Genomic DNA, 67,500 nt, shown 5'->3' on the forward strand with positions numbered 1-67,500 from the left:
GAGATGACAGAATGTGGTGCTGTGTACGTGAGTATAGCATCGAGTGGATAAAACATAGCTACCGTTGGCTATTTGCGTTTTTCTGATGCAGTGTTAAACAGGACAGGTAAATATATTGATCAGGATCTCTCTCTCTCTCTCTCTCTCTCTCTCTCTCTCTCTCTCTCTCTCTCTCTCTCTCTCTCTCTCTCTCTCTCTCTCTCTCTCTCTCTCTCTCTCTCTCTCTCTCTCTCTCTCTCTCTCTCTCTCTCTCTCTCCTCTCTCTCTCTCTCTCTCTCTCTCTCTCTCTCTCTCTCTCTCTCTCTCTCTCTCTCTCTCTCTCTCTCTCTCTCTCTCTCTCTCTCTCTCTCTCTCTCTCTCTCTCTCTCTCTCTCTCTCTCTCTCTCTCTCTCTCTCTCTCTCTCTCTCTCTCTCTCTCTCTCTCTCTCTCTCTCTCTCTCTCTCTCTCTCATTTGCTGCACAAAAGAACGAGTCCTTCAACAAGAGATCATCACAGTAATAGTTCAAATTCAATCTCCACTGTTTACTACAAGTGTTTGCAGAGAGAGACAACCCGGCTTAATGCCCGAGGACAATTAATGTTGCGTGGGCGGCTTATTTATCACTAAGCATTTCTGGCTTTTTTAATAACTAGTAAGTTCTGCTTCACCTACCGGTAATGACACGACAGTAACGAGCACGCGCACAACGTTCCACATGTCAAATGAAAGCAAAGCACAGAGCATCAAAATGGCAGGAACTGCAGTAAAATGACGAATGTCGTCTTGGCTCACCGCGCTAGGGCAAAGTGCCAAGCTGTCGACAATGAAGAAGTCTGCGCGTTTCCTGTGATAAGCGTAAGACAAATAGGTTCACATTTCTCTTTCCGAAGAGCAAAGCCGCTTGGATGGGCATCCGATATCTTCTGTGCCATTGGCTCACAGCTCAATGGCTAAGTGCCAAATTAGTCGGAAAAAAAGACATTCACGGCTTTCCTGTAACAAATGGTCGCTTTAAGACCATTTTTATATTTAGTCAAGTTTTGACTAAATATTTTAACATCGAGGGAGAATCGAAACGAGGGTCGTGGTGTATGTGTGTGTGTGTGTGTGTTTGTCTGTCTGTGTGTGTGTGTGTCTGTCTGTGTGAGCGTGTGTGTGTGTGTAGAGCGATTCAGACTAAACTACTGGACCGATCTTTATGAAATTTGACATGAGAGTTCCTGGGTATGAAATCCCCGCACGTTTTTTTTCATTTTTTTGATAAATGTCTTTGATGACGTCATATCCGGCTTTTCTTGAAAGTTGAGGCGGCACTGTCACGCCCTCATTTTTCAACCAAATTGGTTGAAATTTTGGTCAAGTAATCTTCGACGAAGCCCGGACTTCGGTATTGCATTTCAGTGTGGTGGCTTAAAAATTAATTAATGACTTTGGTCATTAAAAATCTGAACATTGTAAACAAAAATATATATATGTATAAAACGATCCAAATTTACGTTTATCTTATTCTCCATCATTTGCTGATTCCAAAAACATATAAATATGTTATATTTGGATTAAAAACACGCTCTGAAAATTAAATATATAAAAATTATTCTCAAATTTGTTTTTTCGAAATCAATTTAAAAACACTTTCATCTTATTCCTTGTCGGTTCCTGATTCCAAAAACATATAGATATGATATGTTTGGATTAAAAACACGCTCAGAAAGTTAAAACGAAGAGAGGTACAGAAAAGCGTGCTATCCTTCTCAGCGCAACGAATACCCCGCTCTTCTTGTCAATTCCACGGGCACTGCCTTTGCCACGGGCGGTGGAGTGACGATGCTACGAGTATACGGTCTTGCTGCGTTGCGTTGCGTTCAGTTTCATTCTGTGAGTTCGACAGCTACTTGACTAAATATCGTATTTTCGCCTTACGCGACTTGTTCCACTTGGTTAGGCGTCCGACATATTCTGTCCCATTTACCTCTGTTCGTCCCAGCATGTATCAAGGGCATGTGGACGGGGTTCTTCTCCTTTTCAAGGCTAATTGCCCAACTGTCGAAAATAACAGAAGTTTAAATGTTCTCTGTTACACATGCATGTCCTTTGATTGCTTTTTTTTTTTTACTAGAAAATCTTCTACCAAAGAGCCGTGCCGCTTGGGTGCGCTTTCGATATCTTCTGTACCATTTATCTCCGTCCTTCTAAGCCCGTTACAAACACCGGTACGGAATTTGAAGCAGAAATTGAAGACTATTTTCGAAACCGCCAAAAACAAGCCCACACACTTTTGTTACACCGTATTGCTAAGCATGCATCAACATTCGCCACTAAAACCATTTGTGATATTTTTTTTACTTGCCACAACAGTTATTACTGACAGTTTCCCCGCTGTTATTTTTCACAGCGATTTGGAGCGACGCATGGGAATTGTCCGCGAAATCGCGGATTTCCGCGAAAAGGAAATTAAGTTTCAGCGAAAATAAAAAATTGTCCCCGGCAAAATAAAGGTAAATTAAATTATATGCATACTATTGTCTCTCTGTCCATTATTTGCTTACACGAGAACTATCAAAATATTGGTCTAAAATTCGTTTTCCTTCGGGGGGGGGGGGGGGCTTCTTCCCCCTGGTACCCCCAACGGGGGCTTTGTCCCTATACCCCGCCGGGGCCTGGGCAGCCCCTGGACCTCGGCCTATTTTCAGTTTTTTCTATTTTGGAATTCCCATGCCTGAGCGTACATGTCAATGTCTAGATGTACTTGCCACAGAGGGCTGACTGTAATTAACCGTTCCACCTGAACCCTTGACAACAGCTGACATCAAATTACATTCATGACAGCTTTAAAACGCAACCAATCAAAACTATTTTGCATGATGGAGTACGTGTTGCATGCACTGGGATTCTTGGGTTTTCATTTAGAGAGTCGGAAGTGTTGCTCGCTTTTCCACGTAAAGGTATCACAGCATAACGGGAAGAGAGGATTGTAAAAAAAAGTCTCTAAATAATCGTTCCTTCCTTCTCTCTCCTCCCCCCCCCCCCCCCCCACACCTTAATTTAGCAGTGTTTTTACATTACTCGTTTATTTATTTATTTTGTAAAGAAGATTCTTTTATAAAATTTATAAAAATTAAAAAAACACTGTCTCACACTGCTGTCAAGGAAAACCACCTTCTACCTAAGCGCCAGTTAGAGTGACGATTCAAACGTTCCATCATAAAATCACATGCTGTTTAATATCAGACAATACCACGGCTAAAAACCAATTCATCACAAACCGACATCATGGCAAATTCTAGGAAAAAAGCTGACAGCACCGTGCGAGATAGGAAAAGCTGACAAGATATCGGTTTCATTCTCAAAGATATAGACTACATCTTTGTGGTTACACCAGCGGAATTGTTGACAATGCTATTATTCTCAAAAACAACAAAACAAACTAAAACAAAGTTCCGTTTTACGTAGGCAACAGTCGATTCTGCCGACTCGTGGTTTGTATTCACGTAGAGCTAGAGGGATACTCGTAGCTCATGGGAAGGTGTGGATAAAACTATAGCAGTTTGCAAGGTCATAAGGATTTACACTGTGCCATTCAATGTTTGCTAAGCCGATTACCGAGCAATGACTGAGTCTTCCAAGCACGTGCATTATGCCGCGCGCGCGCACACACACACACACACACAAACATGCACACACACACGCACAAGCAGGGGCTATTTTCGGTTGTGTGTTATCCCTTATTTGCTGGACCATTCAAGGTCTGCTAAGCCGATTACCGAGCAATGACTGCCAGTCTTACAAGCACGTGCATATACTTGCGCGGGCGCACACACACACTTGCGCAGGCGCACACACACACACTTGCGCAGGCGCACACACACACACACACACACACACACACAGGCATGGGCAATTTTGGGTGGGGTGTTATCCTAAATCTGCCGCCCGTGTCAGATAGAGCTGATGAAATCTAGGACTCTATCGCTTTGTCTTGATAGGCTGTCAGGCAGATGAAATCATCAAAGCCACAACTGACAAATGGCATCATAGAGAAGGATGGGGCGATGGAGCGAGTGGCGAAAAAACACGCCTGCACTTGCGTGGTTCGTAGCAGAGTAAGAGAGAGAAAGGAAAAGAGAGAGAGCGCGAGAGACACACACACACACACACATACACCCACTAACACTAGTGACACACACACACATACACACACACCCACTAACACTAGTCATACACACACAATCACACACAAAAACACACACACCCGCGCACTCACGCGAACATACAGACATACATCCAAACACAAACACTCACACAAATACTTACGACACAGACACACACACAGACACACACGAGTCAAGAAAAGAGAGAAAGAGAGAGAGAATTTCTACAAAACCCAATAGGCTTAGTGGTCTTTAAAAGGATTCCGATTTCAGATATAAACATCAGAGACGTTTTGATTTACACAGCTTCGCCTAGAAATGAGGCTAAGCTTGCAACAGAAATGAAATGTTTCTGTAAACCAAAATAGAAACGCCTCGCGTCAACTCATTTACCGCTGAGTAAAAACCTGTAAGGAGGATATAAACATATGAGTTTTTAGCTGTGTCGAACTAACCAAAACACACACACACACACACACACACACACACACACACACACACACACTTTCCGTTTTGAACAGTAAACGAAGGGGGGGGGGGGGGGGGGGGGGAGGGACAAGAAGAACAACAACAAGAAAGAGTGGAAGGCCCATTAGGACAGCAGGACAATAACGTCACCGCAGTAATAACTTCTGGTAAAAAAAAAATCTGACTCGTTTCCTTCTGATCGATAAAGAACATTATGTTAGACGACCGACACTTTTTTGCGCCAACCAATGGGCCTTCCCCCCTGGAAGAGTGTTGCCCACGATAACCAGATGCATGCTAACGTATCATTTTCACTGCGTCTGAGGGGTACATGGTCATGCAACCAACATTTATAAAAGCGTTAATCTGTCAGCGCCCGGAGGAGACGAGATTGTGTGCTGGGAAAATGGTAGAGAGAGAGAGAGAGAGAGAGAGAGAGAGAGAGAGAGAGAGAGAGAGAGAGAGAGAGAGAGAGACAGAGACAGAGACAGAGAGACAGACAGACAGACAGACAGACAGAGAGAGAGAGAGAGGGAGAGAGAAAGAGACACAGAGAGAGAAAGACAGAGAAACAGACAGACAGAGGGAGGGAGGGAGGGAGGGAGAGAGAAAGAGAACGGGAAGAGAAAGTGTGCTCTTGCGCGTGCGTGTGTGCAAGAATGCTGCTACAGGGTATATATTTTTCTATGCAGTTGCCGAAATAGCCACACAAAAGTTTCCTAAATTCCGTTTAAGACAGTCCTTGGCGACATCTTTCCCCGCCGTGAAAAAAATGTCGACAGGTATGCCGAAATTACAAACGTTTTGTGCGATTCGATTTTTTTTTTTTTTTTTTTTTTTGACTGCCGACGCCAAACGACATCCCTAGACCGAATGTAAGCTTTATTTGACACACGACAAACTCTGTCAGACAGTCAACATCCACAAATCGTCTGTGCTAGCATTAGTTTGGAGAGAGAAACAAATCCCGGCTAGCGTGTGATATAATCTGTTGAACATTGGGTGCTTGTAACCAACTCTCAAATCCGCCAATACATTGGGGACTCGTAACTTTGCTCCGATACAATCTTCGGCGCCAGCTGTACCGATTACCAGACACTGTCAGTCAGGGGACACTTACCTCAAAACTTGTTTTTCTTTCTATTTGGGTGGTGGGGGATAGGGGGAGGGGGGGTAGGGGGAGAGATGCTTTCCAAAATTGTACACTATCTGTGGAGCTAGTTTGATGAACAGTTCACCTCGGTGAGTGCTCTTTCTCACAAAAGTCTATACTAAACCCCAACATGTTTGCGCCAAAATTCGAAATTTGTCGCAATAATTTTTTGGCCAAGTGTATATTGGTTGGGATTTTTTTAAATTCATATACACACACAAGCTGCATTTCATTTTGTCCAATTTCAGGGACACCATCTTAACGCTCATCTTCTCCGGGGACAGCCACCGCACCCCCAAATAAAGTACCTATGCCCTTCATAGCGATTTCACACTCAAGTCGGGGTAACATGCCCCTAATGGTTTTACCGTGAGGGCGTATAACAACACTTATCATCACCGATTTCACTGAAGAATACACGAAGCCTATGGCCATAAATCAGAAGAAAACAGATGCTTCCTTTCAACTACTGCATCGATTTTCATCACTTTCAACTATCGCATCCATTTTCCTCATTCGCAAGTATTACACTTATTCTTGTCGCTTTTGACTATAACACATATTTTCATAAGTGGCCCATTTCTCATTGCCACAAGTCCATGATTTTGGGCTGTTGCACTGATTTTTGTCACTCTCGACTATTTTACTGATTACTCTTCGGCACCACAACACTTACAATATCGCGCACGTTCATATAACAAGCTGACACCTAGCCTGCACTATCTTTTATACAAGTCAGATCGCAACTACTTTTTTCTTCTCGCACATCTCATTATCTTCCTGGGCTTTTTTTGGCGAGGCGTTGGGAGGCCGCAGATAGTGAAGGTCATTTGGGAATCCATTTCTTCACTGCATTTCAGGATCGTCCTGGCTGGTAGTCAGATTGTGTTAACGGTTTGCAAGGAGAGCAGACAGAAATGGTCTGGTCTGGTGCTCACACTGAAGACGTCTTTGGATTCGTCACAGAAATGGGTAGAGTGGGTGAGTGGGCGAGAGAGAGAGAGAGAGAGAGAGAGAGAGAGAGAGAGAGAGAGAGAGAGAGAGAGAGAGAGAGAGAGAGAGAGAGGAGAAGGAGCTCACACACGAATGAATGAATGAATGAATAGTTGTGGGAGGAGGTTCATTTGTGTGGGTAATAAATACTCTAAACAGCGCGTGCTAATCGCACTGTTAGGCTCGACCTCATTTTGGACTGACCTCAACATCAAAGAGAGAGAGGCAGAGAGAGAGAGAGAGGAAGAGAGAGAGAGAGAGAGGAAGAGAGAGAGAGAGAGAGAGAGAGAGGGGGGGGGGTCCTCTGACATAACCTCCTTCTTCTTCTGCTTCTCGTTCGCTCCTACTATACATCCGGTCCTGTGGAACGCACGAATTCCGCCGTCTTCTTTAGGGCCACCAGGTTGCCAAACAGCTTCTCCTCAGTGCAAGGGGGTCTCATCCGGCCTTGCCGGGTTTTTTTTTCTCCTGCAGCGGGCATTTTTGTAGAAAGTTTGCTGTTGTCAGGGGTACAGTGTTGCAAGTACACCTCTCTGACTGTCCTATCATCAGTTTGTTGAGCAGATGTGCCTGCATTCTGTTGTGTCCCGTTCGTAACCTGAAGAGGATGACTTGCTCCTCTCTGTTCAGGCTGTAGTAGCTGTCGGCCTTGTTGTGTCTGGGGTGCTCTTTCTGCCATCTCTTAAGTGAGATGGTCTTGATGTTATACATAAATGGTCTTTTCATCTTGGTAGGAGACCAGTTTGTTTGGCTGCTCTAAGAGACCTCATTCCTTTGCAAGTCTGTCCGCTGTTTTGTTTCCGCGGACTCTGCAGCGGTGATTCAGTAGCCACGCTTACAAAACTTTTGCTTATGCACTTTTTCAAGCAGGAAGCGCCGCGGATTTGGGGGTAAAAGTGGACTTGCCTGAGGACAACATTTCATTTTCTTTGGGAAAAAGCGCATGTTTTATTATGGTGGCACAAATGTATTCCACGGACGACGTAGAAGACCGATCTCCTCTCAATGGGGGAGGTTGGGGCGAGTGGGGTCGGGGGATGGATGGAGAGACGGGAAGGGAAGGGACTCTAATGCGCGTTATCAGCAAAAGGAATTTAGAGACCAAAAAGCGCAGGAATTTAATTCCTTCCAACATACCTCGCGAGGAGAACACATTACGATCCATATCATCCCCCAACAGATAACCCTGTATCAAAACTAAACTCAAAAGCGGGGCCGCGAACATAGCCCGCCTTTTTAAGACACGCTGTTAACTCGTTTCAGGGTAAACATTCAACCGGCACTGCCGCAGACCCCGAACTGCAAAACGGTTTAAATCTGGCACCGGTATCGCACAGAATCAGCTTCTTTTACGCAATAATTTGCCGATGCCATGGCAATGTTTGGCGCCCTCTTGTGGCCGTCGTTGAAGACGGGGCCAGGTGCTTGTCAGGGGACGTAACTCTTGCGATTAATTTCCTCTAACTCAGGCAGAGCGTTGCCCTGGCCCGTGGCGTAACTGGCGGGTTAATGGCAATCTGCAGCCAACACCCTTCAAGGAAAACCCTTGTAAACTCTCGATTTATGTCCGCTTACAAGGATTCAGAAAACAAAAACGCATACTTTCTCTCTCTCGCCTCTCCAAGACAAAAGTCTGTGAAGACGCCGCCAAAGAAAACCGGAGACCCATAAATCACAGCATAACTTGTGCAACAAACATTTATTTGACTTCGGAAATATGCAGGTTTTTGTTCCCTCCCTGCACCGATTTACTCTGTCTCTGTCTCTCTGTCTCTGTCTCTCTGTCTCTGTCTCTGTCTCTGTGTCTCTCTCTCTCTCTCTCTCTCTCTCTCTCTCTCTCTCTCTCTCTCTCTCTCTCTCTCTCTCTCACAAAAAAAGAGAGAAAAACAAACAGACTGCAGTTAAAAAGGAAAGACATGAGACAAAACGAAAAATAAATAACAGAAGTCTGCAAACTATCACCAGCACCGCAATGTGACAACTACTACAACACAATTCCATCAGAAGCTAAAAAAACCTGTAAAGACATCTCAGACACACACACACACACACACACACACACACACACACACACACACACACACACACACACACACCAGTTACTTACGATTTGCTCGTCACTCAAACCATCAGGAACATAGTTTTCTTACCTGAAACATAAAGAGAAAAGCACAGTTTAAGATGAGGATCAATGCAGATACGGTCTTTTTTGTCTTTATTCAAATAGCTCATGCATTTTATATGGGAAAAAAGTGCAACAAACTCGAACTATTCTATCGCACAGGTCTGAAAAAGTAAATAATGAATGTCTTTTACAAAGAGTTTTCAGGGGTGAAGAACACACAAAAGGTACAGAAACGGCTGTGTAGTCATCCACCGAACTGTAATATACAACCTCTTTCCGATGATAGAATGACGTACAAGAGAGAGAAAGAGAGAGAGAGAGAGAGAGAGAGAGAGAGAGAGAGAGAGAGAGAGAGAGAGAGAGAGAGACAGAGACAGACAGACAGACAGAGACAGACAGAGACAGACAGACATTCAAGACTTCCACCTCAGACCGACGAGGTCTTCCTTTTCAGAGAGCGCTGTGCCAAACTACCAGACGTAGGTTACGCAGAGTTTTATCTCGGACTGATGAAATAAATCTGCAATCCACGCTAGACCATGCCTACCCATCAAAAACCGTGCCGAATGTATGTTTCTGAGTAGGACAAGGCGAGCCGCACGTGTGGTGGTGGAACACGACAGATAGACGGACCAACAGATAGACAAGATTGACAGAGAACGACAGACAAGAGATTACTTCTTTTTACATTTAGTTATGTTTTGAGGGGGGAATCGAGACGAGGGTCGTGGTGTGTGTGTGTGTGTGCGTGTGTGTGTGTGTGTCTGTGTGTCTGTGTAGAGCGATTCAGAGTAAACTACTGGACCGATCTTTATGAAATTTTACATGAGAGTTCCTGGGTATGATATCCCCGGACGTTTTTTTTTTCTCCATTTTTTCCATAAATGTCTTTGATGACGTCATATCCGGCCTTTTGTAAAAGTTGAGGCGGCACTGTCACACCCTCATTTTTCAATCAAATTGATTGAAATTTTTGTAAAGCAATCTTCGACGAAGGCCGGACTTCGGTATTGCATTTCTGGTTGGTGGCTTAAAAATTAATTTATGACTTTGGTCATTAAAAATCTGAAAATTGTAATCATTTTTGTTTATATAAAACGATCCAAATTTACGTTCATCTTATTCTACATCATTTCCTGATTCCAAAAACATATAAATATGTTATATTTAGATTAAAAACAATGTATGAAAATTAAAAATATAAAAATTATGATCAAAATTAAATTTCCGAAATCGATTTAAAAACAATTTCATCTTATTCCTTGTCGGTTCCTGATTCAAAAAACATATAGATATGATATGTTTGGATTAAAACTACGCTCAGAAAGTTAAAACGAAGAGAGGCACAGAAAAGCGTGCTATGTAGCACAGCGAAACCACTACCGCGCCAAACAGGCTCGTCAGTTTCACTCCGTTTTGCACAAGCGGCGGACAACGGTCATTGTGAAAAAATGCAGTAAGTTCAGTTTCATTCTGTGAGTTCCACAGCTTGACTAAATGTAGTAATTTCGCCTCACGCGACTTGTTTTTAATCTTATGTCGTACGTGCGGAGGTAAAAATACGACAGTCGAAAGTACTTTTCTTCCTTTCTTTTCTTTATTTGGTGTTTAACGTCGTTTTCAACCACGAAGGTTATATCGCGACGGGGGAAGGGGGGAGATGGGATAGAGCCACTTGTCAATTGTTTCTTGTTCACAAAAGCACTAATCTTACATACTGCTTGACTAAAATCTGTTCAAACATTGACTATATTCTATACAAGAAACACTTAACACGGGTAAAAGGAGAAACAGAATCCGTTAGTCGCCTCTTACAACATGCTGGGGAAATTCTTTCTCGTCCCAACCAATATGGGACTCCCCCTAACCCGCGGGGGGGTAGTCGGAAGTACTAGGACAGAGTGACAGAGACATGACAGACAAGAGTGACAGAGACATGACAGACAAGAGATGCCTTTTTTTCTGTGTAAAGATAGGCGTGTCACGTGTGCAGCAGTGATTGCGACAGTCGAACAGTCAGACACGACTGACAGAGAGAGGACAGACAGAGTACGCTGTTGTCTGTGTAGAGCAAGGCATTTAGCACATAGGGGCGATAACAAAAAAGGAAAACGGACGCACTAGAAAATCATAAAGACGAAAAGACAAGACAGACAAGACCGGCCGACAGAGAGATGACAGACAAGGGACGCTTTTGTGTGTGTGTAGATCAAGGCATTTAACACATATGTACACAGGACGATGAAAAGAGTAAGACAGACGCACCCGGAGAGACAAGACGGACAGACAAGACAACCAGAGACAGGACAGACAAGAGGATCCGTCCCCCTTTGAAGGACAAGGCGTGTCGCACGTGTTGCGGTGAAAAGCGCGATGACGGCGTCGTGTCAACAGGAGGCATTGTTGGCCAGTGTTCCCACTCCAGCACTGCCTTCAATGCCTTCCTCGGCCGCTCCTTCCGCTGTCCCCCTGCCACAGCCACCGGCACCCTGGCTACCACTCCCAGACTCTCACGTCTTGCTGGGGCCACCAACGTCGGGCGGTTCGGCCGCGAATTATTCCCGTCGACACGTTTCTTTCTTCCTGGCACAATGTCTTCCGTTTTGACTATACCGCTATTCGCGTTTTACTCGTCTGTCCTACCTTGGGCGGGCTGGTTCGGTCGCGAATTACTTCTGCCGACGCGCTCCTTTCGTCGTGGCACAAAGTCTCCGTTTACTGTCCACGACGCTTCGTTCACGTCTGGTTCCAAGTCAAACACAAAGTTTTCATACATCGGCCAAGTTGGGCTGATTTGCTTTCTATTACTTTTCTCCCGCTCCCTCTCTCTCGCCTTCACCTTTTAACATTTACGTTTCGTCTGTCACTTCTAGAAAACTGTGTTAATGTGCGGCCTTGGGACTGGAAGATCCTGTGCTTTCAAAGACCACTTTACCGATGCTGTTCCCATCTCACTTAAGGCGTAAGGGTCACCCAGAATTTGGGAAAAAAAATCGTTTTTCAGATATACTAAATTATGATGTTGCCAAAAGCTAGAACAATATCTCTATTTTCATGTGCAGTTTACATTTTGTCTCTAGCATACATAGTTTTCTTGCAATAAGTGGTCAAAGTAGGTTGGTGGGAATTAAAAATCCCTTTAATCAAGGCCTCTGTTGAATGAAATTATCGGTTCTGATGATGAATTTGATTCCAAAAACTGCTCAGAACAGTCTGACACAGATGATGAATCAGACAGTAGCTCAAGTGAAGATAGTTTTGATTCTAATCTCTTGATGACCCCCCCCCCCCCCCCCCCCATAAAGGACATAGACTGATAGATGTTGAACTTTTTGCTGTTTTATGTGGTGAAAGTTCGCGCGAAATCACAGGCAGCTACACTGTCTGCATGATCAAATTGTTTAAATATTCACCTATTCCATTGAAACTTTGCACATCAAATGTTCACTTGACCGGCTATATTGTGTTCTAAAATAAAGCTGATAATCAAAAAAATATAATTTGTTTGATTGTGTGATATATCATAATAATATATAGAATTATAGTATTATTTTCTAATGCTACTAAAAGCAAAATTTCCAACAAAACAGAAAGCTTTTAGAACATAATGTAGGTAATGATGCTTTAAATATGTGTGCCAATTTATTTTTCAATTGGACACATACTTTTTTTCCAAGAGTGCATTGAAAAATGCTAAAATTAGCATTTTTGCAGGTTTATTTTGCCCATTTTGTTACGAACTAAATAATTCTCTCAGTTGTTCTATTTAATTTAGACATTCAAACTTGATGTTTTCTGAAAATATAATGATTTTTGAAGAAAACTACCAAACATCAAGCCAATTCATTGATTGCAAGTGACCCTTACGCCTTAAAGAAGTAAAGGTTAGTTCGCTTGGGTTGGACCCTCATCTGGTACCTTCCTCCCTTCTTTTCACAACGGTAATGTGCAATATATCCAGTGATTAATGGGCTATTTTTAATACATTTATCGTACGGACCCCCTCGCACGTACTCTTCATACGGTCAAATAGGCTGACTTTATTTCTCGATGATCATGGCATTACAGCTTACCTCCACAATCCGATTTGTATATAATCTTGGAAAAAAGAGAAAGAGAGAGAGAGAGAGAGAGAGAGAGAGAGAGAGACAGAGAGACAGAGAGACAGAGAGACAGAGAGACAGAGAGACAGAGACAGACAGACAGACAGACAGACAGACAGAGAGTTATATACTGTGTCGTTTCCACAGCTTTCCACATATTTCCTATCAGCTACAAAGATCTAAGGGGGTCGTATAAAGAACTCTACATACAGCATCATGACCACGCGCCATACATCAACAGGGATGTTGCTACAAATTCATACCTATAGGACAAATGTCCTGAGTTCTTCAGCATCAATAGGACATTTGACCGCTTTCAGAAAGTTTAATAGGACATTATGAATTTGCGCCAAACAGCTTATAACATTCCATGGAATTGTTCCAAAGTCATGCGCCCACACACTCACGCACACACACACACACCCACGCGCGCGCGCTGTAGAACACACACATAATATAGTAAATACATCAACACAGTGTGCGTATAATGTTGTATTTGTTTAGTTCAAAGAAACCACAAAAAAGAAACCAACATGAACAACTTCAGAGCCGCTGGAGTTGTCTCCCGTATTCCTGTAGCATGCACTGATCTATTCTAAAAATAATCCACTATTTTTAGATCAGTGCGCTGCACCGAGACGGTTATAAATACCCAAACGGCGCATACCGCAAACGGTTCGGGAATTCCCGACAAAAGAAAAGATCCGCACGCGGCACTGGCAACTTCAGTGTCAGCTGAACACGAGAGCGTTCGGTCTTTTAGAAGATTTGTATCTTGAAATGAAAATTAACGAATATCGCGCTGTCCGAAGGAATGGAGTACATATCGGACAATGACCACGCTCGGGCTAAAACGATAGGACATCTGACCGACATGCGGCAATGTGAATCGGACATTTGGTGATTTTCATCAATAAATGTCCGATGTCCGACGCCTGACGACATCCCTGCATCAATTCCAGACAGGACCATGAGATGGTATCTCTCATCATCATGCTATTTTCAATTTATAGTATAAAATATACAGACTTATTCACTATATTATGGACAAGAAGGAAGAATAACAGTGCACAGACAGAATCCACACCAACACGCACGCCTCTCACAGATCGCTATTACAGTATTATTCTGTTGTAATCAAATTGATTCCGATTCTCTTCTTCTTCAAGTATCATTCTTGTTAGCCACCGAGAGAAAGGCGATAAAGAAATGGGGCTGCGACATAAAGCATCCACGAATCTGGTCGTTTTTGTTGATTTGACTCAGTACCCATTTTCATGCCAACAACCCTTATTACACCCCCGGTATAGGGGTGTGTATAGGATTCGGTCGGTGTGTTTGTTTGTTTGTTTGTGTGTTTGTGTTCGCATATAGATCTCAAGAATGAACGGACCGATCGTCACCAAACTTGGTGAACAGGTTCTATACATTCCTGAGACGGTCCTTACAAAAATTGGGACCAGTCAAACACACGGTTAGGGAGTTATTGGTGGATTAAGATTCTACAAGGACTTATAGAGGGACATATTAATGGTCAAAGGGAAATAACCTTCTCAGTTGGTGGCAGTGAGAATGGTAAGGACGGGGGTGTTTTTCCTACCTACCTCGGAGGAATTTCTTGTTTTATATGCATTTTTCAAATATATATTTAGCGAGCTACTGCTTATTTGCCACAGGATTATGGTTTGTAATGTACTATGCATATTCTTTTTTGTATGCGCTAACCACCTTCATCATCTTTTATATGTACCTACCGTTCTTTCCTCCCACCTCCACCCTCCCCCCTCTTCCTCCTGCTAGCTTTTTCTTATTCTTTCTGATTTGCTTTAACTATGCTTTTCATCTGGATAGTTCCACAATTTTTTAGACTATTCCTTACAGTCAGTATCTCACAATAAAGGGATGTCACAGGGTGTGTTCCCAACAACGCATAAAACATTTGTATCCTAAATAATTACTGAATATGGCATTCTTTGGCAAGGCTTCAGTCGATACAAGAGCGAGCAAGCCTCTCAAAACGAACAGGTACTCGTATTACACACACACACACACACACACACACACACACACAATATCACCACAACCACAAGCGGGACGACCAAATCGAGACAACCGCACAAACACATTGACGAAGAAAAGAAGGAACAAAGGGAAGAAGACACAGACAGACCACCTCGAGACACAGAAGGGAAGGGAAGAGATTGACGGAGCTACAAGTGTCATCTCCGATGCGAAATGATGCGATAAACGGGAGGGGAGTCGGAGGAACGAACAAGCGAGCATCGATCCCCCTATGCCGCGTGTCTGCCAAAATATTTGGCAGCCGCTAGCAGCTACCACTACTACTACTGTTCAATCGCTGCCTCTCTTCTCGCTGTGTCTGTGAATTGAGCTCGTGCGGTAAGGCGCACACCCAACTCTCGCCAGCTGCGAAGCGGTGCCATTCTAAGCAGGACAGGAGTACTGAAGAAGACTATACGGTGTCTTCTATACTGTGTGTGTAGAGCCAAGAGACTACGGTGTCGTCTATGTCGTGTGCTGGGTTCATGTGGGACCAATATAGCAGTTTTGTCTCACCGAGATTTACTGTACTGTGCTTTTGTTGTGTGGAGTGGTCGTGAGCGCTCAGGTGAGACGAGTTTTGTCGTGGGATTTAAGTCACTTTCGGTGTTTTTTTGTTCACGCGGGGATGTACCGTAAATAAGTGGGCTTTTATGGGGTTTTTTTTTGTTGGAATGTTCGTTCCTTCCTTGGCCTTGAAGCTTTGTCATTGTGTCTCGAGTAAAAGGACCCCCCCCTCCCCGCACGCGCGCGCGCACACACACACACACACACACACACACACACACACACACACACACACACACACACACACACACACACACACACACACACACGCATTATTAATTTGACGGTTAACGATGTAAAACAGCAGAGTCTTCGTCGACGGAAACCTACCTTGCAAAAATATGTATTTACCTGATCATTCTATAACGACGAGTTACAATGTAGGAAAACGGTGACACGTCAACAGTGAGAGAAACTAAAACTTTTGTTGGACAAACTATGCAAAGTCGAAAGTTTATTTTCTGCTTCTTACGTCTTTCTTTCTTTATTTGGTGTTTAACGTCGTTTTCAACCGTTCAAGGTTATATCGCGACGGGGAAAGGGGGGGGGGGGGATGGGATAGAGCCACATGTTAATTGTTTCTTGTTCACAAAAGCACTAATCAAAAAATTTCTCCAGGGGCTTGCAACGTAGTACAATATGTAGAGGTTACACGCCGAGTCTCAGTGATTATTAAAAATAATGGTCGAAGGTAGCGGATCATGAAAAATGCGAGCTTTAGCGAGCTTTTTCATGACCGCGAACTGAGACCATTATTTTTTATAATCACTGAGACGAGGTGTGTAAACCTCTTTATTCCTCCTTTCTTCAGTTATTCTAAGAAAAGAGGAGTTTTTTTGCGAAAGTTTGATCGAATCCTATTCACTCAACCAGTCAACCTGCGCAGGCGATCGATTAATGCGCGGTTGTATAGTTCCGTGCAAATCATTCCATTCTGTTAACACTTCTTGTCAGTTTTCCTATTTTGGACTAAAATCAAGTACACAGATATGCTGTTATTCTGCTGTGGCGGCAAAGGCAGATATTGTGTGTTCTGTATATGTTTTGGTAACGCTTAGAATAATGTTCTTTCGTCAAATGGGACTAGCAGACGAACTTTTGCACCCGTGTTCCAACGTTAAAAACTGTATGAAGTTCAGTTTTCTGGGGAAAATAGTGTATGAAACCGCTTTATGTTGTTTAAATTGATGAGATGTGTGCATTTGGTTGCGTGTGATCTGTTTATTAAATGAAATATTGTTGAAAACTGACCGTCGGATTGCAGTCTGTTGTCGAAGAAACTGAGTGAAAAGAAGGGGAACTACTCTTGTCGCTAGACAAAGTATGAGTTACTTGCCTTGCGGGAAATTGCTTGTGATGAACGTTTGAGCACGGCAAATCTAGATTCAGAAAACAACCGAACTCATGGATTTTATATGAAGATTCATGTGTTCAGGCCTGTAGTTGTTAATTTGAATGCGGTATGTTTGTATTGTTTGCTCCAGAGATGTATACTTCGTACGTTAGAGCGTTCGGAACTTTTCAGTCGCAAAAAGTAGTACCGAAACACTAACTTCTCAACCCATTGCACTATCGAGGATTCAGGCTGTTGCTGGGTCGTTATTTGTTTGGTTGCTGGGTCATTATCGAAAAATAACTACCCCTACAAGTTTACAGAGGTAAAGAAGCAGAGGGGGGAATAAATGACTTTACCGGGAGAATGCAAGTTTCCCGTACAAAGGACTTAACATTTCTTACATACTGCTTGACTAAAATCTGTACAAACATTGACTATATTCTATACAAGAAACACTTAAGGGTAAAAGGAGAAACAGAATCCGTTAGTCGCCTCTTACGACATGCTGGGGAGCATCGGGTAAATTCTTCCCCCTAACCCGCGGGGGCTTGCTTCTTACGTCGTAAGTCAAAATAAGGGAAAGTTATTTTTATAGCAAAACAAGTTTTCAATCTACAAAATTGTTGTGGTTTTTTTGGATGAAAATAAAAGAAACTCTTGTCGAACTGACTGGAATTATATTTTTGTAGTCTATTTATACAAGTTGTGTTCTTGAAGGAAAAAACGATACATTTGCGCCCAACCGTCTGGCACCAAAGACAAACATACATTGTTTACCCATTAGTTTAGGGAAACAAGACTAAGTGTACACGTTCGTCTTGATTGATTGTATGCTGACGAGAAATCAGCGCTGTGTGTACGAATGCCATTGGGGAAAACAAGCCGGTTTAACACAGAACAGATGCATGTTTCCTGCCGCGGCGCATGCGTCCGTGCGTGCGTGCGTGCGAGTGTGTGTGTGAAAGTTAATTCTGAGTCGTGTTCAAGACTACATTCTTTTGGCTTCGTTAGAGACTGCTGAAATTTTGCTCTCTGCGACAACCTCTCGGAATCATGTCGACTCACAAATAAAAGCCAAAGCCAACAAAACAAATATCTAACCATAACAAAAACAACCACAACCAACTCGCCATGAAACAACCCCACACGAGTCAGTACGCACACGCATGTAAATGACCGTGTGGATATAAACCCCTCTTAACACACACACACACACACACACACACACACAGTTCACACATTCATTAGTAGTTTTCATTGTTGTTGTTGTTTAGTTATTCGTTACCATTACCCCTCTACTTTCATAGCAACGACTAATTTCATATCAACGCCTAAATTTTTAAAATCTTTTTTTGTCCTTTTGATTTACAGAAGACGGTTAGCCTGCGAGGCCGGGCAATTCAAACTCTGATTCAAAATGTAGGGGGAAATATTATTACCTCGCTGTTTAGCCCACTAAGAGAAGGTGGGCTTTGAACCTGTATTCTACCTGTTCTGCTGTATGCCTGGGACGTCTAATTATCACTTTCTCTTCTAGATCTTCTGATTATCGGCCGCCTTTCTTTGCACAAAGCTATTAGCTAGTTAATATGCTTATTTTCTGTAGAGGTGTGTTATATGGAGGGACTAGTAAGCTGTCCCTACGTAGAGCTGCGAGTCCCAACTTCCCGCTCACTTCAAACAGAAAGGGATTTGGAGGAAGTGAGACGCAGAGAGGGGAGCTGGTTATACGTTATAACACACACACACACACACACACACACAAACACGCACACACACACCCACACACCCACACACACACACACACACACACACACACACACACACACACACACACACACACACACACACACACACACAAGCGTGCACCATGACACGAAAGCAGTTTAGTTTAGCACAAAATACGAAGTTAAAAAAAATGTTAGGCACTCAAAGAAAAGGGGGAGGAGGGGGGCGTGACACGGAGATAAAAGAAACTTAGTAAAAATCCATCTGTCTTTTTTCCTTCAAAACCTGACATCGATTTTTTTTCAAAAGGGAAAAACGGGAGAGAAAAACTCGTTAATGGGGAGTTTGAAGCATATATACTGGGGGAGAAAACTGTTTTCAGACTCGGGCCGCCGTTCTGTGTGAAGAACCTCTTTCCAACCATTGTTGCAGCACCAATGTGTCGGGGTTCTTTCCAAGACTATGGCAAACTTGAAAGGACGGACTTCAAGCTACAACGCTCAGACTTTTAATAGGGTGGAAACGGTCCGTCCATTGCAAAGTCCCCCTCCCCCCCCCCCCCCCCCCAACTAAAACAGCAATAAGTACAGTGTCTCAAAACGTGAAGGAGTTGTTTGGATGGTTGGTAGGTTGGCAGGTTGATTGGTTGGGTTCTTTTAGTTGTTGTTGTTGTAGTTGGTTTCTTGGTTTCTTATTCTTCCTCTTAATGCCACAACGTTTACGTCAGACTGAGAACCTACACATGCTGTTGTTGTTGTTTGTTTGTTTCTTTCTTTCTTCTTATGCCGCACCGTTCACCTCCAACCGAGGACCCAGAAGCTACCCTCTAGCACAGACTGTACTCCAGCCTTTCTGTGTCGTTTCAGATACAAGACTGCAACAAGGACAGCCAGCAAGCGGAGAGCAGCGGCAGCCGCCACAAGTGAAGGACAGCAGAGGCCGAAGCATCACTGATCGGACCACGGCAGGCGAGAAATCCCCACTTCCGCTATCTCCTACAGGGCACGACAAGGAGGGAAAAGAAGGCACAGAGAAGGCTGTACTCCTTCACTTATTCCATCAACACTGACAGCAAGTGAGGACCGGCAAAGATTTCTTCTTCGATCGAGAAAGTCGTCCTCCAACTGAAGAGTCTTTGGTCCAGAAGCGGGAAGTCCGCGGGATGGACAGACGGAAAGGGGACGTTTCAAACCAGCCAAACACTCCCAACACCTACTGACGAGCGGAAAGCCCACAAGGATAGGTAGATTAACAAGGCATAAATATCTAAGCGGAGAAGCGAGGCGGAGAAGCGAGGCGGGAAACCTGCAATCCTCACCACTTTCAGGATTGCCACTGAACAAGTACGATTTCTGACAGTGGAAAACTGTTGAGGAAAATCAAAAGAAGAGAAACAACTAACACAAAGCAAGAAGAGGGAAGGAAGAACATCATGATATGGACTCTCATCTAAACGCCATAACTACCAGAAATGGACTCTCATCTAAACGCCATAACTACCAGAAAGAACTTGCAAAGAAATTGCGTCAATCGTCCGCTCCCCTGGGGAAATCATGTCTAATTATGCGGCGAATCTAGGCTGAAAATAGAGGGAAACAAACAGCTTCCCACAAAGCCTCCCATGCCGCATAAGACAATCTGCATCGTTTTTCCCAAAATACCTGGCACCACAGCCAACCAATCCTCTTGCCATCAAGGCAGCTGATAAGACATCAAGCCAGGTGATAAGAAAAGCGATAAACATCTTATCTGTCTCGCCACAATGACAGCAGAAAACAGGAAGGAGTGGTGTTGCTGCTGTGTCTTCTCCCGTGCTGCATATAATACTTGCAGACAGCATTCTTTGCTGTTTTTTTTTGTTTTTTTAAGCGGCAGGTTTTCTGTGTGTAGCAATCAAGCTCCATCTTCTGCTTCTTCTTCGCGAAATTTTGTTAGTGGAGAAAAATTAACCGACTGAGTGTTGACAAGTCGGTGCTGCTTTGTGTGAAATGTTTCCGCTCGTGGCGAGAGAGAAACAACTAATAACAACACTTCGCTGTTGACGAGCATCGACGAATGAAGGTTTATAACACGTGCAGCACTTATACACATGGACATCGTGTGTTGTTTGTCACAACGGGTCATGTCAACAAGTGAACAGCTCCATGTGATGCTTTCATTCTTCGGATTCATGCCACTAACACACAAACAAATGGATATACATGTACCCTGATACCACACAGTCAAATACAATTCAATGGATATACATGTACCCTGATACCACACAGTCAAATACAATTCAATGGATATACATCAACCCTGATGCCCTACATTCAAACGCACTCATCACCACAGGAATGCTGTGAAGACATCGCAAAAAACACGTTCCAACTCTGTTCTTTGTTTTACAAAAACACATCAAAGGATCTGTAACGACTGCTGCTGTGTGAGATCGTGTTGACTTCATATCACACGCAGCGGGATCTTCACGCCTGTGTGAGTATACCATTGATGAGCATTACTGGGCAGGTTGTAACAAGTAATCAGAATGGCTACGACCACAACCATTCTCCTTCCCACTGGGAGGCTTGCTAGTAAATCACTAGGTCAATGACAGACCAGGATCACATAATACAATTTACAGCGATCGTAATGTTAGGTGCGCTCCCTTGTAACGCTGTATCCAATCGGTGTCAAACAGCAAGTGCTCGTCAATGTAGTTTACATCCCCATAGTGCTGGACAGACCTCGGGGACGCTAGAATCTAACACCAATATTCGTATGGAATTTACAATGTGTTTGCCGTATTAAGCACTAAATAGCAGTGCTTTTGATTTGGATTTTTAAAGTAATGTCGCTATATTAACTACTAAATAACAGTCCTTTGGATTTAGATTTTAAAGTGGTTTTGCTGTGTTAACCACTAAATAAGTCCTTTGGATTTAGATTTGGATTTTAAAGCAATTTTGCTATATTAACCAATAAATAAGTCTTTGGATTCAGAATTTTAAAGTTATTTTGCTGCATTAACCAATAAATAAGTCTTTTGGATTCGGATTTGTACAGTTATTTTGCTGTTTTAACCACTGAATACCAGTCTTTGTGATTCCTTCGTTTACATCCAATTCGGTTCAAGCCTGCGGAGTGAGTTAACGAGCGCAAACGGTGAAAAATGGAGAAAAAGTAAACATCGCTTCAGCATATTATGTAGAAGTTACGTGCATCATTTTGTTCAGAAGCCAAAAACAGAAGATTATATGGCGATTTCGTATGAACATCACACACTTCGTCTGGAAGATTATACAGTAAATAATTTAAGTGTGAATATCACAAATGTCTTCTTCTTCAGGTAAAATGTTGACGTTCAAGGACGAGTATGTCAGATGGATTCTGAGGATATCCCGTTACTGGAGAGCAGGTGCAGTATCAAGTGGTGCGAGGGATCAGTGGTATTTTAAGTACGTTCTCACGGATACGAGCCAGTTTGCGACCACTTTCAGCAGTATGTTAAAATACATCACATATTTGAAGTTACAAGTTCAGGGACAACGTATAGAGCAGTCCGACCACAAAATAAAAAGAAACAAGGTAATCATAAAACAAACAAACAAGAAGAGCAAACGCTCGATCGAGTCACTTTCGCAGTTCTGAATATTATATGAGGCATCAGATGGACAGGAAGAAATTGCTATTCACAACACAATGCATACCTGAAGCATACCTGTGACCTTGAAAAAGGTCAAAGGTCACCAAAGCAGACGTCAAAGTGTAGAGGTCACTGGGAGTCACGTTCACATAAAATTTGAGCCCGGTCACTTTTATAGTTTCCGAGAAAAGCCCAACGTTAAGTTGTGTGTTGCCGAACAGAAAAGGCTAGTTATCTCCCTTGTTTTTCTGATAACGTTCGTAAAAGGCTACAGATGTAAATACTTTGATGTAAAGAATAATCCTACAAAGTTTCAATCACATCCGATGAACTTTGTCAAAGATATAAAATGTCTAATTTTTCCTTTGACGCTGACCTGTGACCTTGAAAAAGGTCAAAGGTCAACGAAACCATCGTTAAAGTGTAGAGGTCATTGGAGGTCACGACTAAACAAAATATGAGCCCGATCGCTTTGATAGTTTCCGAGAAAAGTCCAACGTTAAGGTGGTGTCTACGGACGGCCGGCCGGACGGCCGGCCGGACGGCCGGCCGGACAGCCGGACAGACTAACACTGACCGATTACATAGAGTCACATTTTCTCAAGTGACTCAAAAACAAGGAGGTAAGGAAAAGTGTGTGTGTGTGTGTGTGTGTGTGTGTGTGTGTGTGTGTGTGTGTGTGTGTGTGTGTGTGTGTGTGTGTGTGTGTGTGTGTGTGTGTGTGTGTGTGTGTGTGTGTGTGTGTGTGTGTGTGTGTATGTGAGGAAGTTGCAACAATATTCAGCCACACTCGAGCATTTAACTGCATGCAAAAATCCTATTCAAATCGATATACCAGTGGGCGAACCTCCAACCGACGACGATGCCCCCTGCATTTCTCACCTAAAAGCATTGTTGCGTGTCTCTTTTTTGATGTTCTTATTTAAGAAACATTGTTGATGTTTACTCTATATTGCGCTTCACAGCTGCTGGGTTTGTTGTGTGGTGGAGGCGACAGCGTGCTCGTGTGTGTGTGTGTGCGTGGTGTGTGTGTGTGAGTGTGCGCGCGGCAATTAATGTGCATGCATGCCGATGTCTCAGCGCCCAAAGTCATTAATCAAATTTGGCAAGTGGGAGGCTCAAAAACAACAGTTAGTTGGCAGTTAAACTCTTAACCCTAGACGAATTTTATCGAACTTGGAAATGAGCGCTTGTCAAAATTACAAATCTGCCATCGTACCCATCCCGTGCGGATGAGTAACGATTCCCAATATCACGGCGCCTGTTCTATCTTATTATAGGGGAAGGGCTCCTAATATGGACCACTTTTTGTTTCATGCTGATAACTAGCTTGTTTTCTTGCGAAGAAGTTTCATTTTGTGTTTGGTATATAGTCCTTCTCTCTTATGTTAACCGTCAGGACTAATTAGAGTGAAATAGCTTTGATAGACATTCAGCAAAAATTAAATACAGGAAAAAATCACAAATGGTCCATATTAGGATCCTGGGCGCCTAATATGGACCAGTCAAGCGGCCTCCACGAATCACTGTAAAAAGCCCCATATACTTCAAAATAACATGATACAACTTAGTGTACAAGTCAGACTAATTAAAATATGCTTTAGATTTATCTGTTTCGGGTCGATGAGAGCATTATTTGAAGCACACCAGGAAACTAAAGAAGCTTATCAAAAACAGAGTGAAAATAAGTGAAATTATCAACTTCCACGAAAAGAAGACTTTTTGTTATATTTTTTTTAAATCTCGAGGGCTAGTTATAGGTTATTTCCAGCAAGATTCTTAATGAATTAATGAAAATAGCCTTTAGCTTTTATTTTCTTCGATTTGTTGAAGGTGGTCCATATTAGAGGACTCGCACATACTTTGAGATTTTGCTATTATTTTTTAATTGCAGGAGAAACTCGGGGTCAACACTGCTAAAATGTAACAAATACCGTCTTAGCTGTCATATATAGCAATTTTTGTGTGATAAAAGCTTTGGCTGTGGACAGAAACGAGTCCGTTTTAGGCGGCAAATTTAGAGTGAACGCTGCAAAAAGTGAAAAAAGAGAAAAAACCTAACGGTTTTGAGGTTTGTGTTTCTGCAACTGTTTTGACATGTGCAAGTTATCCAGAGAGGGTGAATACAGCGAATGAAATTGTTTTGAGCGCTCTAGCGCCGTTAGTTTGTCAGAACAGGAGGTGGTCCATATTAGGAGCCGGTCCATATTAGGAGCCTTTCCCCTACCACCTCAGTTGTGAACAAAAAAATAATAATTTCTTGCGGATGTTATTTCTTCCCCCACAGGTTCCAGGTTGGACTCCATCCGGTTACCACCTTGAACGGATATATCCCACAGCGAGCGACATTTCCCGTATAGCGCTCCTCAGGAAATGAACAACTTCCGCCGACGGGTGTGTCATACGTAGTACGTCACGTGCTCGGTGTACATCGCACTGCGTCACACAAACTGGCTCAGGCGGAATCAGATCTGACGGACCCCACCTTGTCATGGTACACAGTTGTGCACAAAATAAAAATGCGAACCCGTGAACGTATACGACCAGGTCAGAAAATTGTCCCGTATGCGGATGATACCAAATGAGAAACTGATCACGTGGGAGTGTTACGAATCATGGGGACGTCAGAACCCGACCATGTCAGAATATGGCCATGTCAGGAATTGGCCACATGAGGATACTACTCTGAGGATTGGTATAGTCAGTGTCCATGATCTATCACGCCCAACTCTTGCAACGGCTTAGTCAAACGTTCATCGGGTTTTTTTCAATCGTAAAGTTGATCACAGATGGTCGTTAGATTGTGTTGCACCACTGAGTTCACAGTCTTCCATTTTAATCAAGAATTCGATGATCCGTCAGAAAGTCTCAAGACCATTTTAGTTAAAGACCAACGAAAGGCTGTCTCATCAGTTGACTTACGCTCTTGAATAATTCTAATTATACACGAATCAAAACCAATCAAATCAGTAAATGATAAACTCAATGAAACAAAAGATAAACGCCAACTATCGTCGACGGAAAGTCATTGTCAACGGCATAATGCACTAGAAAACCCTTTTCCTCAAAGTCGAAAACTGATTTTACAAATGGTTTTACAGTCGTTCAGTATATTGTTGTACAAAACAGCGCCCAGGTTAAAAAACAAAAATCAAGTAAAAAGCAAGTATCTGCTATACTGAAGTCATTTTCAAAGCGGCTCAAAGCGGCTGGAGAGGCCAGTGACTTTACTCTGTGTCCGGTTCGTGTGAGAGCAATTAAGTCAACGTGGGTGACCACGCGCGGGTCTTGACACAGGATGTGAGTATGGTCGTGTGAGACACCCTGCGACGTGATACAGAGGTATAAAGCAGCGGTCGGTGCCAGATGACCATGCAGCCTGACCACAGCACCACTCTTACTCCTGCTACGTTCTGTGATCTGCACAACGGATCTGTTCTTCCTAATCTTCGGCTCGTGCAACACAGTGGCGTGAAAGTGGTGCGCGTAACGTTCTCTCCGGCTTTTCTTCGAGCATCAAGGATTTCTCCTGCTTCTGTTGGAGTATCGGGAGTATCGTCATCGTGTGTGTCCAGCCTTCGTGGTGTCAACCCCTCTCTGGACCCCGCGTCACAAGGGCTAACGACGTAGGGCCGACACGATGGAGACCAACCACTCCCGCAACACTCACTCCGTGCCTCTCTACCTCCTGCCCACCTCCCAGCCCCGTCCGGGGCCCTCCCTCCCCCCACCCCGGCCCCCTCCTCATCTCAGCGTCAGCTCCGTCGTCAGCAGCAGCATCGACGACGGGGGAGGGGGAGGAGGGGGGACTCCCTTCGTGTTGTTCCCCGCCGTCATCTCCCCCACAGACAACAGTGAGCCGTACATAGACACGGCGAGCCACCAGGTGTTGCCCACAGGGGTCAACTCCTACCTCCCGGACTTCTGGGCCGAGGACTGGAACGACACCGTCTCCATTCACAACAGGACTCTGGGGATGAACACGATAGCGGGAGGTGGAGGAGTAGGAGGAGGTGGAGGTGGCGGGCTTGTGGATGGCCCCTACAACTGGGCCATCCTGTTGCTGGCTCCCTTGGTAGTGTTCGGGATCGCGGGGAATACCTTGGTGATCCTGGCCATCTCCCTGGAGCGCCGCCTGCAGAACGTCACCAACTACTTCCTGCTGTCTCTCGCCGTCACCGACCTCCTCGTCTCCCTCATCGTCATGCCTTTCTCCATTATCAACGAGTTTACTGGTGAGGTCTCTCTCTCTCTCTTTTTTCTCTCTTTCTCTCTCTCTCTCTCTTTTTATATTTAGTCAAGTTTTGACTAAATATTTTAACATCGAGGGGGAATCGAAACGAGGGTCGTGGTGTATGTGCGTGTGTGCGTGCGTGTGTGTGTGCGTGCGTGTGTGCGTGTGTGTGTGTGTGTGTAGAGCGATTCAGACTAAACTACTGGACCGATCTTTATGAAATTTGACATGAGAGTTCCTGGGTATGAAATCCCCGAACGTTTTTTTCATTTTTTTGATAAATGTCTTTGATGACGTCATATCCGGCTTTTCGTGAAAGTTGAGGCGGCACTGTCACGCCCTCATTTTTCAACCAAATTGGTTGAAATTTTGGTCAAGTACTCTTCGACGAAGCCCGGGGTTCGGTATTGCATTTCAGCTTGGTGGCTTAAAAATTAATTGATGACTTTGGTCATTAAAAATCTGAAAATTGTAAAAAAAAAATAAAAATTTATAAAACGATCCAAATTTACGTTTATCTTATTCTCCATCATTTGCTAATTCCAAAAACATATAAATATGTTATATTCGGATTAAAAACAAGCTCTGAAAATTAAATATATAAAAATTATTATCAAATTTTTTTTTTCGAAATCAATTTAAAAACACTTTCATCTTATTCCTTGTCGGTTCCTGATTCCAAAAATATATAGATATGATATGTTTGGATTAAAAACACGCTCAGAAAGTTAAAACGAAGAGAGGTACAGTAAAGCGTGCTATCCTTCTCAGCGCAACGAATACCCTGCTCTTCTTGTCAATTCCACGTGCACTGCCTTTGCCACGGGCGGTGGAGTGACGATGCTACGAGTATACGGTCTTGCTTCGTTGCGTTGCGTTCAGTTTCATTCTGTGAGTTCGACAGCTACTTGACTAAATATTGTATTTTCGCCTTACGCGACTTGTTTCTCTCTCTTTCTCTCTCTGTCTCCCTCTCTCTCTCTCTCTCTCTGAAACTCTCCCTCTCTCTCCTCTCTGGAGATAGATACTCTCTCTCTCCAGCTGGCTTGCTTGCTTGAAAGTAAAAACAAAGGTAGGTGGGTTTGAGTCGACAGCAGGGTAGCGGTAGAGAGAGACACCGAAGTATAGACAATGATACACCAAAGCTTATACACTCCACGAGCGTTGGATACACAGTGAGAATATATCCTCGGCCACTTGCCTCAGAAAAGCTAGACCTCATTAGGCATCTCCCCGGAAGTAAGGAAGACGGCAAGACGCAGGTAGAGAGGGGAGAGGAGGGGGGTGGGGATAAAAGGCTACCTCAAAGCTCTCCCTGTCAACAAGTGTGCAGGGAAGAGGTCCAAACAGTCCAACTCCCACCCCAGTTATCTTCCGCTTGTGGACAGTAAACACTCTCCCCTCACGTTGCCCCAAATCATCTCGCTACGGCGCGCCGAGCACAGACCGCCGTCACCACTGCGAGTAGGACGAATCAACGGCCACTCACAAAGCTTATACCTAAAAGCATTGAGTACTTTATATATATAGCATTCATATACCTAGGTACCTACAAGCACGCTTGAAGGAACATAGTGCTGGGCCTTCATTGTGTCAGTGAATATGGACAGTCAGTCCATACCCAACAAATCAGGCCTGTGAGCTTGGCACTATAGTGTAAAGTGATCACTGATTGCAGTGTGATCACTGATTGGATCCCAAAGTTAACCTTCGCAATCGTCTAGCTTTGACCGTTGTTTGTCACAAATATATTCAAGGTATCCCAGGTTCGAATCCGAAGACGAAGTGTGTGGCGGCGGGAACATAAGAAACGCAATGATCACCCAGCGTCGTACCACCATAGATATTCAACTGCTAAGCTGGCAGTGGAATGTCTTTGATTGCAATATCTTTGATTGGAATATCTTTGTTTAACTTTATACATTGAGACGTGAGATTTAACTAAAACAAAATGTCGAGGTACATGCAGCATCAAACTGTAGCGCGATGTTTCCAAGTTCTGAGGTTACGGGGCCTCATTAATGAGGGAAGAAATTCAGCCATATTGATCGTTATCACAAGACAGCATCACAAGGCAGCCATCATCATAGGCTTATTTCTACCATCTTATGGACAAACAGTTCTCGCCGTCACGTTGCGCGATTTCAACCATGGGGAGGCGAGTGTAGTGATGTGGTAGGCCATACCTGGAATATTGAAATATCCACATAACTGAAATTATTGCCAGTTAGCAAAGCTGTTGTTCATTCCTACGTTTTAACTAACAAAAACACACACAAAAACTCTTCACTTGGGGCTTTAAAATGTTCGGAAAATGTACAAATCTTATGTCTGGTGGGCTAAGATGACATGCATATGGCGCTATTTTTGTGTGGTGGATGCAGGGGGGGGGGGGGGCTGGGCTAGGGGACCACTCAGAGACGGCACTCCAGCCACAGACGATGTTTGCCCCTTCGCGTGGCCCCACTCAGCCAAGCGAGAACAGCAAAGTGGCTCTTGCGCAAATCTGCAAGTCAACTTCATCTTTCCTCTTCCCCCCTCCCGGTATCCCCCATTCCCAGTCTCATGCACATTAATTCGACAGGAGACGCAGGCAGATAGTGTGGTGTTGCAGGATGCACAAATCTTACTTTTTTTTTGACCGGCACGCAAACTGCGGGAGGAGGGCAGTCTGAATAGGGACATGGAGCTTGTCTCCCCCTGCTCCCTTGACAGACCCTGCCTACAAATCTTCCCGCCTTTAGTGTCCCCCCCCCCCCCCTCTCTCTCTCTCTCTCTCTCGCTCTCTCTCTCGCTCTCTCGCTCTCTCTCTCTCGCTCTCTCTCTCTATCTCTCATTCTCTCTCTCTCTCGCTTTGTCTCTCTCTCTCTCTCTCTCTCTCTCACACACACCCCACCTCCTCCCTCCCGGACACTCCCCGCCTCACCGGTAACCTTCCTCATTTTATTTCGTGGAAAACTTTCTTTTGCCTCTCGTCTAGAGGTGGTGTTTTTCTTTCTGTGACACTCGAAAAACTGGTGTTTGTGGCCTCTACGTTGCTCCATCTTGCTGGGGGAATCTCTGCCCATTTCTGTGTTTTAACCTTGCGCATGTCATCACACCTCTACCGCCATCGATTCTCTTTTTCATTCCAAATTAGCATTCCCTTTAGTTTCAGGATGTCTTTCCCAATTTTGTTCTCCTGATTTCTCTATGGATAACCGTACTAGAAAAGAAAAAAAACCACTCTTGCACGCATGTACATCCGAAGACAAAGAAAGTCATTGTGTTCTGTTAAAGGCAATCATGTCACAGTGTTATCGCTAGAGCATGGACACGAACAAAAGCAAAAGGTTACGTCGCCTTGCCAAACGCTAGTTCTGCACCCTCTCTCCCTTCCGCAAACGGTGGTGATGATGAAATTGAGATTTAACTTCCTCGGTGTTAGCAGTAGCCAAATACGGACGCATCTTGAAAGTACGCGTCAAGAGTTTCGGGAAGACTCTACTCTGTTTGTGTTGTTGCTTTGTCATCTTAATGTAATATATGCGTAAGTGTAGATGAATGTGCATGAGTTACTAATGCGAAAGAATGTGTATGAGTCGCCTTGTGGTGAGATATGTGCGCGTTATAAGTTCTCGTATTATTATTACCCCTTGCAAGCCATCCCATTCTCACCAAAGTCTATTGCCTTCAGTTCCTCTTCTGCATCCCCAACACCCCTTCCTTCCTTGTCTGCAAGCATTTCTTGAAGATTCTACTCCTTCTACCTGCCCCACTTTGACCACCCCACTTTGACGAAAGTCTAGACCTTGTACACTTGCACCCTCTGTTCCTCAACCCCCCTCCCCCCCCCCCCCCCACCTCCCTTCAAACGGTTAGAGCGGTGGTATCTTATCTTAGAGACCCTCAGTTTTCAACCCACCTCATTATGATCAAAGTCTAGATCTTGAAGTAAACACCTTCTCTCTCTTGCCTCCAAACCCTCCCCTTTAGAACGGCAGTGTCTTGTGTGTAGACGTATACAAAGGGCAGGCGGTGAAGGCTTGCAGAAGGTGGCCATCCCGTGGTGTCGGCAGGACCATGGTACCCTGGCGCCAAGCCAAGCTCTTCAAGCCGCTCAACACACGGGGCGCGAGGCCGCTAATCGACACCATCACATTCATTTCACATTGTCAACCCCTCTATCCCCACTACCAATCATCCAACCACTACCAATCATCCATCCACTACCAATCGTCCATCCACTACCTTCTGTCTTCATCACAACTCCCGTGTTCCTTTTCTGTCAGTTCGGCCAACAAATATCGGTAACATGGCTGTATTTCTTCATTGGCTGTAGCGTGGACCATCAAAAGCCCCTGTCTTGACTGGCCCTTCAATCTGTCTCCAAGGCGCTTAAACACGTGGCACGAGAGTGTTACTCTGTACTTCCACACCACACACACACCGCCATACATCTTCCAAATATAAAGCTTTCCACGTACCCCCTCCCCTACCATCTTCTGTCTTCACCACAACTCCTTTAGTCCTTTTCCGTCCGTTTGGACAAGACACTGTGGCAACCAGGCAGTGCTCCTTCTGTTCGTTGCAGTTTGGACCGTCTCCTGAACGGTTCTGCAACTGCAGATACGTCACTGCATGTCATACTCTTTCCTTGAAGGCTACCACCCAATGCTTCGTCTTGCTCTCTTTGACGTAATGACAGATCATTTAGTTTTCTCATCTCCCTCCATCCCTTGTTTGGCCAGAGATACCATTTAATATTTACAGTATATCTCTCGCACCCGGACCAGCAAACCGCAAACACTTACTTTTTAAATCTTGGCCATTTTTGAAGCGCATATTAACCAACACATTTCTTTGACTGGCCACTGTTGCCTCCGAGGTCGTAAAATCTCATCTTCGTCATTCTCGCCTTCCTTTTAACTTCGTCTACCTACGGCTCTATCGTTATTCCTTCGGCCTTCACATTGCAGCCACCTGCCCATACACCAGGCTTCGCGCCTCCGTTCTCCTTTCAGTCTGGTCTACGAGTGGGTTTCCTACTTCTCTTATTCGTTCCGTCTACACAATGGTAATGCTTTATAGTAACGATGCCCAAGCTCCCATCCTACCCCCCCATTTCAGAACGGCATACAAATAGCTCTCTCGCCTTTCTTAGTCTGGCCCAACAAAAGACCCACGCACCAACAATGGCTCAACCAGCCCAGAATGTCTTCTTAAACGTCGTCATCTCACAGCCTGTACAAGGCAAGCCCCGGCCCGCCGTCTTCATGTTGGACCATGTTCTCTCCTTGGAACGAGGTGGTAGGGATAGGACGGTGGCGATTGTTAGCAGGCACGAATCTCATTAAAAGGATATCTCTGTCACTGTCTGTCTCTCTCTCTCTCTCTCTCTCTCCCCCCCCCCCCCCTCATATCGACCATTTGCGATAAGAGTCGCGAACGAATTGAAATATTAAACACCCACAACCGATGAGTAGAACAAGCAATGGCTACAATAGATTCAAGTGATTCAACTTCATGATTTTGTTCAAGAAAGAAAAAACACGCCAGAAAAAATGGTCACAAAAAGAATATTCTTTTAAAAGCACTGATTGCTCCGGTTTGAAATTGACGCCCATCAGTGTCACAAGCTGTGACTGCGAGTTATGAGAACGGTGTAATTATATCATCACGTGTTGCTTGACTCACACACCGCAGAGCGATCATACGTAGAGGTTACATGCCGAGTCTCAGTGATTATTAAAAATAATGGTCGAAGTTAGCGGATCATTAAAAATGCGAGCTTTAGCGAGCTTTTTCATGACCGCGAACTGAGACCATTATTTTTTATAATCACTGAGACGAGGTGTGTAACCTCTTTATTCCTCCTTTCTTCAGTTATTCAAAGAAAAGAGGAGTTTTTTTGCGAAAGTTTGATCGAATCCTATTCACTCAACCAGTCAACCTGCGCAGGCGATCGATTAATGCGCGGTTGTATAGTTCCGTGCAAATCATTCCATTCTGTTAACACTTCTTGTCAGTTTTCCTATTTTGGACTAAAATCAAGTACACAGATATGCTGTTATTCTGCTGTGGCGGTAAAGGCAGATATTGTGTGTTCTGTATATGTTTTGGTATCGCTTAGGATAATGTTCTTTTGTCAAATGGGACTAGCAGACGAACTTTTGCACCCGTGTTCCAACGTTAAAAACTGTATGAAGTTCAGTTTTCTGGGGAAAATAGTGTATGAAACCGCTTTATGTTGTTTAAATTGATGAGATGTGTGCATTTGGTTGCGTGTGATCTGTTTATTAAATGAAATATTGTTGAAAACTGACCGTCGGATTGCAGTCTGTCGAAGAAACTGAGTGAACAGAAATTTGAAAGGGGAACTACTCTTGTCGCTAGACAAAGTATGAGAGTTACTTGCCTTGAGAATTTGCTTGTGATGAACGTTTGTGCACAGCAGACCTAGATTCAGAAAACAACCAAACTCATGGATTTTATATGGAGATTCATGTGTTCAAGCCTGTAGTTGTTAATTTAAATGCGGTATGTTTGTATTGTTTGCTCCAGAGATGTATACTTCGTACATTAGAGCGTTCGGAACTTTTCAGTCGCAAAAGTAGTACCGACGCAGAACAGCTTCTCAACCCATTGCGCTATCGAGGATTCAGGCTGTTGCTGGGTCGTTATTTGTTTGGTTGCTGGGTGTTTATCGAAAAATAACTAGCTCTACAAGTTTACAGAGGTAAAGAAGCAGAGGGGGGAATAAAGAACGAATAAACACCATCAGGTCAAAATAATGCGCTGTTGATGAACACCGACATAGATAGAGAAAACTTCATTACTTCCAATGACCAATCCATGCGTGATGCATTGTTCACACTGTACTGGCAACATCAGCATAAAATTCACATGTGAAAATGTTAGAACATTTTGCAAGGACTCTACACGACGGATGGACAATTATTGTGTGATGCATTGTTCAAAATGTACCGGCAACATCAGTATAAAATTCACATGTGAAAATGTTAAAACATGTTGTAAGTACTCTACACGACGGATAGAAAATTATTTCAATTGTTCAAAATGATTGCAAAGTTCACGGCACAGTTCATTAAAAGGCGACATACTGCGATAATGAATCATTTTCTTTCATATCGGTAGACAAAGCTGTATTGACCATATGTTTACCAGCGTTTTTAGCTTGCCTTCATAGCTTATCCTCCCTCTCTTTCTGAAGCAGTGCGAGCCAGGGCGTTGACCTATAACCCCCAATTCTAAAGCCGCCATTCTCTATTTCACGCTAGGTTCTTCTTTTATTTTGTTTTTCGTTTTGATGGATAAAAAAAAAAATAAAAGGCAGTAAAGTAGTGCGCGCTCTCTTGGGGGGAGAGAGGCTCAAGACATAACCTTTCATCCGGAAATCTTTCACACGAAATAATGGATGGCATTTTCAAGGTGGATTCACAGCGTATACTTGACTTCCTATCGAAGTGACCAGAGGCAAACAGGGCGGCTGGGAATGGGTGGGGGTGGGAGACAACTGCAGGCAAAAGACTATTAGAGACTATTGCAAAAAATGTGTACACAAAAGAAAAGAAAAGAAAGATTGAACAGAAAAGTAAACAGAGAAGAATTTCTGGCATTTTTCCTTGCTCATTGAGTAAAATATCCCTAGTAATGGTTCCGATTTCTTTCTTTTTATTTATTTGGTGTTTAACGTCGTTTTCAACCACGAAGGTTATATCGCGACGGGGAAAGGGGGGAGATGGGATAGAGCCACTTGTCAATTGTTTCTTGTTCACAAAAGCACTAATCAAAAATGTGCTCCAATGGCTTGCAACGTAGTACATATTACCTTACTGGGAGAATGCAAGTTTCCAGTACAAAGGACTTAACATTTCTTACATACTGCTTGACTAAAATCTTTACAAAAATTGACTATATTCTATACAAGAAACACTTAAGGGTAAAAGGAGAAACAGAATCCGTTAGTCGCCTCTTACGACAAGCTGGGGAGCATCGGGTAAATTCTTCCCCCGAACCCGCGGGGGGAGTTCTGATAGTAACCAACAAACAACATACACGACAAAAGAGGACAAAACAGATAGCAATGCGAGAGAAGGGGGTGGGGGGATTTACAATTTTTGTCTTCATAATATAACGGGCATTGGAGCAAACGGCGAGCAAGCAGGGGGGTGGGATGGAGGGGGAGTGAGAAGAAAGAGGACGCATCGAAAAGAAAATTCTCAGATGAGCTTTACAGCAACATGACGTGGCTGGAATGATAACGACGATGCTATCCTCTCTTTGTCTGTGAGAAACGTCTCGAGTCCACGGCAAAGGTGACAATCTAACGGTAAAATGCCAAGACCTGTCTTTGTTGTGAAAGAAACCCGTTCATTAAAAATCTGTTCCATGCCTTTTTCGCTTTCGACCAATAGCAAGGTTTAGCCCTTTGAACCTTCCTTGCCTATTCTTGCACAAGTGAGCCAAGGGCTTGTTAAGAAAGGCTGAAGTTAAAGGTGCCTTCAGTATTCCCGTGTAAACCAGGTTGTAAGCTGCCATAGATCCGTCCACGCATTTACACAGGAACAGAGAATCCTTTTGTTTGGACACGTACCAAAATTCCACACCCTGGTTGCTCTCTGAGTCTCTCTGTGTAGAGTGGGGTGTTGTGCACTCCATCACAAACATCAACGAAGAAGAAGTGGAAAGAGAAAAGGGCGAAGAAGAAATGCCGATAATTTTACACTAGGAAGTTTAGGGGTGTGTATAGGATTCGCTTGATGTGTTTGTGTGTTTGTGTGTTTGTGTTCGCATATAGATCTCAAGAATGAACGGACCGATCGTCACCAAACTTGGTGAACAGGTTCTATACATTCCTGAGACGGTCCTTACAAAAATTGGGACCAGTCAAACACACGGTTAGGGAGTTATTGGTGGATTAAGATTCTACAAGGACTTATAGAGGGACACCCTCGTTGGTCAAAGGGAAATAACCATTCTCACTGCCACCAACTGAGAAGGTTATTTCCCTTTGACCAACGGGGGTGTTTTTCCAACCTCATAGGAATTTCTTGTTTTTTTAGGAGAACGTCTCGACATAGCAGAGTACAAATAAACTATTGCAAGTGAACAACGTGAGAAAGCAAGGTAATTCCCACCAACAGAGTATTTCAACTCAAAACGCATCTGAAGGGACTTGGAGGAGCTGATGGGTTGCCGTCCAAACCTCAGCTTCCAGTCTCGTCAAAGGCGCCATCCTTTTTGCGCACCCAATCTGACCACGCTTTCATCGGGAACAACTTGATCCTTTTTCTTTGAACACAGATCCAACATCTACAGCCTGGCTGCGTCTCATTCTATACAGGGTGGACATCATTTTCTGATTTAATTCATAGATTGACATAGTTGTCGTTTAAAATACTAATTCAACACACACCAAAAATTGAAGAAAAACAACGACCATAAAGCAGTCGGGCAGTACAATGTTGATGGGTGTCCAAGTTAAAGACAGCTCTTGTTCCATGTGAAAGCTTTGACAGATCTTTGTCGGCGGAGCATACTCGTGTGCCCAAGGACAGTACCTTTTAAGAAGAAGACGAGGCAACATATTTCCCATTATCTCGGAAGTAGTAGAAGTAGAGGGAGAAGGGGGAAAAAACTTACACTATTTCGGACGAAAAAATCGGTTGAGAACTTGTTAACACCGCTGGAACAATGCCCACACCCCTACCCCCTTTAGCTCCCTCCCTAGGTGTTTGTTTGTTTGTTTGTTTATTTGTTGCTTAACGTCCAGCCGACTACGCAGAGCCATATCAGGACGAGGAAGGGGGGGATGAAGGGGGCCACTTGTCAAGCGATTCCTGTTTACAAATGCACTAACCCATTACTTGTGTCCCAGCAGGCTTTAGTAAAACTAAATTAATACCTACTGGAAGATTACCAGTTTCCAGTATGTTAAAATAGGCTTAACCTATCTACTGCTGGACTTACATCAGAACACTAACAGATTAAACTATACATGAATCGCGAGACAAGCGGCAAGAGAAGAGATTTTTGGAAAAAATACAGGTGAATGAGCAAGAAGGCAGAAAAAAGAAAAGAATTCATGAAGAAAAAGAGAGCATGACAGGAAAGAGGAACCAAAAATCTACCTAACAGCAAACTAGAAAGCTCCTGCGGTTCCAAAAACAGGAGGGGCCTTTAATTTCATAACCGCAGTGCCCCACTGCGGGACTCCCTAGGTGTAGCAACACCCCCACTGCCAATGACCAGAGGCGCGAAGCGTCAGAGAATGGGGGTTGCAATCAGGGCGTGTGATTAGCGGCAGAGTGGCAGCAACAGCCATTGTGCGGCTTGCAAGGGTCCACACCGACAAATTGGACAAGAGAGCAAGAAGCCATCAGGGGAAAAGGGACACTGACACGAAGGTGAAACACAGAACGCCCTGGAGAAAGCATGGGAGGGCTAGGGGAACGGTGCTTACAGGAGTCCGGGTGTAAGAGAAGGAGTTGAAAGAGGGGGGGGGGGGGGGGGGCGAGCGAGAGAGAGAGTGTGTGTGTGTGTGTGTGACAAATGTGAAAACCACAACGGATCGCGGACAGCATGGCTGGGTTGGGTGCAGGAGAGAGAGAGCGAGGGGGAGAGAGAGAGAGGGAGAGAGAGGGAGAATGATTGCTCGTGGACAGCAGCTGATGCGCTCGTTATTTTGCCTTTTCACTCAGGTTGTTGTGGTTGCACTGTTCGGTGAGCGAGCAATTATTGCTCCTTTCCCTTTAACAACAACACGCCATCTTATTTATTTCTTTAATATTTTTTTTCTCAATTTTGGTCGTGAAGTGAAGAGGAGATAGGGTTTGCGAAGGCCGCCAACTAAACGAGGAATGAACGTCTCATCATCACCTCAATCTGCAAGCTCTAGCTTGCGTCCGCTTCAATTCTTCACTCTGTGTCGTTTTCTTTCTTTGTTTGGTGTTTAACGTCGTTTTCAACCATGAAGGTGAAATCGCGACGGGGAAAGGGGGAAGATGGGATAGAGCCACTTGTCAATTGTTTCTTGTTCACAAAAGCACTAATCAAAAAATTGCTCCAGGGGCTTGCAACGTAGTACAATATATTACCTTACTGGGAGAATGCAAGTTTCCAGTACAAAGGACTTAACATTTCTTACATACTGCTTGACTAAAAGCTTTACAAAAATTGACTATATTCTATACAAGAAACACTTAACAAGGGTAAAAGGAGAAACAAAATCCGTTAGTCGCCTCTTACGACATGCTGGGGAGCATCGGGTAAATTCTTCCCCCTAACCCGCGGGGGGTCTGTGTCGTTTAAAGACGTCGTCCTTCTCGTATAAAACATCATGTGCAAACACCATCACAAAGCTGTCCATGCATTAACAAGGGATAATAGCACCCCCCCCCCCCCCCCCCCCGCCACACTCCCCTTTCCAAGTGGACACATTTTCTTGCAATCAAAAGCCTGGCTGATACCCATATGCAGAGTGGAGTAGTTTATTTATTTATTTTTCTAAATTTATTTATTTATTCATGTTTGTCAATTTTTCCTAATTTGATTTCGCAATCTGCCAAATTAAGTCAGCAAAAAACATGCCCGCTCTGCACAGAAAGGTGGGGGGGGGGGGGAGTGGGTATGTGTTCCAAAGGAAGGATGACACTAACGTATGTAAAAGCCAAGACGATTTGATAATGGTTGACGTGATGTTTTACACAAAACGGAAGGTATCTTTCAGGACAAACATGGGGATTTATGAGGACGTGGAGGGGGCAAAGGCGGGGGGCGGGGCGGGAGAGAGAACTTTACAATCAACTGAGCATACACGTGCATAAACAAATACAGACATACATATATATATAATATGTAAAAACATATATATAAATTAACATAATTATACAATACACACGTGTACGTACGAGTGGATAGTAGAGGAAGGGAAATACAGGGTGAGAGAGGAGAAAAGAGAGGTGGCGGTGGCTGTACAGGGTGAGAGAGGAGAAAAGAGAGGTGGCGGTGGCTGTACAGGGTGAGAGAGGAGAAAAGAGAGGTGGCGGTGGCTGTACAGGGTGAGAGAGGAGAAAAGAGAGGTGGCGGTGGCTGTACAGGGTGAGAGAGGAGAAAAGAGAGGTGGCGGTGGCTGTACAGGGTGAGAGAGGAGAAAAGAGAGGTGGCGGTGGCTGTACAGGGTGAGAGAGGAGAAAAGAGAGGTGGCGGTGGCTGTACAGGGTGAGAGAGGAGAAAAGAGAGGTGGCGGTGGCTGTACAGGGTGAGAGAGGAGAAAAGAGAGGTGGCGGTGGCTGTACAGGGTGAGAGAGGAGAAAAGAGAGGTGGCGGTGGCTGTTTGAACGGAAAATACAACACCACAGTCATGCAAGCGCCCAGGAAATACCCGTACCACTTCATTTTCGGACAATTAATCTCTAATATACTTTTCAGTCGTCAAAACTCAATTTTTGAGGAAACAACGTCAACACCTTGTGTTCTCGTAAAACTCGAACCACCGCTAGCCCCAAAACTCAACCAAGTGGTAACGCACTTGCGCTCGGAAGCGAGAGGTTGCGAGTTCGACCCTGGGTCAGGGCGTTAGCAATTTTCTCCAGTCCCCCCTTTCCTAACCTAGGTGGTGGGTTCAAGTGCTAGTCCTTCGGATGAGACGAAAAACCGAGGTCCCTTCGTGTACACTACATTGGGGTGTGCACGTTAAAGATCACACGATTGACAAAACGGTCTTTCCTGGCAAAATTGTATAGGCATAGATAAAAAATGTCCACCAAAATACCCGTGTGACTTGGAATAATAGGCCGTGAAAAGTAGGATATGCGCCGAAATGGCTGCGATCTGCTGGTCGATGTGAATGCGTGATGTATTGTGTAAAAAATTCCATCTCACACAGCATAAATAGATCCCGGCGCCTTGAGTCCGAGTCTGGAGATACGCGCGCGATATAAGACTTCATACAATAATAACCAAGACTTCAAACACAAACAAGCATACAAGCAAACAAACGTCAGCAAGACTGCATTTCACGAGCAGTGGACTTCCAGAACGTACGAGAATACGATAATTTTCTATTTGTTTGCACGTACCACCGCCCGCACGAAAATCTATTAAACTCTTTCAGGATAAGTAAGTGCAGAACTAAATACATCAATATCAAAGTCTGGGCAAATCTATATTGCATGCCAAGCCGGTTAACCCTCTGCCCATGGCCCACAAGTAGCAAGTGGGGTGGAATAGCGATAAGGCAATAAGACGGCCACTGGAAGAGCCACTTCACTTCAACGGTCCCCCCATAAATCGTCTGGCCAGCCCCAAAACTTGCAGTGCACTTCCGCTTCAAGGCTCTTCGATGGTACTTTACAAACGTTTGTGTTATCTACATTTCCGTCACGGTCTGAATCATGTTTCCTCATCATCAGAGTGTACCTATACTTTCGTGCCAAAGAGCTTCACTAAAGCGCAGTTTGTTTTACGAACAGCGCATAAAAGTGAGATCTAAAAAAACCATGTTCCTCTTGCTTTCCACTTTTTTTCTTTCTTCTTTAATTCTATACATGCACTTTCTCAAGTTGGATGCGCAGCTTCTGAACTCAGGCAATACAATACAATCCTCAGGAATACAAAAGTTCACACACGCACACGCTCTCAACCACTTTCTTCTTTCATACCACTGGCCAGCAAGAAACTCAGCCATCAGGATCTATAGGTCCGAACCAGAGAGGCAGAACAAGTGGGGGAAAATCAAGCAGATAAAACAGAAGGGCAATGTATCCAAAGATGCCAGAGACTAGGAGCGGAGGAAATAGTCCAGATACCCTCGTTAACGACGACAGGGACAGCTAGCTACCAGAAATACTATAAAAGAGACCTTGATAGATCCTCTGGAGTTTCTCTTCGCGTCCCCTCAAGAGTAAACTGAGAGAAAATCATGCCCCTTGAACAACTTTTTTAAAGACAGTAAAAAAATTAAAAAAAGCAATATAATTAGGTACCCTTGTTTGAAAAGAAACATACACAACCAGACCTCTTTATTTCCTTAAAAACAAGAGTAATTATCACAGTCGAGTGGAGAAAGTAGCCAACAATGCAGGGTGTGAGCCAAGGCAGAAAAAGAGCCTGGCCAGAGGCAGAAAAGCAGGTGAGGAGAGTGGGCTAGATAAGGCAGGACAGGCGGTTGTTCACCTCGGCCCCTGCAGGTCACAGAAAAGATAGCAAAGACACGTGCTGCACGGACACAGAGATTATAACGATGTCTATATCTCTGTGTGCACGCTCCTATCTTCTATCTTCTTGCCTTCTGTCATGCGCGCGTCACGCCAACATGCTTATATACTTCTGAAGTTACTTCTTCGTCAGCGTTATGACCAATCTCACACATCTTGAACACTCAGTCAAAGCCTGTATGGTTGGCTAGTACACCGGCTTTGACTCAATCAGCGTTTGTGTCTCAGACTACAGATTATATGATTCGTAGCTAGAACTGTAAGCACATTTCGCGGCGATCGTTTTAAAGTAGGGCAGAACACCCTTGAACTTTGAACAAACGCATACGGCGCCTACGTTGTGCATGGCTGTCCACAACTACACTGTTCGCGTTGAACAAAAAATTCCACTATTTTATGAGTTTCGTGTGAACATACCAGAAATTTTTATCAATTCATCTACAAAACAGCCACAAGCAAATCAAATTCAAACAGCAACAAAAAGCGTCCACCGTACCGCTTTCGGGGAGCTAGAGAGTAGCGGTCGAGGTCTGAGAAGGGTGTGGAAATGCCAGGATTGGCAGGAAGGAAATCCAACGATACCGTTACTCAATTCATTTAGAAATCAACAACAAATACGTGAACTGATTTCATCAAAACATAATTTCAAAAAAAGGATAAGTATACCAGAAGAAAAAAAAATCGCACAATATCGTTCATCAATTCATTTATAAAATAATAAAAATAAAAATAAAATAAAAAGAAGACGAAAATACATGAAATCATTTCATCATTAGACATTTTCAAGAAAAAAAGCGACCACCGCTTTCGGGGAGCGGTAGAGGGGAAGGGGAGGGGGGGGGGGGGTGAAGAATTGCATAACATGCGGAACGTGCAGTGCACCAAATGCACAGCAACTCGGCGCGTTTTATAGGACAGATAGGGACGAGTTGAACGTGCACCCTGGATCACTTTTCCTTTACCTGGGGGGAGAAATGAGCACACGAGGCACCTCGCTATCTTCCTTATCTCCCGTTTATCCTGTCCTCACGGTCATCGCTTTTCACGCACGTTGCAACTGCATCTGTTGCCCTGTTTATGTATATATTTATTGCCTGGGTTTTATCTTGTATTTATCTATATATTTATTTATTTATTTATTCATTTATCTATGTATTTATTCATTGATTTTGTTGACTTTGAAGTTAAAACCTATCTAATCAACTTGTTGTTTATTTATTTATTTATCTTTATTGTAAGTTTTATTGCGCTTACTTTGATGTAAAAAGCTCTCATTGCCTTTGAAATATCAGCAGTTCAAAAGTCAAGATTAAGCTGGTAATAGAAGTTGGTCCTGTTGGAATGGTTCTCCATACTGTCAAGGAGAAAACCGAGCTGTAAAGAATGCCAGAAATAAGGGAGATTGACTGATTGTCAACACTACAAGAAGTGGGAAAAGATAGAAGGGGTGCGTTGGACTTGAGAGCACACACACACACACACACACGCATGCGCGCGCGCGCAGCTTGAGGGTCAAAGAAGCTTACGGAGACACTAGAAGGTTTGTTTGTTTGTTTGTTTGTTTGCTTAACGCCCAGCCGACCACGAAGGGCCATATCAGGGCGGTCGCTAGAAGGTCCTGTTCAATCACCAAACAGTGTTTTATTCACGACGAGGCCGACACAAATGTAAAAACATCATTTCTAATCGTCAAAAATCGTTTCAATCACAGGAGAATTGTGTTTAATCGTCAAAATCTGTTTCGTTGTGTACGAAGACGACATGGGAGCAAAACCATCATGTTTACCCCATCCACATGTGTTTGAGTTAGTCACTACCGTCGGTCTCCCAATCTGCCCGTCTTTGCGTTCCTGACGCTGTGTGTAAAATGGACGCAGTGGAGCAATGTCCTCGCCATCAATCGCCTCCCGCCCGCCAGCGACTAATGGCATCTAACCATCTTCCCAGTCCTACTTCGCTTAGTCCCTACTTTCCCATTATTTATCATTTGAACTCCACCTCGCTGCCTCACTAAATCCTGGCTTTTCCAGCCCAAATCCTGCCTGTCTGACTCTATCCCCTCCCACCTATCCCCTGCTACACTCCCACTCACATTCTTCTCCTACTACAGTGGAACCCCTCTTTAGAGCCCCCCCCCCCCCCCCCAAACCACCTCCAATTTAAGATGCCCACCTTTCAAGACCTTACTTTTTCACAGTTTATGTTTACAACCTCTGTAAATTTAACTCCGTTTTAAGGCTACATCCTTTTCAAGACTTGAATTTCTTAGATCGGGGAAGGTCTTATAAAGCAGGTTTCACTGTAGCATGAACTGTGTCCGCCCTTCCCTTACCAGAACTATTACCAAAAGTACCAATGCCACACCATCGGCACGGTAAAGAAGCTTACAAGGGCCATCGCATCAAGATGGGATTGCAACCATAGTAGAATATAGTGGGAGAAATATTCGCCGTTGGCGTGGAAACCGATAAAGCGGTGTCAGATAAAGACTACGAGTTTTATGAGGCAAAGGTCGAGCAGGGTCAGCAGTAAAGTGCTCTGGTCACGTCACTTATCTCCATCCATCCATGTTTACAACTGTGCTCGTTTTCGTCTGATTGCATCATAACTTGTACTTTTCCATTTTATATCACCATACATCAAGAAGAAATCGATAAAAGACTGCTACTATTCCATTTGTGAATGTTTCGCGCTGTCCATGATTAAGTGTTCCATACATTAATCTTTTGTTTGCGTGCGTTTAAATTCACAAAGCCATCCATTTTAACTGCTGTCCTCGGTTGTTGTTTGTTTCTGATCGCAGCACAATTTGTACTAGTTAGTTTTCAATTACCATTACCAACAAAAACACGCAACGGACTGCCAACGTTTCATTAAACCATACTAACTTTTCTCGTGCGGTTTTGTTTTTTCATTATTATTTATTCACATCGCCATCAAGTTTACAGCTGCCTTTCTGTTGTTTCTTTAATCGTACTTGTACTATATCGTTTTATATTTCTTCCTAAACTAACTTCAATTCTGCTCTCGCTTTTCTTACTGCAGCGCAGCTTGTTTTATTTCACTTCACATCTCTCCATCAACTCCCTTTCCTGCAACCCCCGTGTTTTCTGAAAGCAGCGCGACATGAACGCAACTTGCGCTAATTTCCTCTTGATTGTTCTGTACTTTTGCCTCTGATGTTATTCAGCATTTTATCTTCTCCCCCCCCCCCCCCCCCCTTCCTACCATTTTTATTGTTGTAGCATTAAATGTTTTACTCTGCTTCTTGGAATGGGTACTTTACTACCATTTCTATCGCATGTCATTTTAGGGTCTCTTTGATCGCAACTGTGTCAGCGGTTGTAGCCGTTTCACCGTTGCACAGTTTGATTCACGTTATCACTGTGCCCCAGTTTCATTCTCAGGTGTTTGTCTTTCATCACTTCAACGGGTTTTGTCTTGTGTTACCCGACACTTTTTGGCGCGTGGGGTGGGTCATTTTTGTAGAGTAGGAAAAATGTTAAAATTATTCCGCCTCAAAAAAATATTCTTTAAAAAAAAGAAGAAAAAAAAAGGGTGTGTTCGGAAGGGGTGTTCCATATATACCCCCCCCCCCCCACACAAAAAAAAATTAAAGGGGGGGGATTACAATAAGGATTTTCGGTTCAGTTGCCCCTTATTCGGACAATGTCCCTCAAACACATGTTCAACTACTTTGCATTTGTTTTGATTAAAATGTCCTTCTCCTGACTGTGTCAAAATTGAAAGTGAGACAGCTTTCCAACCCAACCACAATTTTAACCCGCGGTCGCACAGAGATCGTGATATTAACCAGTACCATCGACTGTCAAAACTATGTGAATTTGACAAATTGTGAAAGCAGCGCGCATGTGATAGCAGTAAAGGGCAAGACTTTTTTTTATAGGGAAGTAAAAGGAGATTGGCTGAAACTTCCAAGCATAAAAACAATGCTTTGCACGAAGACAAAAAAGTCTGATTTTTAGAACACACGCATAAAGGCCAAGTATAGCTATCAGTTTATATCGCTCAATCCATCAGAACACGTTCTTCTTTAACGGTTTTATTTTCTCTGTTAATTGCTCTGCTGCCATATACTCAAAAGGGCAGACTATCATAAACAGGAATATGATGCCATACAACATTTGATTTAAAATGGCGCAGGGTTTCACAGAGAAAATAAGGTTGTCTTTGAGCTGGCGAAAACCACTTTTCGAACCTTTCGTATTGTTAAGGCAGTCTCGTAAGTTCAGCTGAACTCCCCAGATGAGAGAGACAGAGACAGACAGCAGACAGAGACAGACAGACAGACAGACAGACAGACAGAGAGGAGGGGGGGGCAAGCAAACGGAGGGACAGAGCGAGACTCTGTGCTTGGTTCTGTCATAGGTCCTTAGTTCTGTGTTTCAAAAGCCCACGTCAGACTCACGTCTTCATTGGAACTCGTCTACTCTCAACAAAAAAAAATAAAAAAATCGCGCGATTGCAGGAGGTTTACGATACAATTGAAGGAAAGTGGCCGCAGTGTGTGTAATCAGTGGAAATAATGGTCCGCCCATTGCCTGGCCAAATGTCCAGCCTCTTGACAAGGCATGATAATCGGCGGCAGAGTCCCAAGACACAAACAAACGGAGCGTGTAACTTCTGCTTTTCCTATAAATATTCATAATCTCAATCATTGTTCGCTTGCTTGCTTGCTTGGACGGTTTGCTGGTGAGGTTTTCTACAAATGTGCATACTCGCCATCCTCGTTTGGTTGGTTGGTTGGTGACTGGTATTTGGCTTTTCTTGTATAATGGTTTTGTTTGGTTGATATGTACGTGTATGTGTGTGTCGGGGGGGGGGGGGGGGCGTCTCCTTACTCTGACGGAGGTAAACTCAGAACAGTGCTACCAAATCTATAAATCATACTACTACACCAAGTAGAATATCTTTGATACCACTAAGATTGTGTGTTTTGAGGCAATCGGATATACTATGTCCACCTCCCCCACCACACACACACACACACACACACACACACACACACACACACACCGCCTCCTCAAGCAATATATATTCCAACACCTTCTCTCAAACACACGGTAGCCAAGCGGTGTACCTACGTTTGTCTGACAGAAAGAACCGGGACGTCTTCGCTTCATTCATTCATTCCTGGCTGAAATCAATGATCTCCTTATGCTTCATGCACTCTCCATGGCAAGTGCCCCACATCTCTTCATAAACGACTTGCTTCTTCACCTCTTCGCAATCACAAGCTATTGAAGAGAAAGAGAGAGAGAGAGAGAGAGAGAGAGAGAGAGAGAGAGAGAGAGAGAGAGAGAGAGAGAGAGAGAGAGAGAGAGAGAGAGAGAGAGTAGCTCTAATGAAATAATGCCAGTGCTTTTATCTTTTTTCCAATTTACTCCAGCGTTGATCTTACAGAACGCACACGCACACAAAGTAGAGACGGAGGAGAAAAAATACTCAGAGAGTGTCGGCGGCGAAAACCGAGTTTGTAGTCAAGATGGTCATAACAAGGTTCCACACGGTCACTGCACTGTCTATATGCCATTCCTTTCATTTCTTATTTTGTAATGACCTTTCTTTCTATATAAATTACCATGATCCTTATTCACAGGCTGTTTTGTTCCCTGTGTACCGGTGAGTGGCACTTCGAGCTGACCCTTTGTGACTTGTCCTTGACAGCGACCACCCTGAGAAGGATCTCTCTCTCTCTCTCTCTCCCTCTCTCCCCCTCTCCCTCTCTCCCCCTCTCCCTCTCCCTCTCCCTCTCTCTCTCTCTGATGTTTTTTTAAATACATTCACTCACCACACAAATTGCACAATTATCCATTTTGACCATGAACAAAAGTCTTTCTCTTCTTCTTTCTCTGTACACATGTCCATCTTCAATCACTGACAGCCTGTCGTTGTGTTGTGTGTCAACAGGTCGGTGGCAGTTCGGCCTGATCCTGTGCAACCTGTTCGTGACGGCGGACGTGTTGATGTGCACGCTGTCCATCCTGCACCTGTGCACTATCTCGCTGGAACGCTACATCGGCATCCGCTACCCGCTGTGGGCCAAGAACAAGTCCGGCAAGCGCACAGTGCTGGTCAAGATCACGCTGGTCTGGACGCTGGCCATCGCCATCACCTCGCCCATCACCGTGCTGGGCATCGTGGGGCAGGACAACATCTTCCAGGACGGCCAGTGCTTCCTGGCCAACGACCACTTCATCATCTACGGCTCCATCTTCGCCTTCTTCATCCCGCTCACCATCATGGTGGTCATGTACGCCCTCACCGTGCGCATGCTCAACAAGCAAGCCAAGTTGTGCGGGGCCGGGGCGGGGGACGAGGCGGGGACAAGGGGGAGGGGGGGCCGGGAGGGGATGCCCATGATCCGCCGTTCCACCAGCCGCCGGCACTGGCAGCGGGAAAACAGACACACGGTGCTCGGCACCTCACGCAACTCCTACTACCACCGCAACCACCATCCTAGCAGAGAGCCGCTCACCGCCACGAACTCCTACCCCTTAGGGGCGGGCGGGGCGCGGTTCTCTCAGCGCTACCAGCCGCTCAGCAAGCGCAACACACTGCCGCACTACCATGATCGGGAGAGCTCCATTCCCAGAGAGACGCTGCGCGAGTCCGCCGAGTTCGAGTACTGCAACGGCAACGGCAGGGGCAACAGTGACGAGCACCTGGACGCCAGCCCCACCAAGAAGAGCTGGCGGCGCCTGGTGCAGAAGAACGCGGGAGCGCTGCAGGACATGCATGACGAGGAGGCGGAGGAGCCGCGGCGACTCAAGGAGCTGGTCCGCAAGCACCACGTAGCCGTCAAGGCGGCCAACATCCTCCTGATGCGGCGGGACCTGCTGCGCAAGGAGAACAGCTCGGTGCAGACGGAGCAGAAGGCCAGCAAGGTGCTCGGGGTGGTCTTCATGATCTTCGTGGTGTGCTGGGCGCCCTTCTTCTTGGTCAACATCCTGCAGGTGCTGTGCTCGGACTGCTCCTTCTCGCCCACCCTCTTCACGGTCTTCGTGTGGCTGGGCTACGTGTCCAGCACGCTCAACCCCATCATCTACACCGTCTTCAACAAGATCTTCAAGCTCACCTTCCTCAAGCTGCTGTGCTGTCGCTACGGGCTGCTCAACAGAGGCAAGCGGCGCAGCAACAACTCCACGCCGCTGGCCAAGGCTGCCGCGCGACACAACAGCAGCGGGGCTAACTCACACTCCGCCCTCATCACCTGCAACTCCATGTGTCGGAGCAGCGCCGGCAGTAGCTCCAACATGGAGGAGTCTATGTGCTGACCCTGGCTCCAACACCTGTCCCCGGTCTGACCTACCATTCAGGTGTTTGTGTCACCTTTCCCACATCGTCCAAGGAAAGATCCGTACAGGTGTTTTGGTGAGCTTTCCCACATCGTCCAAAAAAAAGATATATCCGAACATATATACGGTGTTGTCAAGGTTACGAAATTCGTCTGCGATTTCCGGGAACTCACTGGAGGTATGACTGAATGAGTCAATGTGCTAACACTGGTTTTTACACATGTACTAGTCGACCAGCCATAATTTCTGAACATCTTTGAAGAAAGTATTGCTGAAGCAATCAATGTGTTGATTCGTTGCTTTTACTCCCTTCCAAAGTGGCCTGATATTCAGGTATCTCTTTGGGATGACCTCTGAACGGGAATAACGTGCTGCTTGTATGAAAGAGTGAGATGAACGGTTATCCAGTCATTGTCGTGTGCATTATCTACGGGGGAACCCGGACGTGGGGAATACAGCAATGTGTATACAGGGTGCGCGTGTCGTCGCTGTGAGAGAGCAGTTAGGGAGGAATACAGTGGTCTCTTTCGCTGACCCCAGCTCTCAGCAGTTCGTGTATGTGCCCAAAAAATTCGCAGGAGAACGGTTTATTCACTGTAAAATGATACGAAGCTGTGGGAGGGGGGACACAAAGGAATCCCTCTGATTTATCCCAGCTCTGAACAATTCGTATTCGTGCAAGAGAATATCACAGGATTATGGTTCATTCACTGCATAGGTTACCATGCTGAAAGTGCATGGAATGCTCCTCTGATGACACCTTCAAACACAACCACAATGGGTCTCTTCTACAAGTGTTTTACACTTCTCCAGGAGAGTACTTGTCCATTATGAAAGCGGCATTGACAAGTATACGCCCATCGACCATCGTTTATTCACAGGAGTACTTCTCTATTTGTGAAAGCTGTACAGAAGGTACACGGCTATCGACCATCCTTATTCCAGGAAGTATTTCTCAACTGTGAAAGCGGCACTGAAGGTAAACGCGGCTATCGACCGTTATACAAACCATTCAAACTCACAAGACCGTTTATCTGTTGTTTACAATTTTCTCCATTTTTTCCCACGGGTATAGCACCAGAGAAAGACGAGAGTCCGTAGACTCTGAACCATTCAAAAATCACAAGGGCTATGGTTGCCCTAAACACTTTTTACAGAAGAGTGTTAAACTGTCCAGGGTGCCGTATTCACGGTCTACACATACTGACCCGTCACGAAAGTATCCGTTCATCAGTAGAATATTTTATTTCTACAATGAAAGTCCTGACGCCATACTGTTGGAGAAGTATTAAAGGGGTCCATGGCGGTATCTGCGCTGTGTTCTTTAAGCCATGGGTTGATGGCAACCCTACTTTACACTTCACATAACCCCTTTGCCCTCTGTGTATCTAACGGCAAGTCGTAGTAACTTTCCATAGTGTGCAGGAATAACGAACAACTTGGAAAAGGGCGTCTGCAGTGTTTAGAAGGAAGAAATTATCCATGTGTTCTTTCCACCTTGCGCTGATGTGAGCCACACACCTTTGTGGTATCGTCTACTCCGTAAATCTTCTTGTTGGGCAACTGGATATCGTCATCACTTTCTTTTTCATCACCCGCGGGCCACAAGAAAAGAGTTCACGCGATGTTCATGCATTCTTATCCAAAACTTCTTGTCTTGATGACGTTTTAATGTGTTCATTCTTTGAGTGTGGACTTCAACACTTCACCCATAACAATCCATTGAACGATTCTACACGTGCGGCTTTCAATTCTGCTGTGAACTCGTGAACTTGATAAGATGGATATGACCCAGCAGAATGACTTATGCATTGGAAAGCCATCTGGTTATACCCCACCCTCCCCCTGCTTCAAATACAGAAATGACTTATGCATTGGAAATTCATTTGACTATCTAACCCCTCCCCCCCCCCCCCCCCCCCCCCCCACCACCCTCCAGCTTCAAATACAAATCGACTTATGCATTGGACAGTGATCTGGTTACCCCCCCACCCCTCCTCAAAAGATGGCGGTATTCTCCTGCAAGCATTTAGAAGGACTGATGTGCAAAGTTCTGTGATTCACTAAACCTAGTTTTCGTGTAAGTAGACCTACATAGTTGTTTGCATAATACTACTGAAGTCGTGTCTGATTCGCATTCTTATATGATGTCCAGTATGTGATATCGAGCTTCATATCTGATTTCGTGATTCATATTGCATTAAGCAACTCTTTAAGACAACCCAATGCATTAAAACACTTACAGAAAGTGAAACGATGGGAGGAAGTTGCAGGCTGGACTTTAAAAGATATTTCTATCTTGCTGTAAGTTCTAAGGATGTGCTTCGGATTCGAAGACACTGGAATACGTGCACATGTACCCCTCTCTCGATTAAAACGTTGGTGCATGGACCATATTTATACTGGTGTAAATTATATCGCCACAAAGCTGAATCAACTTTATTGTTCGTTGACTCTTCCCCCCACCTCAAAACTTTGTATCGCTAGCTGTAGATGGTGTGCAAGCCGTGTGTGTGTGTGTGTGTGTGTGTGTGTGTGTGTGTGTGTGTGTGTGTGTGTGTGTGTGTGTGTGTGTGTGTGTGTGTGTGTGTGTGTGTGTGCGTGCATGCGAGCGACTGTGCGTGGGTGCAAGCGTGTGTGCGTGAGTGCATGCATGCGTGCGTGTGTGCGTGTGCGTGCGTGCTCATAACTAGATTCTGTCTACTTGCCCGCCTGTTCGTCAACTTGTTTTTGCACAGTATCTGTGCGTCACAGTGTGCAACAAAAACGGCTAAGCAAAGTGACACATACCTAATTAGGACAGACAATTTCAACTCATGCATTATAACTCACGGATCAATCAGACCATGAACAGTATATATGACATTGTAAATTGTTCGCTAGTTCAGAGTCCTGTATCCTTGTTGTCATGAGCTATTGTGATAGGACGAATCGAAGCTGAAATGTGTCTGAAATACCAGGTGGAATGCAAGTGAGTTTGACAATAAACGGGTGACGTTATGCCAGAAAAAAAGAGTGCGTGGTTCAATGACTCCTTGCACACTGAGCTGTTGTTGTGTCTGTTCATTGTCCATGTATGTTATTTTAAAATGTTGCTTTGCGTGTCCTTTTTTCATTAAAATGTTCTCTTCTCCTTGCCTACCGAATTCTAGTCCTTTCATTTGAGTTCATGAGATAACCTTTATATCGCTATGAGGACGCTTCGTTCCCAGGTTGATCTGCAGATAAGTACTCGCTTTGAAATCGAACGCAGAAGAAGAAGAAGTACGCGCTTTAACTTTACATTACATCAACTTTCAACAAGAAAGAACAGATGAGGGTGTTTTATTGTGTTGCTTTGTTAAGAACTTTCTTCACTTCACTTGGAAAGCCCCATCCAAAAAAATTGCAAACACAAAAACCACCATGTACAGTGAGAAAAACTCTGTGTGTGTGTGTGTGTGTGTGTGTGTGTGTGTGTGTGTGTGTGTGTGTGTGTGTGTGTGTGTGTGTGGTGTGTGTGTGTGTGTGTATGTGTGTGTGTATATGTGTGTCTGTGCGTGTCTGTGTGTGTGTCTGTGTGTCTGTGTGTGCGTGCGTGTGAGTGTGTGTGTGTGGTGTGGTTTGGTGTGGTGTGGTGTGGTGTGGTGTGGTGTGTGTGTGGTGTGTGCGTGTGCATGTGCGTGTGTGTGTGCGTGTGCGTGCCAGCGTGCGTGCGTAAGTTCAGAACTGGTTTAGTTTCATGTTTCAGAAGGATCAACAACTGAACAATCACAAAACGCATGAAACAAAAAGCACACACACACACACACACACACACACACACACACACACACACACACACACACACACACACACACCCCGAGTCAGTCAGTCAGTCTGTCTGTCTGTCTGTACACACACACACACACACACACACACACACACACACACACACACACACACACACACACACAACACATGTGAACAGGCGACACCAAGTGGTAAACGATAGACTGCGATACGAGACAGATAGGATAGACTTGCTATCAGAACAAGAATAAAACCCAACTAAAATACATATAATCGGCTACATCACATGCGGGGTACACACAAAACAAAACAGACCGACAAGTGGAACAACAACAACTCCGTGAATAGCAAGATCATAAACATACCTGTCACAAATTACCAAACGGAACAAAAACTGCACATACTTATGCCTAATGAACCATCTGCCAGCAACTCAGTTTCGTAACATGTCCCATCTGCTGCTGCAATAATAATTCTCATACCTCGCATACTTCTAGTCATCAGCTGTCTACTACTCACTGACAATTGGCACAAAACAGGACACAAAACAGAACACAAAACAGGGGCAACGTCCTTTTAGAACGGCACACAATGTGAGAAAGTCAGGCCTTGCAAGAGATGGTACCTGGTGCCCTAAATGTAAGCTGAATTTACCGATTTCATCAAAAGCAATCAGAGGAGAGCCTCAACACTCGGGAAGTCGTAAACTGGAGGTTCCCCAAAAATGGGGATCTGCCACTGAAAATGTCTGGCGTCCGCTAACACCAAAACTTCTTTTAAAACGCCCAAAACTTTGCAGTCATTTCGGAAATTTTGCAACAACTTTTTTGTCTTAAACTTAAAAACAAACCTTCTCCAAACTTTCACGGCCAATTTGGTCAAATGTGCCAAGGAATAAAAATCGTAGGAACATCCTTGGTATTGCTCCTGTGTGCCGTTGTGATTCACGGTGCAAGGGAATGTACGATGTACTAAGTATAGACTGTAATTAATCACAGCGCGTGTTTTTGTTCCAGTCTTCGTGGCTGGTGTTGTAAACATGTCACTGTTCACTGATAACACTGAACCGTTATAAATGTACTGCATAGTCAAAGACAGATGGATGAGCTAGTGCGTGTGCGTGTGCGTGTGTGTGTGTGTGTGTGTGTGCGTGTGTCCGTGTGTCTGTGTGTATCTTTGTGTGTGCGTATGCGTGTGTGTGCGCGTGTGTGTGTGGATAGCTCTTGGCGCAGACTCTCTCTCTCTCTCTCTCTCTCTCTCTCTCTCTCTCTCTCTCTCTCTCTCTCTCTCTCTCTCTCTCTCTCTCTCTCTCTCTCTCTCTCTCTCTCTCTCTCTCTCTCTCTCTCTCTCTCTCTCTCTCTCTCTCTCTCTCTCTCTCTCTCTCTCTCTCTCTCTCTCTCTCTCTCTCTCCTTTTCAGGCTACATTCATTTCCGCTCTTGATCTGGCTCATCACAGACCGCACACGGCACCCTAACCCATTTCCCCCGTCCCAAAAATCAGAAGAGAAAAGTTTTTTTTTAAATTCATTCATCAAACTTTTTCTGCTGAAAAACAACCGCCTGACATTCACCCTCAGTCAATACAAGACAATCAAACCGTAATCCTAAATTCAAAGTCCACCGAGAAAAAAAATCAATTCAGCTGAAAATGCTAAGTTCAACACAGAGTGTATCTGAAAGAAATAAAGTTTCCGTTCTATCCACACAGTAAAACAAAAGCCGGTGTAACACGAGAAAATTACTTCCCACGACAGGTGTGTTCCGAGTCAACATTTCGGTCAAAGATGTTACTCCCTTGACGAATAAATAACGAATAAATTATTCCACCCTAACACGAGCAATTTACTGCCCACGCCAGGTGTACGCACATTTTACTCCCCTGTCCCCTGTTAGTCTTGGTGGTGGAAGGGGTGGAGGGAGGTTAGCGCGACATTTGTTTGCGCGAGATCACATATTGGCATTATCCCCCATCCCATTTTCGCGTACGAGATTTTTACTGGAAGTAAAAAATAAACAAGAAGGGCAAAGCCCATACGACTCACATGCTTGACCTTGACCTTTACATGACCTTGACCTTCAGGGTCAAGGTCAAATAACTAAACCTAGCAATGACATACACTAAGAACTGCTTTACACATTTTTCCTACCAAAATACATGTGACCTTGACCCAAGGTCAAGGTCATCCAAGGTCATGCAACACAAAGCTGTTAATTCAAGACATAGGAAGTACAATGGTGCTTATTGGCTCTTTCTACCATGAGATATGGTCACTTTTAGTGGTTCACTACCTTATTTTGGTCACATTTCATAAGGGTCAAAGTGACCTTGACCTTGATCATATGTGACCAAATGTGTCTCATGATGAAAGCATAACATGTGCCCCACATAATTTTTAAGTTTGAAACAGTTATCTTCCATAGTTCAGGGTCAAGGTCACTTCAAAATATGTATACAATCCAACTTTGAAGAGCTCCTGTGACCTTGACCTTGAAGCAAGGTAAACCAAACTGGTATCAAAAGATGGGGCTTACTTTGCCCTATATATCATATATAGGTGAGGTATTCAATCTCAAAAACTTCAGAGAAAATGGGAAAAATGTGAAAAATAGCTGTTTTTTAGACAACATTTATGGCCCCTGCGACCTTGACCTTGAAGCAAGGTCAAGATGCTATGTATGTTTTTTGGGGCCTTGTCATCATACACCATCTTGCCAAATTTGGTACTGATAGACTGAATAGTGTCCAAGAAATATCCAACGTTAAAGTTTTCCGGACGGCCGGACGGACGGCCGGACGGACGGACGGACGGACGGACGGACGTCCGGACGGACGACTCGGGTGAGTACATACTCACTTTTGCTTCGCATGTGAGTCAAAAAATGGGGAGTCAACATTTCGTGGAGGGAGTAATTGTTTCGTACCTTGGGGAGTTCTTTTCTCGTACGAAAGGTGTACTCGGAGTAAGAATTTCGTACGAAATTTTTACTCCGGAGTAAATTTTTCGTGGAGTAAACATTTCGTGTTACACCGGTTTCATCCTCAGCATTTAAAAAGACGGTGTACAAAAAGGGCATCAGTAATGACGTCATAAGCCGATCAAAAGTCGTTCGGAGACACAGAAAATCGGTGAAAGAACATCGACATCAGAACCAAAAGTAGCGCAGTAAGGGCGTTGTATAGTGCGCCTTGCATTGACTTTTCTCTTCGATTCCAAAAGTTCAGTGCTTGTCCAAAACTAGGCAAGTCCACAAACACGGCTAGATGTTTTGTTTTACTTTCTTACTTTTCTTTTTTTAAATTTTTTTGTTTGTTAATTTTGTTACGCATTCATGAGCATCAATAAGGTCAGTACACGAAACACTACCCCTTCATTGCAGGGATTATCCACACACACACACACACACACACACAGACGCACGCACGTACACACACCAGCGGGGGGTGGGGGGGGGGAGAAAGAGAGGAAGGAGGTAGAAACGATAAGCATTAACAATGAATGCAATTATTGCTATATCCTGTGGCCGTTATTAAATCGCATGCTACTGTCTCATGTTGTAATGGACATTTATTGCATAACGTATGTCACAGGTACACACATGCATCATCGCTGAATAGGTGAGAAAAAAACCCACAAATGTTCACGTGTGTAACAACAGAATTAATCCATCTGTCGTCTTAAATACGTCATTCCAACCAAAGAAATGGCAAAAGCAAAATTAATGCTCATACGACTCACCTTCGTCATCCGTAATATGAATCAGAAACAGATAATCTGTTACATAAATACAGTATACACTCAACCCTATATACTATGAACAAGTTAAACAGGACACGGAGTATAACCATTAACAGAAAAATGACAGCCCTTTACCTACTCTGAACAGAGCTGCAATCTTATTAAACTTCAATGATCCAGCTTCAAAAACGGAGGGCAGGCTGACCAAAAAAGCACGTGATGGCCTCGTAACATGGAAACAAAATTGCAAATGAGGAATAATTATTATGTTGTAAGGCAGTTACTGCAGCTTTTAAAGCGAAGCACTGCATAATACCATTCTGATCATCATCGCTCCACGGCTATCGCCAGTTATCTCTCTGACCGGACGCTAAAGTCCTAGGCGAATCTATCAAAACAAGAATACAGAGTTATCTCCCATATGTTGTTCGCGAGCAGTGTTCGCGAGACGAAAATGATTGCAGATTGGCCGACTTCGACAGTGATCTCCGTTCTGTTCTTCACAGTTATAATAAAGACATCGTTCTAAGGTCAAAACAAGTCAAAATTTTGGGACTGCTGCCGGAAGGAGACTGTAATATATGGTTGCATCACTGTCAGAAAAAATCGTCTGCTCCAGTGAGCGACGAAACCAAACGGTTGATTATCACGTGACACTTTTGCCATATTTAGAGTTGTTTGCACAGTAAATACAGCCGCAAAAAATAGCTCGCTTAAAACTGTCTTACATATCAATTTCTTTGTAATTTAAAAATTACACAACACCACGAAATATCATTATCGACAATCGCGAATCTGCTTATATCCATAACACATTACGAAAAGATCTAAATATGTAAAAAAAAATAAAAAAAAATAAAAAAATAAAAAAAATCGATTTCCTTTCCAGACAAGGAAAACCAAGGCATCCTGTCAGGGATCGAATGAGCCGAACTCATTTTGACCTGAGGTCAGGATGTGCATAATACGTGCAACAGTTCAACTGTGCGATGACCTTTTTTCTTTTTTCTTTGAAAAAAAAAAATCTTCTCTTACCGGTCTGTTGAAACGTTTGTGTCCCTGTTGTCAATGCGTTATCAAAATGAGCTCACGAAGGTTTTATTCGGTCCAACGGACGTAATGATGACGCATGACAATACTTTGATCGAGCTTGTAACAGCTTTTTCTTTAAAGGCACAGTGCAGATCACAGCCTTCGTTTTGCGTTTTTGTTGCAGCTGAGTGCATTTACAGTTCAAAAGTCCTCCTATGGTAGTAAAACAAACCCAAAGCTACCCAACGACGACATCTGTGAAGTTCGACAGTTTCTTGTTCACGCGAGTGCATAAATTAACCCAGTTATTACGTGGTGTTTGATCGGAGTTCGATTCAACTGAGTGATTCCGGCTTCCATTTTGTTTTACACAAACTCATGATGACGTCTGACATAGTTTCTTCTTCTTCTTCCCGTGGGGGACCGGATCCAATTTCTTGGATGTTGAAGGTCCCGCGGTGATGTCCATACACTGTTGGCCCCCATTGCGGTCTGTGCCAGTCGTGTAAGGAAGTTAAAAAGCCAAAGCTGGGGGAGGGGGGAGGGGGGATGCAGGAGGGCAGTGGAGAGGAGCTTGGCTAGGTTTTGGGGTTATTAAAACTTTGTACAATCCATCAACGGCTATGGGAGGGAGGTGGATGGCTGCAGGGCTCTGCTGCCACCGAGTCGTGACATGAACGACTCAAGGGAGGGGGCGGATGTGGTGGAGATCGGGAGCTTGTTCCACTCTGATGTTGTCCGCGAAAAAAAGGAGTGGGACAGTGAAGGGTGGTAGTCCTGTTCTTGATGGATCCTATTCCCTCTCGTTCTCGTGTCTGATGGTTTGAGAAACGCGGTCTCATCAATGCCAACCATGTCTTTTTTAATTTTAAACATCATCGCTAGCCGACTGTTATGTCTTCGTTCTTCGAGGCTCTTCCATCCTAAGTTTGTCAGCATGTTGGTGACAGTGCCAGGCTCTTTTTCCCTGTAGTTATTGTGGACATATCTGGCCGCTCTTTTTTGCTAGTGACGTGTCTTTTTGTGCATGATGTGGTGATCTACCTGATCTAAATTTAGATCCAAAAATAGGTCAAGACCAGCTGGGTCCGAGTACGAAATTAATTCGTAAAAAAATCGCAGTTCTTGACTCTTTGGGTGCAAGTCAATGAAACTTGGTAGTTCTTCTAACGGATAGCTGCCTGAGGTATGACTAAAAGCCCCAGGGGCTCCGTGCACCTGGATTTAACATTCAATTGTGCTGCGAAACTCATTCAGTTGCTGCCTGACTGAACGACTGAACGACTGATTGATTGATTGATTGAGAGAGATTATATTACCTAATTGCATCTTATCATATACTATAGCAAACAAACCATAATTATATCATGCTCGTGCCCTTTTGGAGCGAATAAATTGATATTGTTTGGGGGAAAACAACATAATTTGGGTGAGGTTTGTGAATATACCAAACGATAGCGCGCGCGAGTGAGTGAGTGAGTGAGTGAGTGAGTGAGTGAGTGAGTGAGTGAGTGAGTGAGTGAGTGAGTGAGTGAGTGAGTGAGTGAGTGAGTGAGTGAGTGAGTGAGTGAGTGAGTGAGTGAGTGAGTGAGTGAGTGAGTGAGTGAGTGCGTGCGTGCGTGCGTGCGTGAGTGAGTGCGTGCGTGCGTGCGTGCGTGCGTGCGTGTGTTTTACATTTCTGGAGCAAACAATACAAACATACCGCATTTAAATTAACAACTACAGGCCTCAACACATGAATCTCCATATAAAATCCATGAGTTCGGTTGTTTTCTGAATCTTGATCTGCCGTGCACAAACGTTCATCACAAGCAAATTCCCAAGGTAAGTAACTCATACTTTGTCTAGCGACAAGAGTAGTTCCCCTTCTTTTCACTCGGTTTCTTCGACAACACTGACTGCAATCCCACGGTCAGTTTTTCATTTTATAAACAGATCACACGCAACCAAATGCACACATCTCATCAATTTTAATTAAACAACATAAAGCGGTTTCATACACTATTTTCCCCAGAAAACTGAACTTCATACAGTAATTAACGTTGGAACACGGGTGCAAATGTTCGTCTGCAAGTCCCATTTGACGAAAGAACATTATCCTAAGCGATACTAAAACATAAAAAGAACACACAATATCTGCCTTTACCGCCACAGCAGAATAACAGCATATCTGTGTACTTGATTTTAGTCCAAAACAGGGAAACTGACAAGAAGTGTTAACAGAATGGAATGATTTGCACAGAACTATACAACCGCGCATTAATCGATCGACTGCGCAGGTTGACTGGTTGAGTGATTCGGATTCGATCAAACTTTCGCACAAAAACTCATGTTTTCTTTGAATAACTGAAGAAAGGAGGAATAAAGAGGTTACACTTACACACCTCGTCTCAGTGATTATTAAAAATAATAGTCTCAGTTCGCGGTCATGAAAAAGCTCGCTGAAGCTCGCATTTTTCATGATCCGCTAACTTCGACCATTATTTTTAATAATCACTGAGACTCGGCATGTAACCTCTACATAGCACTGGAAAATAGTGTACATCGGCACCACAAGTAACAAGTAAATCAATTCACTTCATTGCGTCTGAATTCAAGTTTCAGGTTACCGACATGACTGGGCATCTATGGGTGTGCGCATAATTATGTGTGAAAAGATCATGATACATCACAGACTGATTTCCTTCTAGTAACTAAGAGTATCACAACACATTACCTCCATCTCTCTCTCAGCTGCGCTTCATGAAACAAGTATCCTTTGTCTTTTCAAGAACCTCTACATTTCGTGTTAAAGCATAGAACCCCGAAAACGACAACAAGAAAATTGTTCTAAGCACGTCTTATTAGAAGACGCTACCTGTTCGTAAGGTATTACTCGCACATCCGACCACAAGGTAAAACCAGCCACGAAAAATGCGAGTAGCAAACTAAACCAAGGGACACAATCCAGTTTAAGAGCAAACCACATAACTCTTTCACTACACCAGGGAGGTTGCTTCCCCTGTATCGTTCACTCGTGTTGCGAACGTCGAACAGTTTAAGTTGGGCGAGAGTGCAAACTTAACTGCCTTCCAACAAAGAGGTTGAAAAACAGATTTCTTTGCTTCCAAAGAAGGCGAAGGGGGTAAGAGAAATAACTATTTTAAAGAGAAGCAACTGAACTTGGCTCCTTGAATTAATTTCATGCCCTGAGTGCAGCAATTCTTGGCTACAAAACGAGCAACAAGCTAACATCACCACGCAGCCGCAAGAAGTAATTAGCACGTACATTTATCTTAACATGCACATTTATCTGTCGACGCTAGGCAAAGATTTGGTAGAATGTAAAGCACTGGAAACATTCCCTGTACAAGTCAGTGCCAGGAAGGCTGCGGGTGAGTAACATGTTTCTCAAGACAGAAAAGCGATAATACTGTCGTTGGGGGGCGGGAGTGGGGGCAGTGCGTACAGTGATCTTGTGCAACAAATACAAGAGGACTCTGATAAGCGTGCGCGTGCGCGCGCGCGTGTGTGTGTGTGTGTGTGTGTGCGTGCGTGCGTGCGTGTGTGTGAGAGAGATTTGTGTGTGTGTGTTGTGCGTGCATGTGTTTGTTCACATGCACCTACGTGCCAGCGTGCTTTCATGCATTATGTTCTGTCAGTTTCTTTGCCAACACGCAGGTCTATAAGCACATGTGGATGCGTGTCTATTTATTAATTGTACATTACCAACTGGATACGTGTGCTTCACACTCTTAAGCTTGAATTTTCCTTACCTGCAACAAAGAGGGAAAAATACGTCTTAGCAGGTAATAACAAGTCAAACCAAATACTACTTGCAAAATAACTCCAACTGTAGCACAGGCAATTATCTTACAGCAACACACACACACACACACACACACACACACACACACACACACACACACACACACACACACACACACACACACAAACTATGCACAAAAAATCCTAACCTCATAAAAATATAAGATTACGCATAAGATAAAATATATGTTATGACAAGATGAAAATAAAATAAACCCCATCGGGCAACCACCATTCCAAGCCCCGCTATCTGGAACATATCTGTTCCTCCCTTTGCCGCATTGACCTAAATTCCACGAGTCCACAAACACGTTCTCCATTTTAACCTTTAATTACCATCATCTAGTGAGCATGCGAAAAAAAAGCACCCAGAGGTGCACATGATAAAACAAAAATACCTCTTTAAAATGAAAACGCAATCATGGCTTTTGAGAAGTTATAAAAAGATAAACAAATGAACGGCTTATGTTCCAAAATCAAGAATAAATAAAAGAAAAATTAGTTTTTTGGGGGATCAAAGTTAATCAGAGTTCCATGTTGGCTATTATGATAAAATTTACTGAACTTTTAAAAAACTTGTTTTAAATGTTTATGTTTCTTCCCACCCACTCGATACTGCAATGCGGCTATACTGTTTCATTTTGGCAGGCAGTAGAAATTCAATTCTGTCCAAGAGACAACACTCAGGGGAAGAAGCACAGAAGTGTGGGGTAGACTTAGCAACTCAAGTTTACAAACGTTATCAATACATGAATAACAGACGGAGATATAAAAGAAATCCCAAATGACGCACGCACGCACGCAAGCACGCTCACACACACACACACACACACCGCTTTGCTCTTATCTTACCAAACCATTCCCGTCCCTATCACAAAAAGTACCGATGACCTTTATTGCCGACTCTAAACGTTTCTATTTGTGGAAACTGGGCAAAAGGAATAAGAACGGCAATTCGCCCACAGTAACAGCACACTCCAAACAAGCCACCGTCGACATTAGTCCGATACTTGTGCTGGTCAAACGGATCGAAATGCACCCCCCTCCCCTCCCCCCCCCTCCCCCTCTCCCTCTCTCTCTCTCTCTCTCTCTCTCTCTCTCACCGCACGCACACACATTGACAGAGAGAGAGAGAGAGAATCCTATTTATTAACACTGCATTTCACCTCCAATCTGCAGTTGTTGCAGCTCTCGACAGCCACTCGACACAGTTTTGCAATATGAAGAGAGTTTGATGTTGAGGTCAGTCCAAAATGAGGTCGAGCCTAACAGTGCGATTAGCACGCGCTGTTTAGAGTATTTATTACCCACACAAATGAACCTCCTCCCACAACTATTCATTCATTCATCCATTCGTGTGTGCTCTCCTTCTCTTCTCTCTCTCTCTCTCTCTCTCTCTCTCTCTCTCTCTCTCTCTCTCTCTCTCTCTCTCTCTCTCTCTCTCTCTCTCTCTCTCTCTCTCTCTCTCTCTCTCTCTCTCTCTCAGACTATCTCTCTCTCTCTAAACCACACCCAGACCCCGTAACACACACACACACACACACACACACACACACACACACACACACACACACCAAATGAAGAACCTGACAGGCAGACCCCAAACACTCAGCCAGTCGTCTGGGTCCCTGGCAAAACGACCAATACACATTTCCCCGCTGATTGCTATCGTCATCATCTGAGACATGTCCGGGCTTTACACTGGACAAGACTATCCCTCCAGTTGGACACACACCACAAACCAGCACCCTGACTGCTACCTGTGTTGAGCTACAAGTCTTTTTTGATGAAATCATTTCTTAACAAGAAGGGCAAAGCCCATACGACTCACATGCTTGACCTTGACCTTTACATGACCTTGACCTTCAGGGTCAAATAACTAAACCTAGCAATGACATCATACACTAAGAACTGCTTTACACATTTTTCCTACCAAAATACATGTGACCTTGACCCAAGGTCAAGGTCATCCAAGGTCATGCAACACAAAGCTGTTAATTCAAGACATAGGAAGTACAATGGTGCTTATTGGCTCTTTCTACCATGAGATATGGTCACTTTTAGTGGTTCACTACCTTATTTTGGTCACATTTCATAAGGGTCAAAGTGACCTTGACCTTGATCATATGTGACCAAATGTGTCTCATGATGAAAGCATAACATGTGCCCCACATAATTTTTAAGTTTGAAACAGTTATCTTCCATAGTTCAGGGTCAAGGTCACTTCAAAATATGTATACAATCCAACTTTGAAGAGCTCCTGTGACCTTGACCTTGAAGCAAGGTAAACCAAACTGGTATCAAAAGATGGGGCTTACTTTGCCCTATATATCATATATAGGTGAGGTATCAAATCTCAAAAACTTCAGAGAAAATGGGAAAAATGTGAAAAATAGCTGTTTTTTAGACAACATTTATGGCCCCTGCGACCTTGACCTTGAAGCAAGGTCAAGATGCTATGTATGTTTTTTGGGGCCTTGTCATCATACACCATCTTGCCAAATTTGGTACTGATAGACTGAATAGTGTCCAAGAAATATCCAACGTTAAAGTTTTCCGGACGAACGGACGGACGGACGTCCGGACGTTCGGACGTCCGGACGGACGGACGGACGGACGACTCGGGTGAGTACATAGACTCACTTTTGCTTCGCATGTGAGTCAAAAAGCAAACATTGGCTTTTACAAAATTAATTCATTAAAAAATCCAAATGTGCCCAAAAATAAACAACGCTGTTCATTGTTGGTATGCGGCCAAGACGAGGGATGTTTTTCCCCATGAAAAAGCTTGTCTAGATCTGTGATGTGGAGGCGAACCGTTTCCACGGGAAGGAGTGTGTATTTAACGGTAATGTCCCTCCCGTGTGAACGATCATGTTTATCACACATCCGTCCCCGTTATTTTCTGATACTATATAACACCATTCCACTAGCACTCGGATACGTACCAATACTCTAAGACTCGGTCGCCTTCCATGTAGAAGTGACACATTTTTTGCTGAAATGGATAATTGTTTCAACTGACAAGTGTATTAAACTGCAACACTAATTCGTTACAAATATAACCGATTTGCCCAGAAAGCATGCAGCCAGGCTGTTCATAGTGTGACCAAGTGGAAGGGTGGTCTTATGATATCCCAGGTAAAAGTCAGGAAGGATATGCGGCGACTTACAAGACGGTCCGCGTAGGATTATATGTTCCTTTAAACAGTTTCAGACGAAAACAGTTTCAAGTGCAACTGTTCAGAGCCGCTGAGTCTCCCACTACCTAAAATGCACAATTGACAATTAAAGTTTGGGGGAGGAAGGGAGAGTGAGATTGGGGAAAATACTGTCTGGCATCTTTACACGGGAGACCCCCTTCACGAGACAAGAGCCATTTCCATGGTCCCCTGTCTGCCCTCAAGGAAGGCGGTTACTTTGGCGTTGTTGAAAGCATGGCTCGGACCAAAGTACAAACGTCTTCAATATAATCGTCGGTTCGGATATTGTAATTCCGAGGAATCAACTGTGAAAGATCATTCTAAGTGCTAGCCTAGTTGTAGACCTGTGTCTTCCTCTCGAGGCAGGGCAATCTGAGCATCATCAGAACCTAATGACGTCCAGTGAGGTGCCAAGATACACGCATTTTTCATTTCATACGTGCACTGTGCAAAGGTTCCAGCGCAGACAGCCAGTTTCTATCAAAGGTTTTCCCCACAGTAACAAGAAGGGCAAAGCCCATACGACTCGCATGCTTGACCTTGACCTTTACATGACCTCGACCTTCAGCTAAACCTAGCAATGACATCATACACTAAGAACTGCTTTACACATTTTTCCTACCAAAATACATGTGACCTTGACCCAAGGTCAAGGTCATCCAAGGTCATGCAACACAAAGCTGTTAATTCAAGACATAGGAAGTACAATGGTGCTTATTGGCTCTTTCTACCGTGAGATATGGTCATTTTTAGTGGTTCACTACCTTATTGTGGTCACATTTCATAAGGGTCAAAGTGACCTTGACCTTGATCATATGTGACCAAATGTGTCTCATGATGAAAGCATAACATGTGCCCCACATAATTTTTAAGTTTGAAACAGTTATCTTCCATAGTTCAGGGTCAAGGTCACTTCAAAATATGTATACAATCCAACTTTGAAGAGCTCCTGTGACCTTGACCTTGAAGCAAGGTAAACCAAACTGGTATCAAAAGATGGGGCTTACTTTGTCCTATATATCATATATAGGTGAGGTATTCAATCTCAAAAACTTCAGAGAAAATGGGAAAAATGGGAAAAATAGCTGTTTTTTAGACATCATTTATGGCCCCTGCGACCTTGACCTTGAAGCAAGGTCAAGATGCTATGTATGTTTTTTGGGGCCTTGTCATCATACACCATCTTGCCAAATTTGGTACTGATAGACTGAATAGTGTCCAAGAAATATCCAACGTTAAAGTTTTCCGGACGGACGGACGGACGGACGACTCGGGTGAGTACATAGACTCGCTTTTGCTTCGCATGTGAGTCAAAAATGAATAACGGGATTATGCTTTATACACCTTAAAGGCAAACACAATTTTTGTTTTCCACAAGTAATGTGCGGCTAAACGCAGCGGTAGTTTGGTCATTTTGGAATTTGTGGAAACTGGCAAACGAAATAGTTCTGTGAATGACTGAACGCGCATCAACCGAAAGAAACCACCGGTATATACTTTATTAGCCTTCTAGGAATAGGAAACACCGTCCCTTTGACTCTTTACGATACAGTCGCCGTAACCCTGCCTCGAACGTGTGGTGTCCAATCATCATTTTGTCTGAGTTATCTCCCGTCCTCAGTTTTCGCTCAGACTTGTGGACAAATAGTAGTCCTTTCTCCGAAACCTATGCCACACCATTTTCTTCTTCTTTTTCTTCAAAAGCTGGCTCATGATAGTGTTGTCATCGACATCTAAAAAAAAACTTCAATGAGTATTTCAGAATTAAAAGTATTACTACCCACACACACACACACACACACACACACACACACACACACACACACACACCTGTTTCTATTTCTTTGCAAAGGACCCGTGACGTCATCGCAGTAAAACCGGTCTTGCGTCATTCGGTCATTAGTTCTGAAACTCGGTCAAGTGCACTCAAATGAGAAACACGCGGATCCAATTCGTCCACACAATGCACTCACCGTTTTAAACAATATCCCGTTATATCTGTGCCTGGCAAACACAGTAGCTTGATGTCAAATCACATGAGAGAGAGAGAGAGAGAGAGAGTGTGTGTGTGTGTGTGTGTGTGTGTGTGTGTGTGTGTGTGTGTGTGTTTTTGTGTGTGTGTGTTTGAATGTGTGTGTCTGTGTGTGTGTGTGTGTGTCAGTCCGTCCGTCTGTCAGTGTCTGTCTGCGTCTGTGTGTGTTTATGTCTGTGGACGTGCGTACGTGCGTGTGTGCGTGCGTGCGTGCGTGTGTTCGAAGACAAGATAAGGAGACATTTCGATTTGACAACTAAGCACACAACACCATCCCTCTCCACCTTTTCTAACTTACCCCCCTCAACTTCCACCCCTTCTACCCCACGATCCTACAAACATCGCACTCCAAACTGTCTGCATATTGTAGACCATCCGACAAAGGAAACAACTGTACCAAAGACTTCCGTAAACGTCAATTAACGTGCAGGGACAACGACGTCACAACGTGGGAACCATGACACACAAGAGGTGACGTCAGACAGACGCCAAATGACGCAAGCAAGGAGGGAAGTCACGCGCGACAGTCAGACCAATGCTGATCAAGGTTTAACACCTTGCCACCACAGACATTTTCCACACAACTCGTGTTAGTCTGATAGCACCGAAGCCAAAGGGCTTGTAAACAGACATGACGAAGAAAGCAGAGGGGGGGTGTGGGGTGTGGAAATAGAAAAAGGGGTTGGGGGGAAGAGGTAGGGGTTGATCCTGGTGTTTTGGTATCAGTCAACACACTAGAGATTTTTTTTTAGCATCCAAGGGCTTGTAATCAGACGTGACGGAGGAAATAAAGAGCGGAGGGAAACAAAGGGAGAACGCAGTTGGGGTAGGGGTGGTGATTCAAGTTTTCTCTTATCGGCCAACTCACGTGAGATTTTGACGTCAAAATCACGTCCGTACTGGAAGATAAGGACATTACAAATTAAAGACGGAATACACAATACAAAAAAGGAGGTAGGAAAAATAGAGGGGGGGGGGGGGGGGGCATGGGCCCAGGGAATAATTATCCTAGTGTTTTGTCATCACCAGTCAACGCGCGTAAGATTTTGACGTCAAAATCACGTCCATTATGAAATATAAGGACAAGAAACTAGAAAAAATGCACACAAAAATGTGAATTTCCTCCTATCGTTTTTTGTTTTTTTTGGTGCCCGCAGTTTCACATCCGTGATGGTGTTCTCTTTCACGCTCTCCGTTTTCTTCACAATTTGTTATTAACTTATTTACAATACGAACGGGTTTGCAATGATTTCACAATGGGAAAATAACCTCTTTACACTGATTATTCGGAAGGGAAAAAAAAACAGGTAGCAAAACACATTCTGTTCGTTAACAAAAAGAAAGAAGAAGAAAAGTTTAAGAAATGAGTGATCACATTTACACTTTAAATTTCATGCTTGTATTTCATATTCAAAAATGACTTTTGTGAAAAAGTCTGATACCCTTTATTCAAGTTTCAGGCGTTGTCTTAAAAACTAACGCGTAAAGTCCTATTTGTTTGTTACTTCTTGTCTTAGTACTTGAATTTACAGAAAAATCACTTTAAATATTTCTTACCACTTTTACATATCTCTCAGGGGTAGACTCCACCCTTGAGAGGGCTTCATATGTCATCGAGAAGTAGATATGCGTCCAAGCCTAAGTAATGAGGTTCGTAACCATAGACCCTTCATCACCCCAACAAGCAACCACACACCCCCTCCCCTCTCCTCCCCTCCCCTCTCCTCCCCTCCCCTCTCCTCCCCTCCCCTTCCCCCCCCCCCATCCTCCACCATTTTGTGGAAGAAAAAATATTGAAAAGAGACAAAATAGCGTCGCCCTCCCTACCCCGGGGGAATAAAATCATATCCCGCCATCA

The 67,500-nt window shown here is 44.1% G+C and overlaps 1 protein-coding gene across 1 annotated transcript; it reads left to right on the forward strand.

Annotated features, from left to right (window-relative positions):
* Positions 1-24,584: 24,584 nt before the first annotated feature.
* On the forward strand, positions 24,585-49,960 carry LOC138945606 (D(2) dopamine receptor-like). Its single transcript, XM_070317056.1, has 2 exons — positions 24,585-26,523; positions 46,673-49,960. Exons 1-2 carry the CDS (start codon positions 25,929-25,931, stop codon positions 48,037-48,039), a joined length of 1,962 nt encoding a protein of 653 aa, XP_070173157.1. The 5' UTR covers positions 24,585-25,928; the 3' UTR covers positions 48,040-49,960.
* Positions 49,961-67,500: the final 17,540 nt, after the last annotated feature.

This window comes from Littorina saxatilis, linkage group LG13, assembly GCF_037325665.1.
Source record: "Littorina saxatilis isolate snail1 linkage group LG13, US_GU_Lsax_2.0, whole genome shotgun sequence".
NCBI lineage: Eukaryota > Metazoa > Mollusca > Gastropoda > Littorinimorpha > Littorinidae > Littorina > Littorina saxatilis.

Excerpts from the sequence above, each read along its gene's own strand:
- LOC138945606 (XM_070317056.1), top strand. The coding sequence starts at position 25,929 with ATGGAGACCAACCACTCCCGCAACACTCACTCCGTGCCTCTCTACCTC. Across the intron at positions 26,524-46,672 it reads CATTATCAACGAGTTTACTG|GTCGGTGGCAGTTCGGCCTG; the intron begins GTGAGGTCTCTC and ends GTGTGTCAACAG.